General features: G+C 39.9%; 1 protein-coding gene across 1 annotated transcript; it reads left to right on the top strand.

The window, feature by feature from the left end:
* The first annotated feature begins 38,003 nt into the window (after positions 1-38,003).
* lysmd4 (LysM, putative peptidoglycan-binding, domain containing 4) lies at positions 38,004-42,901 on the top strand. The gene is made up of 4 exons (XM_071530854.1): positions 38,004-38,098; positions 40,178-40,293; positions 40,696-40,973; positions 41,490-42,901. The coding sequence occupies exons 3-4, from the start codon at positions 40,707-40,709 to the stop codon at positions 42,051-42,053; spliced, it is 831 nt and encodes a 276-aa protein (XP_071386955.1). The 5' UTR covers positions 38,004-38,098; positions 40,178-40,293; positions 40,696-40,706; the 3' UTR covers positions 42,054-42,901.
* The last annotated feature ends 29,188 nt before the right edge of the window (positions 42,902-72,089 follow it).

Raw genomic sequence — 72,089 nt, 5'->3', positions numbered from 1 at the left:
CAAAAAGTATAGTGCATTTGGAGTTTAAAGTACATAGGGCTGAATGAAAATGCACTTTGAAATGACATTTACCTGTTTTTTAATGAAAAGTAAGGTGAGCAAGCCGGTGTTTTATCTGCCTTGTGTTTCGGGAATTGGGGGTGGGGCATGGGAGGCTGGGTTTGGGGTGGGGGCTTTGGGGGAATTGGTTTATCTAATATTCAGAAGATTTCCAATAAGACAATGGACTTCCCAGAAAGCAGCTTAGCTGGAGAGCAGTGAAACCCTGAGAGTGAAACTGAGTAAATGAGCTTACCAGCTGGTCCTGCTTCACAGGCAAGCCATGTAGGCAATGAACTGCAGTAAAAGTAGAGCATCCCTTTCAATCAAAAGTGGACTTAAAATGTGTTAATAGCATGCTTCCACAAGGAAATTCCAACAATAACGCAAAGAATGGAATATGTTTTCATGTCCACGCATATACTGTTTTGTAAATATGCCCATTAGTTAAAGCATTTTCTAAAATTGTGTAGTCAGTTGAATCCCTCTGTATCCATGTAATGCTACAGTGTGATTGCAGTAGTGGTAGTACTCATCCTACCAAGGCAGGACCATGAGTAGGAAGTAGTTAAGGCTCAGCTTAGAGGTTAATCTGGTGGTGCTCTCTCACACTGACCTCTCCTTTGGGCAACCTGACATTCATACTGGGGACAACTTCACTGTCCACAAGAAGCCCTTTGACACAGCCAGTCTGTGGCAGTCTTACATCTGCACCAGATCTCCCAGTGAGAGTGTTTAAAAGCAATGAGGCCTCACATCTGTGCAGGGACTGGGCTTGGTCAGGGGGTAGCGGGTGATTAATTGATGGTCACATCTCGCTGACTGCTGCCCACACCGCTTTGATGAAGAGGGATTAGGTTGTGCACCACAGGCTCAGCTGATAATAGGAGAATGGAGAGGAAATGCTCATGTCACGCTCCATGGCAAGGATTTCAATCAAAGAGCCACTTCATTCAGAGAGCCAAGACTTCTTAAAACAAGTAAAATCCTTAGTTTCCTGCAGCAAGTGTTGTTTTTTTTCTAGCAAGTAATTGTGTCATGATTAAATGTTGGCCTCTTTCTTATGTACAGTATCATCTGAAGAAACATGTTTTTGATATGGTAAACACACATAAAGAGCCACATATCGCTCATGCTCTGTCAACTACGTAAAACTGTTCTTAAAAATATCTCCAGGAAACTGTGCATCTTTTTCCCAGACAACATGATGGCTTTCCACTCCCTTAAAGCCCAGCTTATTCCTCACTAAAAATATTTTTCTATGAGTTTTGTCCTTAGGCTCTGCTGGGATTGATATTATGAAAAATAATAATTCTGATGCAATGGAATGATGTTAATGCGTTAGCCTTTAGCTTGGGGCAGATTCTCCTTCTACTGGCTCTCAGAAATGGATAGCAGTAGTTGTAAAGTTAGGGTTAGTATGACAAAGAGTATCCCTGTCTTCATTTTTACCTACTTATCATAATACTACCGATAACATTAACCTGACTCACGTTATAAAAGAGTCTCGAAACTGCAATTAGTTGACCTGAATTATGACAAAATTACAAATGTTAGTGGTTTTGAGAATTAGAGAAGACATATGCATTATTCTCTTAGTATTTGATGTTGGTATTGAACTCCACTGAATTAAGCATGAACACTACAAATGAGCCCATATTTTCATGAATTGCAAGTTCTTTGTCTTATTACTTTGAAAGGAAGACAAAAATTGTTAGTAGCAACATTGTTATAATCACAATACAGGATGGGGCTTGATATACTTATATTTAAAAAAAAAAAAATAGCCTATTATGATATGGTATATATTGTATTGTAATAGATGTTTTCCAAGAAGAGAAAACCATTCATGTTCTTTCATACAAAGAAATGTTGTCCAACAATAATATTGTACATATGATGAACATGCACTTCATACAAGGTGGAGGAAAATCATTGTCTTGCAGGTTGTATGGTTTAGGTACAGTTTCATCCATCTGAGCCTTTATTTAGCCCCCCTATCCTGTCTTGGTTCTCTCTGAACTGAGATCAGTCTGCACTTTTCCCAGGGGATAACAGTAATGTCACATACTGGTTTGGCACACCAATATTTCACACCCAAACCAAAACCTATTAAGAATGACTACTTACCATAGACAAGATGTGTCCTTCACAGCAGCAACCTTCACATTCAGTGTATTCTCCATCGACGCACACCCACACACATGAATACATGTACACATACACATGTGCATTTGCAGGCGCGCCTGTACACACACACACATACACACAAACACTGCTGTGCATACCTTTGTGTGTTATATTTCATCCAATGGCACATATGATAGTATTGTCCTCACTACAAACATCCTGATCATAACCTTGAAATCTTTAAAATCTATATCACATTCCTGGACCAGTATTTTAAACAATGGAACTCTTCTCGCTCCAGGTAAATTTTGAACCTGCATCTTTGTTTCCTGCAATCCCAGTAACATATTTTTCTCAATCTCAAGTGAAAAATAAACATTTAGGTTACACAATCTATTGAAGAGTGATGCTGGCAATGTTTTCTGATAATATGTTTAATAGAATCTGAATTTATGATAAAACTATATCAGAAGAACAGAAGAAGAAAGAAGATTGTTATTCCCATGAGCCACCAAGCAGTGCTTATTTAAATACAATTTCAATTTTTTTTTTTTTTCTTCAAATAATACAACAAGACAGTACAGTAACATACAACTTCTAGAATTGATTGGGGTGTATCCCCACAATCTTGTTCCACCAAAATGGAGGGTGGTAGTGAGCAGTGTGAACTACTGGTTAGTGGATTGGATGCGTGTTTAATTAAAAATTGTCTCTTAAAGATTCGTAAAAGGTCTTAAGTCATGTACTATCAGGCCAATACTACCAGGTCATGTACTTGTGCCGATAAGCCAGGCCACATTAAATTGCCAGATTTTTGAATGGAATTTGGGGTGCCATTCTCTCCATACAAGAACAGCATGTATCAGGGCTACACTTAAACTTCAAAAAACTTGTTTGTTCATTGTTCCCTTGGATTAATTTGTTTAATCAAATTTTCAAATGTAGCCTGCTTCCAATTTCCCATTATATAGCCTGACAGTTGAACTTGTGGTCCAATCAATGACAAAGCCAAATATCAGTTAAGTTAAGGAGAAAATCCTTCTAATGCTAGATAATTGTTGCTGGACCACAGGGTTACAGTGATACTGAAATGAGTCCCTGTCAAAACCAAGCATATTCCTGCTGTACAACTTACAAGGTGAACAATATGTATTTACACTCTGTTTGTGTACATGTCAAGTATGTATTCTCCTGTCATTGTGTCTCTCCTTTCTAAGAGCCCAAGATTGATGCCAAAATAGAACCTCAAATTTGCACTGAGGAGCAGTTTAAAGTTTCTGTATTGTGAATAATTTACTACCACCGCACTTGGTCACTTGTAATGGACCGAACTGCATCTGCCATGCCCAGAGTACGCTCTGGTCTTGCACCCCAATGCTCTTTCACTCTGGAGTCTAACTCGGTCAAACTCAGGGAGAACTTCTAATCTAGTCATTCCCTTTTTAGTTGTTGTTGTGCCCTGTATTCAGCACAATGTATTTTTTATGGGCCGTAAAAAAGCTCCTCCCCTATAGCTCGAGCTCCTCCCACCCTTATAACAGTACAGGCTCAACATGCTCCACCTCCTCCAGTGACGGATACATAGTGCAAACAATGACGGAGGAGCAGCTAGTTGCAACACAGAAAAAAACCCAGGTATGACTCCCAAATTGCCTTTTAAGCAAGGTCAAAAACAAGAATAACCTTTGGTTTGGCTCCTGAAAGGAGGAGGATCCTTTGACAGACAAAACCCTAACCCTAACCCTAACCCTAACCCTAACCCAACCCGTGAGTGTTATGAATAATATAAATGCTAAATGATTCCTAAGTGATATATGGTATTGCACAGTAGGTAAGTAGTAATATGATATAAGTAGTCAACACTGACGGCACAGTGGTAGTGAAGTGATGAGTGCAATAACAGTACAACAGTCCAACAACTGTACAATAATTACAGTGTCTTGTGGTTAGAGGTTTGCCCAAAAATTCTCCATTGACTCTCACTTCAACACATCAACCCAGTCTGATGTCTCCAAGTGTGTAGCGTGTGTAGACTATTATGTTACCTATAATAACTTTAACTGTGTTGCTTCACCACTGAGTCCCCATTCATTGTCCCCCACATTGTATGATAACTTTAACTGTATGACCTGCTTTACCACTCAGTCCCCATTAATTGTCAATGTCGCCCCCTAGCGGCCCAAAGTCAACATTACGGTGTGACTAACAAACAAACAAACGAACGAACTACAGCAACGGACGGAGACCGATCCATAGTCCCCCCTTTGGTGGGGGACAACTAGCCTAACTAAAACTAAAAATGAACTAAAGATGAATTGGCCATTGTTGCCATGCTTACAGTCATTGTCCTGCACATAAATCGTTACGCCAATCTAAGGCCTTAGGCAATCGGAAGGAGGCTCTCCTCAATAATCTGTGTTTATTTGGCTCCATGCATTGTTCCCTCTATCCTTGTAAGTCTCCCAGTTCCTGCTGCTGAAAAGCACCCCCACAGCATGATGCTGCCACCACCGTGCTTTATGGTAGGGATGGTGTTAGATCAGCTGCGCCCGGTGTCTGCCAGCCATCATGCTTTTCATTACGGCTGAAGAGTTTAATTTTCATTTAATATTTCGCTGCCTTTTTAAAACTCCAGGCTGCTGTCCCATTTCCTAATGATGGAACCTACTGTGCCTTTTTTTCCCCAGGAGCGGCTTCCTTCTGGCCAGTCTGCCGTGCAGCCCAGTGCTGCACTGACTGTTGTCCTTCCAGCAACATCTCCCATCACAGTGAAGGCACTCTGTGGTTCTGTCAGAGTGGTCCTTGGTTTCTTGGTCACGACCCTGACCAAGGTCGTTCTTGGCCAGTTCGGTTGGACGACTAGCTCTATGCAGATCTAGGTAGTTCCATATTTGTCCATTTCCTAATGATGGAACCTAGTCTGCTTTTGTGAACTCCTAACACTTAAAGAATTAGCTAATTTATATCTTTTCCCAAAACTATGCCTCCTCACAATTCTGCCCCTGCTATCTACACAGTAGACAGTTCCTTGGACTTTATGGTTGAGTTTCTGTTCTGACATGCATGCATCTGTGGGACTTTATATATGGACATGTGTTTCATTCACAATCATTTATCATCAATCAGTTATTGAATATGTCACAGATGGACTCCAATCAAGTTGTACAGACATCTCTACAACATTCAATGGAGTTTGGATGCATCCCAAAGATAAAATCCTCCCTAAAACACTTTCAAAACACTTTAAAAAAACAGCTATTGGCAACATACCTTCTAATTCCCATGGATAATTGGCCAAACATAGATGACATGACGTCACATTGAGATATAAATAAAGAGTAGAATAATATAATAGTTAAGTAGCAATTAATCGACTCTGATGCTATGCTATGTGATTAGCAAGCTAACGTGTAACATACATTACAACAGGAAATCCATGAATGTAACATCTTTATTATATAATATTATGGTTTTCTCCATGTTGGATTTTTTTACCCAGAGGTTAACACAGCCAAACAAGTGTTTCTATTGGCCAGCTGCGCAAATTCACAGGTCAGAGTTCACCAAATTTGAACTCTGCATGAAAGCAAGGTGCAAAATCGAATTGCAACTGCAAGTAATTGTTTTTATTCGTCCTTCGCATGGTTTTCAATTGACGTCTATGCGAAGCGAAGCAAATTTCTATGTTTGTGCTAGTGTGACAGCACCTTTATACTAGCTGCTGGTCGCACCTAAAAAACAGGTGAAATTAGGTAATTTTTCCCCCTTCAATAACTTGTAATGCCAACAAGTTATTTAGGGTGGGAAAATTAATATCCACAGAATATCCAGTATCTAATATCAAGCTAACTTAATTCCTGCCACGTACACATGTAGGCTACTCCAGTCACAGCTAAATGGAACAAGTTCACGCCCCTTCGCTGGGGGTTATCCAAAGGCATTCTGGGAAATGTAAGAAATCACTAATTGAAGTAGATTTCAGCTTCCAACATTTCAGCTTTTCATTTTTAATTAATTTGTAAAATTTTGTGAATAAAAAAAAAAAAATGAAAAGATGTAGTTTGTGAAAGTGTCAAGTGGCACAGTGTTTAGACAGCACAGAAGTACATAATGCTTTAGGCCTACTGTGGATGTCCACTCACAATTTACTGAGAAAATGTTTTGTTTATGGTACAGCACTTTACTTTGACCATGATCAAACATACTGTACTAAACTCACTGGTTATAAAATTCAGTCAAAATTTGAACCGAGGGAGAGGACGACCATTTTTAGATAAATATGCAATTAATCAAGTAATGCAAGGTGTCCTCAAGAACAGATTCAATATAGCCTCAATTAAAGCCATATGTAATGTAAACGCCTGTTTTTAAAGCCTTGTCCTCACTTCAGCTGTTAAGTACCCAATTAGCTTGAAGAGGGGTTGTGTGTACCAACAGATTTATCATATTAAAAATTTACATAGTCATATGAAAATTATTTTTGCTTTGTTGTTTCATCTTGACAGAGACTGACTACTGAGCATGAGTACTCTTATGATGTGAGAGAGATTAGAGACTACACTATATCTGTTTTCTGTGGTAAAGAACAGTAGAGCTTGATTTATGTTCTCCCCTATACTATTGAACTATACAAAGGAACTCTCCACCTTGACCGCTCTATTAAAGTAAGAAGCCAAAGTTATCAATCGAGGTGGTGAAAGGAAGGGAAGTCTTCTCAACAAGCCATGCTTTCTCAGCCTAATGGATCACACGATGCTGCAGAGAGCAAAAGAGAGAGAGACAGATAGAGAGACAGAGAGCGAGTGAGTGAGACAGAGAGAGAGCAAGATGTTGCTTCTACTGTATGGTTTTGACTGATTATGCATTTTTTTCTTAAGCTATTCATAGAAGATAGATTCATCATTCCAATTTGTCAAGCCAGCAAAGATTTCAATTAATTATGTGCAGCGAAAGACTCTGGGTGTATTAGGCCTCTCTGTCAGCAGTAGTCTGAGTCCCCATTTACCGGACTCAAAATAAAGAGGTATCAGAGAGGTGCTTGGATCCACCAGTAATTAATTTGATGAATGCCTTAGCGGCACAAATAGTGGCAGCCGTGCGTCTTTTCATCAGACACCAGCAGCAGTCTCCGTGCTCAGTGCTAATTTGAAGGGGGCAGCTCATCTGTATAGTGGATGTGTTTGCGACTGGGCCTATTCTTCAACCAATGTACTCACGGCCTCCCGCTGTCCAGACAGTGTGTGGGGGCCTTATGTTTTCTGTCAACTTTGTCCTTGTGCCAAGCAACTTGCTCCACTTAGTGCCCAGTTTTTTGACTTTGTGGCCTGAACTTGATAATGGGAGGCCTGCAGGATTAATGGACGCCAGTGTCACATTGTTTCCCAGCTGCTGCTCCTGCGGTTTTCCAGACATAGTATTGCAGTAATCACCATCACATCACATACTGTACTTGGCAGGTAAGAAATGGATAAACATTCTGATGAAAACTACAATCTACCGAACTACCTGTAATCCATTAGAGGGAAATGTCTGATTACAATCTTTAAAGATAAGGTTGCATCTATACAATGATAGATGAAGTAGGTTACACGGTGGGAGGTGTGATTGGGCCAATCTAAAATGATGGATCATATTATTGTTATTAGGTGAAAGCTTCGATGGCAGCTATTTGCGATGCACACCGTCAATGTCGACAGGAGCCTGAGCTGCACAAAGAAATAATTGGACTGGTGCCACATAATTCAGGTTCATATTTTCACAAGTGGGGGAACCTCATTATAAATCAGGTCAGCCACTGATACAAGACCATAAATCAAAGAAAGACATAGCTCGAACAATTAGATAATTACTAGACCACCGTGTCACCGCTGTTGAGGTGTTTTGCTGTACCACTGAGAGGGAGTGGAGAAGGTAACAAACAGCACTATGAATCCACAATGAGAATTTTGGTGTCAAATGAGACAGCAAAGATGAGCTGGAGATATGAAAAATAAGGCATAGATAGTTATAATGGTTAAGCTTTAGTTGGTGTAATAATTAACCTTGTGCAGCAGTTAATGATAATTATAGTGGCAATAAAACTACTTGAAATTCCTGATTGTTGCCAAAGTGTTGGTGAATATTAAAACAACGTCAGCTTCCACAAATTCTGTCTTTACTTCTGAGAAAACCTAGGAGAAGAGATATGCATGTTTGAAAGGGTCTCATCAGCACATGATTGCACGGACTGCCACTGACCCCTAGTGTTGCCAAAATGTTCAGTTGCCTTGCCTGAACTACAGTATAAAAGCCTGTTACTCCTCCACCACACCAATTATATCTACAGCCCTTGATTACCCTTAGGCAGAGATGCCGCCTGAAATCCAGAGGCAGGGGTCCAATTGACCCCAATTGAAAGTGTCATTTCACAGGATTGCAAAGTTGGAGATGCTCTTGCAGCCCAGGACGAACGGATGTTAATTCGGTGTTCCTCCTCAGCTCCATTGTTTGATATCAGACTAGCTCTTCCACTCTGCCCCCCTCTGCCTGGCTGGGCGGGTGTGGAGCTGCCTGTGCTGTTCTTGTGTCAAACCAGAGTGCAAGGAAGCTCCAACAACAGTCAAAAATTGAGGTCACAGCACGAGAGTGAACCAACTGGAACAGATTGTTGTGGAACCTCCAGGCTTTTGCAGACACGTGTTGATCCCAGCACAGCATGTCCTAGCTTTTACCTTCCCAACCCCCTCTTCTCAACTCCCCTGACAGCAGCTTATGGATATGAAGAAAGTCTAGGCCTTTCAACTTTACTGCAGCCTTTTAAATGTCCATCGCATGCATTGAACATCACCATCCCTGTGTCAACTGTGACAGCTAAGTTCATCATTTATTTGTAATGTTTTACTGGTCAAGATAGATCGTTTTTGTGAGAATTAAAGGGATGGCCCCAACCAGGGCTTTACCTTGGTCAGAAATAGTGAGGGATTAACTTGTATTCTTAATTTTAGTTTATACTGCGCATGTACAGCAATTGAGTTTAAAGACATTTGTGCAGGCAGCATCCTATCATAGTTGCTTTGGTCTAAGCTACCGCAGCCCCATAAAACAAAATGTAAATGTCTCATTAGATCATTGTCTCTAAAGCACTTTAAATAGATATTAAAGCCGCTCTGCATAAGCCCCATCTGTTCTACTACATATCCCCATGGTGGAGAGGCAGTGTTTTAAGGCACAATTGATCTTTTAATAATGTCATGACCATTGTATGACCCATAGCAGGGGGTGTGTTTGTTCTAACAGAGGGAGGGCTTAGAGTCCACACACACATCATGTTGAGAGAAGCGCAAAGAGCATGTTAAGGTCAGGTGATGTGCGATGAGAGAGAGACAGATACAATATCTCTGTTTAAGAAAACTGGGATTCAAAATGTCGTCTTGTGTTAAGTGGCTGCATTTGGTAGCATTTCTGACATTCTGTCATTATTGTCATTTTACATGAGAGCTGGGACAGCAAAAGGGGAACACTGACAGCAGATTGACCCCAGCTGCTGTTCATTTGATTGATATCTCTACAGACAATGATCTTTTTTCTGCACTGCAGTGGTGGTTACATAGGGAGGCGTTGGGAGGGGGCAAATACAGGAGAAATGTCACACCAGGGAAGTCAGCGAGGCGTAAAGCCCTGCCTGACGAGCGCAGGGTCAGTGGCTCCACTCTGCCCCCTTTGTGCCCCGGGTAAAATGATCTAAGTGATTCTGGACCTCTGCCACCGATCCGCTGGAGAGCAGGAGTCAACCGCATAGGCACGGCAGAGTGAAGCCTGATAAAGGCTTTGCTGGTAAAATTTTATGTAGTGTGCGACCGCCTAGAGGATAGACAAATTCATTTTGGGTGGTTTCAGTATCTGCCTTTCCGCAACCAGGAAATATTCTCAGTAGACACTTAAACAGTGTTTAGTATCTTGTGTGAATAAGTAATACCCCAAATATAGTGGTTGGGGATATTGCATATGGGGAAACGAGGGTGCTATGTTAAGCATCACTAAATACTGAAACTGACACTTTTTATGACATTGTGTTGTGAAGCTTTTAATGCGCAAAACAACACAAACCACTTTGAGACTGCTCCATTTCACACCATATATATAAATATTTCCAATGCTGACAGTGTTTCTTTATTTATAGCTGGATAGCTGAGCCTCCCAGATGATGAATAAAGGGGAGAGGTTAAGATTACATTGTTCTGGTAAATTACTCGCACAGAATGGCTGCAAGGCAGAAGCCATATCAGTGGATACATCCTTAAAGACTGCAGCACAGAATGTACAATATGACTGGGCTAGCTTCTGGTTGTAAGCTGTCTGTGTTTGATGATTGTGATCAACCTTAATTAAATGTGCTAATATTGTCCTCACCCTGTATATTTGTCTCATTTCATTTAGAGATGGGGACATTGACAAGCAATCCTGACACACACACTCACACAACCAACAACTTTTCTCTCTCTCTTTTTCTTTCTCACATATTCCAGGATGATGTTGTCCATATAATCTACCAGATTAGAGAGTTTTCATAAATTCTAGTTAAGCATTTACTGAAAATGTCTCACCAAGCAAGATAAAGAATTAGGAGTGTCAAGATGGTATTAGACTTCTATTGGGTTATGCATTACAGCAACCTGATTCACTGGATTAATTTGAAAATGCATAGCCTATGTATAACCATCTATTTCACAAAAGTTTTAAAGGTTTTCATGTATGTTGACAGGTAAGAAATATTGTATCTGCATATAGCTGTGCGTTTATGTGTTAAAAAGAGTCAGAGAGAGCAAGTTATGTGGCAGGCTCGTCACTGCGCAGGGTAATAAGGTCAATGCAAAAAATAACCCAGGGGCACATTTCCCAGCAAATGTGCAGAAACACACACACACAAACACACACACACACACACACACACACACATACACCACTGTCCCAGCCTTATGTTGCAGAATCCAAACCAATCGAGTCAATTGCCAGAAAACATGACATGACCTTTCAGATTCACTGAGCATCAACCGTGAGTGGGACTGGCGTGCTTTCCGTTTCAGCGCACCCTCTGCCCCTCCCGCCCACTCCGTCACCCCCAGGGCCCTAAACCCTCCACAAATAATTACTCTCGGTGGAGTCTGCACTCTACAAGACAGAGCCAAAAAAACTTGACTCTGATCTTGACCCATACTTAAGGTACTCTCACTATTAAATCATTCCTCACAGGAGTTTTAGTATTTGAACAATTCATTCACCCTAAATTGAAAATGAGGTAGGTCAAGTTCATATTCAGACATATTTTGGGTTTGAAATCAATGGGTTATAGGCTATACAGTATTCATAGGAACAAAACAATTTCCATCACCCTAAAGGTAATCTGGCTAGGATTTCCTTTAAACAATTTATTTTTAAACCATAGGTGCCATGTTGTATAGCCCACATGCACTGGCATTGGCATATTGCTTAATTTACAGCAAGCCTTAACAGTCTTCTTTGATTTTGCAAGGAATAAAGCCTCAAAACTACCAAATTGGACCAAAAAAAAGCTCACAGCAAATCACTGGGACTTCTATTTGTAACAGTGAGACATGTTTTTTGTTAGCCTAAGAATGTGTCATCACACCCAATTACAGAAATCCACAACATAGCATCTTTAGCAAATACAATTACCTGAAATGAAAGTCAATAAAAATGAAGTAGGTTACAAAGCAGACAATATAAAGTCTAAATCTAGCAAGTTGACATTGTATCACTTTAAGTTGTGGCTGGTTTATGTTTAATCAGAAGCCTCTCCACAGTGGTGCAGACCTCCGTCAGGGTAGCAGATGCAGAACTGGAAGGGATAGATTCCCTCCTAGAAATACATTTTGCATGGAAGGCTTTGAACGGATACACATCACTGATGTAATGTGACTACCACCTACTGGTTGAGAAACACAAACTCTGCCATCCATTGCTCCTGTCTCTTATACTTTTGCAGGTGCCTGCCTTAATTGTACAGGACACAATCACTTGAGAATGGCCTGGAGCTGGAGATAATGTAGCCAGCGAGATTACTTTGTCTCTTCTTTTACTCTGTGTTTACTTTGAGGTAAGTTTTCTGGGACAACATTTCATAACAGGGGCGTTGCTAGTAACTGAACTGTAGTGGGGCTGAGCTGCTGATCCATGGGGGACATTTCAGTGTTTGGGGTTCCGGGGGTTTGCTCACAAAATACTTTTTTTCTTCAACAACAGCTTCACAATACTAATTTCTAGTGAGATTTAAATACATTTTGAAAAGATATAAAGGACATTGCATAGGTCCCATGTACAAACTCACATATAGATCCCCTTTACACCTGCCATTATCATGCATGCTGAGTGATCAGACTGTAATCAGATAGCGCAGGCTGCACCCAAGATGCATTTAAGATCCTGTTTTCCAAACCAACTCTGGAGGTGGTCAGAGGCACATTTAGCCACATTAACAACAAAGTGTAGGCTAAGTGCAATGTGTCTCTAACCCTCATATAGGAGCCAAAACATTTTTACACGCAAATCCAACCAGGAAGTGCATGAAAAACAAACAGGCAGCAGATAGCTCGGATAGTAACATACTTGTCAAAAATGGACTGTCAGGCTATTCATAGATGGGGATCAAACAAAAAGTCAAGGTGCCGTGAATTTTAAAGGATGGAAATATTATGAGAGGAAGTGAAGTGCGTGACAATCTACTGAATTTGGTAAGGGAAAGGGAAATTGGACTTTAATGTGTATACCGGAGATGCATTTTAATGCCAGGTGTAAATATAATCCAACTACATCACATCTAGATATGAGAAGCATAATAAAGGGAGTCATAGGGAAGACTTGGCACATAGAGGCTATAGAGTTGAACTATGCACTGGCAGTTGGTGGCATAGGCAATATGGGCATTGGGCAGCCGCCTAAAGTTACCTCTAGCTTGGGGCAGCATGGAACAGTCTGTTAGTCCCCTCAAACAAACCTGCACTCAAGTGCCCCAAACCCTATATTCTATAATGGCTGACTCAGGCTGCTAATCCTAGGCTACGGTTGTCTCACGCACCTGTAAACCAATACTCTGTGGCTGGCTCAGTGCTCCTCAGCGGCGCTGCACCACCTCTCAAGCCTGGTTCATTCTTCATGCAGAAACATGCCGGACTGCACGCAGTTAAAATGACATAAATGCAGCTGAAATGACTGGCCACTTTGGCTGTGTTTGAGAATCGAGCTTGCACACCATCTGAAATTTGGAACAAACCGAATATGCACAATTACGTAAATGAGCCACTATCGGGAATTGGCTGAACAAAGCAGAACTGGAACATGTTGATTCAGTTTGGGGGATTTGGATAACAAAATTTTCCTACAGCACCACTAAAATACTGGTTGTTTCATGCACGCTGAGTGTGACTGCCAAGGTATGCAGACAGTACATCTGTGTCTATAGAGAGTTTGCCACATCATCAGTCATGCCACACAGAAAGCATGAACCAGGTATTACTCTCCTTGCCCACATGAGTACTCAATCAAAGGTTGGGGAGGGGCAGCTGTACAGGTCAGGACCGTAGACTGTAGAAATAATGGACAAAGTGACTGTGACGTAGGCTTGGGCTGGTGTGAGAATTTTAAAACCGGTCAAACCATCAAGATATCTGCCAAAACTGGTATTATCGACTTCTAATATCGACCACAAGAGGGCGTACTATAATCGCATGTTTCAGACTACCAATAAGCTACCTTCTTTGGGTTTGGGGTTTAGTTAATCTTACTTTAAAAAGCAAACTTTCTCACACATTATGCAGTAGCCTACACCGTGTTATGATATGTTACACTACATCACGAAGATAACCAGTCAGAAACTACGATAGGCTATCACACATGTTTACTGACTTACTAGCCGATAGGCTGTAGATCCCGGTGCCGCTGAAGTCTCCTTTTTTATGTAATATCTTCTCCTGGCCTGCAGGACTGCAAGGCTGCTCTGCATTACCAGTACTTCCATTACAATAGCGCACTTGCAAACAAAGACTAAACTAAACAAGACTAACAATCTAACAAACCCCTGCAACGTTGACTTTGGTGGCAGCATCCCTGCCGGGAATCAAACTCAGGTCTCCCAATTGAGAGTCTGCAATCAAATTTCGCTGCGGCACACTTTCGCCCACATGAGTATAAAGTGGTGAACAGAGCAACGGATCGACCAACCGACAATGCGATCCATAGAGCCCTTGCTGTTGTGGGGCTAAAAAGTAAAGGCAACTTCTATAGTCAACGCCATCTTGAACAGCTGAACAGTATAAACAAACACTAGTGCGTGTCCTGCATTGCTTAGCAATAAAAGCAGTAGTTATTAATTTGTGAAAAGGTATAAAGCCAGCAAATTATCTCCTTTTATAACAAACATTGTATTTATCATATTATCTCCTTCATGCAATACAAGTTAATAGGTTAACGTTGGCGCAGTTAGCTGATGTAGGTATAGGCTACTTTTTAATTTGCCAGGCCAGCTCATAATGACAAATGCTGGTACAGTCAGTGTGTAGAAATTAAACCGGTGTAAGCTCATACACCTTATCAAACCGATTACACCAGAAACCGGCCCAACCCTATTGTGATTTCACCCATTGACTTTCTACTGGTATGTCTGAAGCCCAGGAAGTGGGATTTGGTGGCACCGTCATGTTGTGTTTTTGGAGCCAGTCTGTGTTGCCAACTCTTTTCCAAGGAAAGTAGTAGTAGTTTGCTTATTTTTGTGGAAGAAGATTGTGGGGAAACCCCACAATCAATTCTAAAAGATTATATTTTATTGAAATAAGCACTACTTGGTGGATCAATACCGAATTGAAGGGTAGCTCCTAACAATTTAAAAAGTCTAATTTTAATGGGAATGTATCTTTGCCAATAATCAAGGCCAGTAAGGCCACATTAAATTGACAGATTTTGAATGGACCATGACTGTCTCATACAATACAACAGCATGTACCAGTTCTACTATGAGCTAAGCAATATTTACTTTTCATGAGATAGATTGATTCCCACAAATTCCCTTTCGTAGGGTAAAGATGATCATACCAGGTAAAATGTGAATAAAAAACAGCTGTAGAAAGTAATGATTATTTCTATCCCAGCTCTGCAACAGCATTTTTTAATCACATTAGCTCAATGTGTTCAATGTCAAGAACAGGAGTACGCAGATCCTCCCCTTTATATGCACTCAAATTTAGGGAAATAACTGCTGTGTATGTGTTAGGTCCATATTATTGTTTAAAGTTATTTATACAGGTATGAGTGAGTTATTGATGCAGAATAGGGTTTACTTATATCACATGTATTCTGTTTTTGAATACTAGCCTATAATGAGGAGTCTTTATTTCATTTGAATAGAATAGAATAGAATAGAATATCTTTATTGTCATTGTACAAGTACAACAAGATTAGGCTAAGTTTGCAGCTTCCGTACTCGATGCAATAAAAGAACAATAAATAGGTAAAAATAGAACAATAAATAAGAAAAAAATAAATAACAATAAGGTAGCAATAAAGTAACAAACTGTATCAACAGTGTCCAGCAGTAGTAGTAAATAGAACTACAGCTTGGATGTACAAAGCAGCAACAAAACCAGTACAGTACAGGAATCTAGATATAGAGTCATTCATAAAACACAAAGTGGATGAATGTATTGATCGCAGAAAACTGCGGTAATTAACACAGTATCCAGACAGTAACACAGAATGAAGGAGAGTGGACCCCTGTGTAACTGTATAGCTTATTTGGTGGCATAGTGCAGTGTGTGCATGTGAAGTCAGCTGCGGCAGACAATACGGGGGCAATCAGACAGTTTATGGGGAATAACTTGTTGTTAACTGCAGAGTGAAGCAAACCAAATTGTGGACGGTTCTTGCTTGAAATTCAAGGAGTGGTTTCACGTTACCTCTACTCATAAGTGACCCCATAACCATGGAAATCACGGAGGTCTAAACAGTTACATCTGTCAGTTTAAATTCTAGTAGACAATGTCACAGTGCCAGGGGGAGAACAACCATGCTGAGACAGTGAGTGGAATAATTCCTGGTATGTGCCACCATTCTGCATGGCAGCACCTGGTAAAGTCATGGATCACTGAGGATTGCAACTACTGACACTCAGCACTGAACTTAAACAATGTCATCAGTAACCCTAATGCTTGCCATTGAGCTGCAACCAGGAGACTGTTACGGTGAACGGCACTGATCGCATCTCACTCATCAAAGTGTAACTAACATATCTCTTTGTGATTCAACAAGGTTAAATCTGATTCTCCATGTTTAATCCTGAAGCTATTTAGGGGCAAAATATGACAGCAAAAAACAGATACATGGATAGATTTAATTGATTAAGACAAACTCATTTTTAGGTAATCATAGGTTAAGGGAAGGCTACAGTAGAGGACAATATTAACATACATTTTCCCAGAACTGATGGGCACAGCTTAATATCTTACTGATTGCAAAGGCCAACGTTTTTCTCACAGCATGACATAGACAGAGAACAAAATATAGATCACATCCAGATAGCAAGAGTGTGCAGAGGTCAAATGTTAGGATTTTGCCGACTGGTTCCATGTTTTGTCTTTGATTGGGACTGACCCTTCTTTTATCCTCTGGATTTAACTTGCGCTACAAAACAAGGTCAAGCACATTTAACCCCTAAACATACAGCTTATTTCATTGTCACATCAACGTCCTCAAATCAATGTCAAGCCACAACACAGTGTTTCTTCTCAGGGAGTAGCCTAAGCCTTAGCGACACACAGCAGGGAGGATCCAACAAGTCTCTTTTCATTTACCCTCAAAATGAAGACGACAGAATGATACAGGGGCAAAAGTCTTACTACAACAATCTTATTTCATGGAGGATATTGCCCTTTCCCCCTTCTTCTGCCTGTGAAGTTGATTTGAAGTCATGGTTAAGTCCTTTCTATTTGAGGTTGGGTCAGACCAATTTGCCACCTGGTGAGGTGGGGGAAGTGGGGAGGTACATTTTTAATTGGCAGGTCACTTGGTGCAGGGACAGAGGATCCTTTGGGCACATTGTCTGTCTTTGTGTGAAGTACCAGCCATATGAAATCCCCCACCTCATTATGAGAGAGGAAAGATTAATTGACCAGTTCACTAACTGGCAGCCTCAAGACTGGATCAACTTAGTAAAGGAACTCACCAATTAAGACTGGAGCACAGCACCTTTCTTTAGACCAAGAGTAATCCTTTTTATTATCATTAGTCTCTGCAGTCCTGTGAGGGGGATCAAGGTTTATTTGCCCTTATTCAAAGGCACAAAAAAGACCATAGTGTGGCGAGCAAGATTTCATGTTAGTGATACCCTGTGTTACTCCAATTACTGTAGAGAGCTGCTCAAAAAAGTTACAATAAACAGGCACCTGCATGAGCCAATCGATTCAATGAATTAAAGAAACTGCAGGGATATTGCTCTGGGCTCTCAGTTGTAAATGTCAATACAACAGATGTTTATTTTTGTATCTGTAGATATCTAGGCTATTTCACCTAAATTCAAGCCCTTTGCCAGTTCACATATCAATTTGAACAAACAGGGGGCATGACTAAAGGACAACTTCACGCAAGAGAGTTATTATTCAACCTTAGGAGGCCAGAGATATGAATTTGATGAAATCTTTAGGGGACTACAGTTCTGGATTATACATCAGACCGGTCCAGGTCACAGACAATGTAAACCCATTACAAACTTAACGACTGTGTATGTGTAAAAACCCCATGTGGCAATTCTTGTCATTTCTCAACAAAAGGCCAGGCCAATTTCCTCTGTAAACTGTTGGATTGATGTGACATTTTTGGCTCCAATTAACCTTAAATAGAGCATTCCTTCTTTCCCTTGCCTTTCACTTTTTTAGCTTTAAAAGTTCCTTATCGATCATTTTCTTGAGAATCTCACTTCAGTTAACAGCAGTGGAACAATCACTCCCCAAAAAAAAACAAAAAAAAAAACTCTACTCCTGTACTTTTCAATAGCTACCATGTCAAAAGCTTTTCAAAAATCCTTAAAAGTCTTGAGAAGCACAGTGAAGTACGTTTCATTTCCACTATCATATCTCTCATATTTAAAATGCATGGCATATCAGGCCCACATTGCCTTTCATATTCTCCAGTAGAGAGGTTGTTGTCAAACCACCATGTGTTATGGTAGTCCTAACTAGAGGGGATGGATATGTCATGACCACAGAGGTGTCAGGGATCTGGTGCCAACACCTGTCGGTTCCCAGGGAGCTTGCATCTCCAATAACAATACTGACTTTGACATAAAGCATATCATACAGCCATACATAAACACACACTGAAACACACACACTCTCTTTGTCTTTTGTACACACGCAAATGCTTTGAGGGGGAATAGAGTGCTGAAAAGATGTCATCATCACTCTCTTCAGGAGGCCATTATGGATAGGAAGCTAATATACTGTACAGATATTCCAGCATCTTTTTCACCAAGGGCTGCATATCCCTCCTGGGTGATTGGTGAAATTGGTTGACATTTCCCTGGCTCCAATTAACCTTCGATTTGACTCTCAGTTTTGCCTGTCTTCTTTTATTGTCTTCTTGAACAAGGGGCAAAGGGAGAGAATGGTCAGAGGCAGAGGCATTGTTTCCCGCTGTTGACCATTTCTTTTTGTGCCCTAATTGTTCTCTTTCCCAATGGATGACCGCCAAATGGAGAGAAAATGCACTTCATCAGTAGGTCATGGCATTCTCTACAGAGTGGTAATACAGTACCACTCTTTAATGTGTTTTATACAATACCTTTTGGAATTAAAGATGAATTGCCACAGCTATGTATTGTTCCCAATATTACTGGCCGATACTACTTTCACTATGTTGTAGCAATAAAAGTGATTATTCTCAGTCTCATTTTGTTTCTGCATCCTTGAACTATCTCAGTCCAGTTTAATCTCTACAGTCCTGAAAGTGTATTTTGCAATTATTTTTTCTAGGTCTGAATTAGTTGTGTGATTCTGTGTTAGTCACTTGTGTTATTCTGGATTACAGCGATTACGATCATGCATTTTGCTCTATAGCAGCCCTCCCCCACCTTACTTTTCCAGCTTTCACTGTGGTTCATTCAGAGGTCATTGACAGCCCGTGTGATGCAAGTGTTTCCCATGTACAAAACAAATCTGACAATTCACAGCTCCCTGCATGTATCTTCTACTCTCCCTCCTCACCCCCCCATGTCTCCATATAGTCATGAATTACAGTTTACATCCTCTCAATAACAACAGACAAAGGTGCTCAAAGTGCCTCATGGTTTACTAGTGTTCAGTTTTCTGGTTTCTAAAATGGATTACATATTTAGAGGGGCAGTTGAAGGAGAAGCAATCAAGCCTAATGTTTTTACAGTTTCATTCTGCACAGTCCTTTGCTTAAGTATAACAAAACACATATCACAGCAACCATCCTCTGGTTTGAAATGAGCTAGTCTAATCATTTTGATATTGTTGGGCCTCATGCATGATTATTTTCTCTTAATGGTACCAAAGATCAAGTTTGAGTTTTTTGTTTCTGTATGATTTATAATGGCGTCTGCATTGTGTAATGAAACACTCACTATCAAATTGTAATTGGTGCAACATTTCTTGAAAGCAATTCATAGTATTTTCACCACTATGCCTTATGCTCAGGGGAACCCATCAGATCCATGATGCCATTTTTACAGTTTCTATCCACTGTAATATCCTGCTGTCGTGCTGTCTTCTATACAATAATCAATATTTCACTGCATCTGATTCTCCCCATCTTCAGTGATAATTTAGTGGCACGACTGTTGAGGTCATGTAATGGTTAAACTAAGGCATAAAACCACAATGCAGTGCCTGAACACAGCTGCCATACATTATTAAAATCCCTCGGTCATGAGGAAACTCACATTCTATCAAAAATGAGGCAAAGGTGATGCCTGTGACTGCAGTTTGAACTCACATTGAGGATGCATGCCATTACAAGTTCAACAGTCATTTCTTAGTGGGGGTGTATTTTTTCCACAATGGTCCATTACATAAAGCCTTTCAACTCAAAGTTCCATGAGAGTATATCCATTAGAAATGCAATGAAACGTCATCTTAGCATGTGTGATTCTCAGTATTCAATTAACTGTCCTAACAAACAGTTGAAACTGAGCACATTACCCTTGCACTTACATAGCTACCAACATTGTTTATTTATGTTTTTGTCTAAAATTTAAGATTAAAACTGAATCCCCTTGTGCAACATGAGACGGCAAAGTATTTCCTGGAATTTAACAAGCAAGCAATTCCTGGATGAAACATAAATATATAGATAGCTCTTTTTGATATCTCGTACCATCGCTATCACATTCCTGCCTTACATCAAACCGCTGCTTGACATGAAAGTAGGCCAGGTAGGCAGCTGACCAGGAAGCATCCACATAATAATCACTAACTCAGAACAGCCCAACACACAATTACTCTGAAACTTACTGTTCAGAATTATTATGCTCAGTGCCGTTGCCTCGATCACTAGCAGAACATAATGGCAACCTCAGCTCTCCTAGCCTTATATGTTTAATGCAGCTGTCCCTGTTTCCAAGGCAGTCACAGCGGGCCATGCTTTTCTATGTTCTCTCCAAAGACTAGAAGCATGAGATCAATTTTTAACTTTTAACAAAGATCATATCCACCACTTTTTCTCATACCAGCTCCTTGAAACAACCTCAGTTACCAAACTGTTTCTGGACGTTGATGTCAGGGAGTCTTCTGGAGCAAGTTGTTTCACATGGAGCTTTTCTAGCAAGCTAAGCCCATCTAAAGGTGTATATAGCAGAGCTTCCACATGGTTACATGCTAACAACGTGGTCGCTATTTCAGTTTTGAGGTCAACGGACTGAGATGGTGACAGATGGTCACTGTGGTGTTTTTGTTACCAAGTCAAATAGCCAGTGTGCAATTCTCTGTGCCCCAAAAGACACTTGAGACCCCCAGCTGAGATGCACTTTTTCTTGAAACCACTAGGGAGTAATGTAATTGAGTGCTAGTTACTGTGGGCGCCAAAACAAATGCCCCACAGAAACTGGACAAATCATGACATCAAATCCAACAATTCTGTGTTTATTCAGTGTTGATATATTTTTTTCCTAATAGCAGAGTAAACATTGACTTTTTTAAAAATATAAATTTTTCCACTATTTCTGGCTGGTGTTAGGCTATTTGTTAGTCAGTCACAGTGTGACTGACTAAAAAATAAAAGCCTCCAATGTTATTTAGCTAATAAGGAAGAAACATTACTTTTTGCACGAAATTGCTGACTGCTGTAAAATTAGATGTTCTGGTATGGCAGGGGCAGCATGAAGTTCATTTGCACCAGCCGCTGTTAGTTTACCACCGGCACACGGAAGGACCTTTCACATTTCTATAACATTTGTATAATTCCCCTTGTATCGGCCCCAGCACCCACCAGCTAGTGGCCATATTTTTCCAATGCTTTTGCACTGCACTATTTTAAAGCTACAATCTGCAATTTATGCATCACCCCACTGTGCTTGTTTTGAAAATGTTGTGTTGGAGAGGGTAGTGTTGCGAAGTGCGACACCACTGCCTCCAGGTGAACATACATATAAGTAAAGCTGGAGGCAGGACACCTATGGTAGCAGAGGTTGAAGCTGGATTGGAGACAGATATGTTGAATTTGGCAACTGACAATATAAAAAGATAACATTAGTGGTAATGATGTGTACCCAGGACTGTCAGACTCTACAGATCCTCCACCTTCAATTAAAGCCTAGATAAGACTAGGGGTGGGCGATGTGACAATCTTAGTTCATCACCAGTTAAAATTTTGTCACGATATGCATTAACAGGGAGATTGTGGAGATTGTGTTATAGGCTACTTTAGCACAATCCACACAGGATTTCTATTGATAACTTTCACCATAACTGCTCCAATAGCCATTTACATTCCCTGCTTTCACTGGCTTGAACTACCTAATTTGATTTTAACTCATCCCTCACGAAGACACTCAACCAATGGTGTTATGCATGGTAGATGGCAAAACTGGATTGGATATCTGTTCATGATGATTGCTGCTTCTCTTCACTGTTGTACTTAGAAACCCTGTGACCCATGTGCATGAGGAATCCATAAAAAAAAAAAAAAGTTCTGCCTCTGTTATTTGGAACTGGTTCGGATTTGTTAAATCCGACACTGATCAAAGCACTGGTCATTTGTGAAATTTGCAAAGATATGATGATAGGTACAAAAGGGGTAATACAACAAACCTGTTAAGTCATCTCAAAAGGAAGCACCCGAAAGAACATGCAGAAAGCTTAAAACTGTGTGGCTCAAAAACTTCTCGCTCATTGAGTACAGCCACAGAGCCAAAGAGAGCTCCCTGAGCCGGACTGTTTATAAAACTCAAAGTAAAAATATATATGAAGATATAAAGGTTGACGCCAAGAAGCTCATTGCGGTAGTGGAGAGCTGGCTGTAGAGGACGGCTGTGTGCCCAGGACCAGCATAGCCAATGCGCCCTGGCTGTGTGCCACAAAACCATAACGCATCACTAATTTATAACCTTATGACATTAAGTCTAATTGCTTAACACTTTGAATTTGTCGCAATTATTTGGAACAAATTGGGGCTCTGCTAAAAGACGGTAATGCACTTACTTCAGACTAATTCACACCATATGAGCCTATAATGAAATGTAGATGCTTTTTGGACAAACGATAGGCAGTAAAGACACCATTTAGTTTTTAGACGTTCTTCTGACACAGAATATTATTTCTAATTTGCTGTAGGGTCAGCCTGGACATGAACTGAAAGTGTGAAAGTGTCAAGGCCATTTTTATATTATTTTACTACTTTGCCATCGAAGTTACCATTCCCCACTGTCTCCAAAATGTGCATACTCATGGGTCAGTTTCTGTAGCAGTTCTCACTACAAGTGTTCTTTTTTATAATCTGTGTGAAGTAGCTCCTGCCGTCTAACTTGAAGAATACGCAGAAATGCATAGAAAAACTGGATTTCTGTGGTGCCTGCCCTTTCCACATTTGCATACATCGCAGGAAAGTAGGGAGAGATGCAATCAGATTTCTATCTGGCTAAGGGAGACTCATTGGTGTGGCCAGGTGTAAATGGAATGTGGATAAATCATAATAATATGTGGATACTATCTGCATGAAATGACAAGTGTAAATGGGGCCAGAGAGAGAGGCACTCCATATGAGAAGAAAAGCAAACAATGGCAAGAGGCAGCTAACTGATCCTGTAAAGTCAGTTGAAAACCAAAGTTTCAGAAGATTGCTGCAAGTCGTAGGCTCTTGCAGGCCAACTTAAAAACTATGCAGTGTTACACCACGACGAGTGATTTATGGTCAAGTCGCACTTCAGAGCACTGTTTGAATTTAACTATTCATTTCATCCATGACTGGAAGCTGTGCAGTGCTTGTCTACAAACAAACTACTTCCCAGAAGACCATACAGGAGAGCTAGTTGCCCAGGGACTACGACGGGAAGCCCTTGAGTCTTGGGAGCTACAATGCATGACCTGCATGACAACAGACAGCGGTGCGAACATTGTGGAAGGCCTTGGAGATTAACAAGTGGACTCGTCTACCGTGCTTTGGGCATAGACTCCACTTAGTTATCTGTGTGCTGACGTTCACATAAGACCAATTTTTTTAATAACAGCATTAGCCTACAATGCCTTTGCTATGATTAAAAATACAAAATAATTTTATGAATGAACACATACAATATAGAATGATGGATATGTAATGGCTATATTATTAGAACAGTATAATTTACAATATAAATGTTATAAAGGTTAAAATTAGGGCTGTCCCGAATACCATTTTTTGGGCTTCGGAGCTTCGGTAGTAATCAACAGTGAATATTCTTCGGCCAGGGGGGGGGGGGCAGGTCATGTTAAGAGTCCCGCATCTTCAAACTGCTTGGCTTTCCATACACGGACAACAGTTCACCCGACAAAGTTCACACATAGTCACAGTTCCTCCTCACAAAAACACAGCGCTGAAAACATACTTAACATACATAAAACTTCAATTAATAGCACAGGCTTTTATTTGCTTCAAACACTGAACTCAACCGGCCTATATTTGGGACAGGCGTCTATATGGGACAGGCCTTTAATTCCTTTCGCACAAAAGAGAGAGAGAGTAAGAGAGAGAGAGAGAGAGCGAGCGAGCGAGCGAGCGGTGGTCGAGCGAGCTAGAATGTGAATGGGAGAGGGAGCGGTGGTAGCGAGAAATACGATGAATCAGAGAACTTAAACGTTATTTTCTGCATGTTTCACAGCGGTTACGTTCTAAAGCACAGAGAGAGAGAGAGAGCCCCATATCAAAATACCGGTAGCCTACCGAATGGATGAAAGCAGAAAAAAGATCAACGGAGAAATATCTTGTTTTGTGCAGCAAATTTGACAACTGACAGCTTGAATTTCAGGTCGTAGCCTACTTTTTCTCTGTGCCACCATGGCGATCAGCAAATGTGACTGAAGTTTGAATGCAAATAAAAAAATAAAAATTAAAAAAAAACTGCTTCGCAGCGTAAATGGCAACCGGCTTCTAATTGAGACCGGCCTTTATTTGTCAAACTCTGACTCCGCAAGAGCAGAAGTGTGACGTCACTATACAGACACCCAAGCAGCGATCACATATAAAATTACATTTAAAAAAACGAATATCCGAATCCCAAAATTGAAAACCGACTACGAACAAATATCCGAATAGTCGATTATTCAGGTCCAGCCCTAGTTAAAATACGATGACTGGGTCAATTCTGTTTCTAAATCATATCCCCCATACCCTCCACCTATTCAACTCCAACATCTTGAACTTGGATGAAGATGACACTGACCTTACAAAAACAGTCAAGACAACCATTTTGTAATACCTCAAAGACAAATATCAGGACCCGCAGATGACCTGTTGGATATGGCTTCTCTTGTGGATCCCAGATTCAAAGTCCAGTGCATCAACAGTGACAAAAGACGCAGATTACAAGCCAGAGCCATTTCTGAACTGTAGTCTCTGCTGGCAGAGCAGCAGCCCTCACAGGCACAGCCAAGTAACTAGCTACATTCTTGCTACACCAGTAAGTGAACGTTTGATGTTATTACCATGCTAGTTAGCATCAGCATGCTAGCTAGCCAGGCCAGCAAGGTTAGCTTTTGGTAAAAACACACATTCTGGGGCATTTCTTTTTGTAATTCATCTTGCACAGTTGCAAGAGGGTGCACACGGCCACAAATCAAGCACAAATCACAGATTGTAGCTTTAGCCTGTTGGTGCCATGCTCTGCAAACTGAGCCATAAAGGGCCATGATGAGTTGTCCATTAGCCATAGGCTATTATTATAAAAAAGGATTATTGGCAACCCTCACAACTTAAATATAACAGCATTTGATATCCATGGCTTCATTATTCTGATTCTCAACATGACAGAAGTGTAGCCAGAGGATGGGTTTTTGCAGTGCACTGCTCTCTGACTCTGGAGGAGACACTGGAGGGGGCAGTACTGGGGGAAACATATGCAAATATTATACAAAATTAATTTCATGCAGTGCAAGGCGTATCAAACTGTCACCTGCCACTGGGTGCAAATTTTACAGCGGTCAGCATTAAGTTTCCCCAGCTGGTGGGTGACCTTGCCATTTTTACTGGTTAATACGGCGACTGAAGAGAGGCGAGTTCTGACTAGGGATGGGTCATGATTTTCGAATTTTCTAATAGTCATTAAATTATTAAAAAAAACGAATAGTTTATGCAACTATCGTCTTGTCTTAAAAAGTATATTTTCATAGCTTGCTAGTAGTAAATAGCTATGGCTTGATTAGCCCCGAACCGGTCCTTCTCTCGTTAAAAACGAGAGATCTTCGGTGATCTTCGAAGAATGGTCGAATAGTTCCCAGTGAATATCGAATAGTATTTTTGCTTGAAATGCCCATCCCTAGTTCTGACCCACTTTGCTTTCCATACAATGGAGCTGCGTGCAGACTGCTCAGTGGTAATCCATCACAACAAATGCAAAACAGCGCCATCTGGCTTTATTTACATTCATTCCTTTGGATTTAAGACAATGTTGTCTATGACCAGGACTGACAGTAACTGACAGCCAAATATACATTTTCAATATATTTTGGAGATGCAGCTGTTTTATTTAGCCTAAATTATTGGAGTAAAATGAACCTGCATTTTAAAAGGGGCAATAAGGACAATATCCACCGGGGGTTGATCGGGTTGTTGATCAATACCAGTGACTCAGAGAATACTTCGCCAGGTGCTGAGATCTCTGGCTTTCATAACTCACTTTCTGGCCCATACTCTGTTTTGGATTAAAACCTCCCTGCCCACTGGAATTTCAAGGCACTCTCAGTCTCCCCCAACGCCCACCTGCTCCCCATGTATCTCCCACTGCTCAACAATGGAGGACGGTGCAAGCAACCAACCAGCATCATAAGACATTTAGTTCTAAACCAAAAAAAGGAAATGACAAAGCAGTATTATCATTACAGTATGCTGCATCGTGATATATCACTAGATGTTTTTGTTGGATCTCTGCTCCAATTAGCTCGCTTACTGAGCTGTCAATGTTTTTGCAATTCCTACTGGTCGCCAATAGGGGTTGATAGAAAATGATTTACTGCCCCTTTAAGTTATGGTGCTATGTGAAAGTTGCAGATTTCGTATTTCATATTTCGTATTATCAGAAGGTGCTACTCTTCAAGAAACTATCTGTAATATACTTGTAACATAAACAATTCCTGATTTTGGCTAAGGAAACACTGTGGAAAAAAAGCTCCAAATCATATAAAGCTACAAAGGCATGTGCCCTTGATCAACAGAGGATACAGGCTACAAACAAAGATGGCATCATGATCTAGTACCATGCCCCAAATGTCCTAGCCCTGGCACACAGCTAGGGCGAGGTTATACAGAGCCTCAGATCTCATAGGGCTGGAGTGCTGGCTCAACGTCAATCATAATAATATTAGCTGACACACTGGTGAGGGTGGTGACAGGGCAAGGTTATGTGTCACTGAACGCTCGTGGCCAGCGTGAAGACCAGGACTGCCAGTACTCTGTCCCATCTGAACTGAGGGTCACCCTTAGGGTTTGGGATCCAAATTAATATACCCCACTGCAGTCGCTCTACCCCTATCAGCGAATTGCTTTCCCAAGTCCGCTGGCTAAAGCCCTTCTTTGCCTGCAATTGTGCCCTCAGCAGCCTCAAATACTCACACTACATCATTGACACACCATCGTAACATGGACGCATGCCTGCTTCCTTAGCCAGCGTAATATCTCTTTATTCCTTGCACTCCAGTGCTCTCTTCACACAAACACAATTAACCTTATATCTTGTCATGTAATAGCCATTTGCATACAAAATGCTGATGACTACTTGAGGCAAAGGCTACAACAAAGGAGATTTGTCATAACCTTTACCTCAAGCAAAAAATTGTTCATGTTCATTCGAATGAAGTTGAAGACACTACAAAATTGCAAGACCCGAGCAACTAGATTACATACACTATTAACATACAAGGTGCCGGCCAGGCTATTCCAGCACAAAAACTGTCACCACTCTTACACTGTTGTACAGTTATATTACAGAAAGTGATCCAAGCATGCAGTGATGACGAGTTGGTTTGAATGTTCCTCTAGTGGTGATGGATTGTTGACTGAGGCCTCCTCTGAGTTGTGAATCACATTCACCTGGGCAGTTGACGTTTAATCAATAAACTTCTGAACTGTTGCCATGACCCTGAGCCATGAAGATTTATTTTGTTTCCCCACACCAACTCCTGGGGACCCCCATGGATCTCTAAGACCAACCCCAAGCGTCGTCCGATCACCTGCGGTTCATGTCCACATCCACCCAGCAGATGAAGCCATGAGATTTTTTATGCTCTATTTTCTGCAACACAAATAATCAAATGGTGTTTACAGTGTATGGCAATCAAGTGCAATCAGGCCTGTGTCAACACTTAAACATCAATAAAAATATTTGCACTTTCATAGAAAAGACAATCTTGGTATGAGTAATACCTTGCTGTGCATGCAGAGATTGAGTTCACTTGCTTTCAGTAGCAGCCTATACCAACCTTTCAAAACACAATGCTTCCCATAAGGATCCTGGTTAATGAATCTTGATAAAAATTTGAGCTCCCCAGACTGGTACAAAGGCTTGAGCTCAAATTTGTATGAGAAACAGTGGAATGATTTAATGGAAGTATTGCCCAGGCTTTAAGTTTTAGAAGTATTTGTAATGGGAAAATCTGTTCCACAAATTTAACACATGACAAAAACTCTTTCTAGTGTTCAATGCAAAAGCTATTGGTACACGATATAATGTGACCATGCAGTCATGAGTTCATAGATGTGGCCTACATGAATCTTTCACCTCAATAAATATTTAATCTTTGCTCTGAATCATTCAAAGCAAAGCCCTTTTTGTTGTTCTTCGGGCAACATGTGCATGCACTGTACACGGTTTTACCCCCCGCCCCCACCACTTCGCTCTCTCCCTCTCCCACTCTCTCTCTCTTTCCCCTCCTCTTTCTCTCTATCACTCTCGACCTCTCTCTTTTTCTCTCTCTCTCCGTCAGTTGGACAAGCTGCTCAGTGGCCCTGAAACATGGCACATTATGCCGCTCTGTTGATCATCGTTCAGTGTTGCACCCTGCATCTGAATGCAATGTAAATGATATGATGATTCCCTCTAAGGCAACATTTATTTTAGTTTCCTTCAGCTTTTTCAAGTGTAAAGGTTGACTGCATGAGACTATGAAGTAAATAGAAAGGTTCACCTCAGTCTAACAGTGTTGGCTGCACTGCCAGATGGAGCATACAGTAAGGGAAAAGATTTTTCAGCAAATGAGGTGTATAAGGGGCAACATTGTATGCATAAAAGACAAATCTATATCAAAGAGCTTTTTCAATTAAGAGTGGTAAAGTTCATGCACTCAAAAAATGAAATGAGATTTGCTTTTGAGTGTGCTTTGCTGTCTAGTTACAGGAGTCAACTGGAGGTCATTTCTGGTTTCCAGCTGGATGGATATGCATTTTATATGGTGAAAGAAACACTAGAATATGCATGAGTGCTATTAGCCTAACTTAGCATTTAACCAATCTTGCTTGCAGCTTAGCCCTGTAGCAAATGTGACTAAAAATTATCTAAAGACCTACAGTGTATTGCATTTCATAAAAAGCCAAGACTATAGTCATTGAATTGAGATAATAAACATGCTATATTCATGAAGCATTAATAGCTCATATAATAACCCAACTGACAGCTTATTTACACATCAGATCATGAAGTCGAAGCATTCTTCTACTGCGAATGCACTTCAGTTCGGATTGTATCACGGTTTTGAGTCACAGATCGGATCATTTTTTGGATCAGCAAAAAAAAAAAGGGTTAGGGTTAAATGCACTTTAAAAGTAGGTAGGTAGCAGCACAAAGCAACAAGCACTTTAAGCACTTTAGGACTTTATCATATTATGTATGTTTGAATGTATAAATGTGATAACTGTTTTTGCTGTTGTTATTTTATATATTTTATTTACTTATGTGTGTGTTTTTGTGTCTGTTCTGAACTGAATTAATTTAAAAATGTGCTACTTTGGCTCTGATGCAGCCGCCGCTCTCTGTCTGTTGTCACCACTCTCGCTGTAGTCTCGCTCAAAGTCCCGCCCACAGCACTATCTGATTGGTTACACGTCACAAGTAATAGCCTATCAACACTGAAAGCTATGCCACAGACAGGCGGCTTCTCTGAGCGGAGCTGTGTGTCGAAGGGAAGGCAGCATATTGCCGAAGTTGAAATAAACATCACAATCTTGTGATCTATTTCAATGATGACAAGCATGCCCAGTTTCCCAGTTACACCACTGAAAATGCCCGAAGTCATAGCCTACGGGATTTCACTCAATGGAAGCGAAAGCGACGGCTTTTAAATCAGTCGCTCTTCATTTTTTTTTCTTCCCTAACGCAATCATTGCGCTTCAGAGTAAAACACAGCACGCATCTGTCTTGTCTGTATCTTTTCACTGCAACTCTGCATCGAGATTTAGAGAATTATTACTTTAAAAAGTAACAGCGACAGTAAAACTGTTTAACTAAATGGTTAAACTTTGCAATTAATCCGCGGTTCACATGCGCGCCGAACCATGGGGGGGATCCGTATGGATCACGGATCAACTACGGTCCGTTACACCACTAGAATGCACACATATATACTTTCTGAAGGAAGTGTGTACACAACAGGATAGATATGAATGAGTTGAGTAGGATAAATCATAAAATATAAATACAATATCCTGTCTTAACTGATATTGTATAGCCTATCACATGACAGGCTCAGCCTCAAAGATTTGTACACACCTTGAATTTTTGTTTTCCTCCATTATAATTAGTGTTTTATGCTGTGTTGTACTATGCAGTATGGAAGCAAATGACCAGATGGTGGCACTACAGCAAAGTTTAAATCTAGTTGAAATATCTTACACAATTTTTCAGTTCCTCGGTTTTCATATCTCTTACACAAATGATCTATACATTTTTTTGATATCTCAAACTTCGATCTCACAGGACAAAAACAAAGATTGTTGATATACTTTATATGTATATAGTCTATTTGTTATATCTCCATACTGATTTAAACATTATACTGTCAATAGCAAAACAGTTTTAGGCAGTGTGTTAAGCAATGTGTTAAGCAATGCTGTAAAGTTATTTAATATCCACATATATTTGTGGTAGGTGCTTCTGGTTGTGGCATAGCCTACACACATCTTTTGAAAATGTTCACTCACATCGAGTCAGCTGTCAGCGAACAACTAACCAAACAACTGCTCACAGCTGGCTCAACAAATTCATGACCTGCCTGTGGCGACAAAGGTTGTGAGGTCGAGTCCTTGGTGGCGCTAAAGAAATGTGACACTAATACAGCTATCTGTGCTGGCTGTCATGAGAAATGCATCAAGCTTGTGTACACAAACTTATCCATGCCATTTTTAGCCCTACTATCAACAGTGACGATGGTGATAAACAGAATACATCCTTCTGTAAATGAACACTGAGCTGACAATTTCCACATAAGGCAAAAAAAGTAAGGACCATGAAGTGCATTGTGTAGATGTGCTGGCGATGGACATCACACAGAGCAGGAAAAAAGGGGAGTATGCACTTATTCACAATTTCCTCAATCAGTTCACATAATCATCATAAAATCTTTTATCAAAATGCTCAGCTAAACCAGTTTATCTGGGCATTTATCTCAGCCACTGCTCAATGCTGCTTGCAACTTTAATTACTGTTTTTTTAATGCTACAAAACAATTTAGGCTATTATGCATTAAATTGGCATTGTTGATATATGAATGGAACCCAGGACATCGTAGTCACACCTTAGTCAACATTTTAGTGTACAAAAATACAAAGATCATTTTAGTGTACAAACATATGTAAACCCCTTGTTTCATAACGTACCAAATCATATGCAAGTCAAATTTCATGTTAAGTTGTTCCTATGTGTTTTGACCAAGATTTCCATAAAAAAAAATTCGAATATCATTATTAGGTGCTCAAGAAGATTCAGTTAGAGCCGGGCTCTGTGTGTTGGTTGGTTGGTTGGTAACACTTTTTTCGCTGTTGCTATGCTGTACATGTCCTGCGGTGCATATCGTGTGTAGGGCGAAGCAAGACTGCAAGAACAGTGATTGGTCCGCTAAGCCGCTTTGCTTTTTCTCCATGCTTTATTAGCACGGAAGTAATAAAACCTTGACACTGCCATCTAGGGTTTCGTCGGATTACGTGCAGAACTATAAAATGCTTGCATCGCCGTAGACACTGCATGCAAGCTACAGCGTCACTTGGATGCAGACTATACTTCAGCCTTAACACCTTTTCACGACTGATGATTCCGTTGAAGACTGACAGTGAATTATTTAGGCCTAAGCACCAGAAACCTTAAGACTGTGTACAGCGATAAGACACAAATTCACTCATTTAGGGAGTCAGTTTAGACACAAATCAATGCAGGCCTAAGTAGCAGCCAAATATTTAGCTTACAATCACGCACAAAGCTGCTCACGCCAATGTCAGCTGTCAACGGGATAGTTTCTGGTGCGCACCAGATAGTTTTCCGTGCGCACGCAATACTTTCTCGTGACAAAAACTTAAAGATTTTTTTTTTTGCCCATGTCCCCTTAGTATACAGACGGCGCTACACAGATAAACAACTACATTTACTGCATGTAGACAGCGCTACACAGATAAACAACCACATTTACTGTATGCAGACAGCGCTACACAGATAAACAACCACATTTACTGGATGTAGATGGTGCAACAGATTTACTGCATGTAGACAGCACTACACATATAAACAACCACATTTACTGGATGTAGACGGCGCTACACACATGAACAACCACATTTACTGCATGTAGACGGCGCTACACACAACCACATTTACTGCATGTAGACGGCGCTACACACAACCACATTTACTGCATGTAGACGGCGCTACACACATAAACAACCACATTTACTGGATATAGACGGTGCTACACACATAAACAACCACATTTACTGGATATAGACGGCGCTACACACATAAACAACCACATTTACTGCATGTAGAAGGCGCTACATAGACAAAAAAAAACATTCTGTGTGTATTTGGCGCTACACAGATAACCACATTTACTGGATGTAGACGGCTACACAGATTAAGAACCACATTTAACATACTGTATGTAGACGGCGCTACACAGATAAACAACCACATTTACTGGATGTAGATGGCGCTACACATTTACTGCATGTAGACGGCATTACACATATAAACAACCACATTTACTGGATGTAGACGGCGCTACACACATAAACAATCACATTTACTGCATGTAGACGGCGCTACACACAACCACATTTACTGCATGTAGACGGCGCTACACACATAAACAACCACATTTACTGGATATAGACGGCGCTACACACATAAACAACCACATTTACTGGATATAGACGGCGCTACACACATAAACAACCACATTTACTGCATGTAGAAGGCGCTACATAGACAAAAAAAACATTCTGTGTGTATTTGGCGCTACACAGATAACCACATTTACTGGATGTAGACGGCGCTACACAGATTAAGAACCGCATTTAACATACTGTATGTAGACGGCGCTACACAGACAAAAAAACGACATACGGTATGTAGACAGCGCTACACAACCGTTAGCTAGCTAATCACATTCACTGTATGGAAGTTAGCCTACCTTCTAGGTGTAACATCCCAACTCTTCCGAGGTTCGTTTTGTTTTTCTTTGACATTTTTTTTTTTTACTTTAAAACTTACAAACATAATGATAGTTGTTTTTCTCTTCTTCAGTTTGGTTTTTTCTCTAAACGTAATAGCTGACTGAACAGCTGAAAACAGACCATATCAGGCCGCACTGGCGCTGGATGGCCTACTGGCTGGTAACGTTAAATTACGAAAAAATGGTATAATCCACCATGGGGGTGCTTGTTTTGTTTTTTGTAGTTGTTGTTTTGAGTAAACTTTAACTACACAGTATACAACTACAGAAACACTGCTGAAAACATCTGATCATTAAAGAGTTTTTAAAGTCAATGTAGTTTAACTAACTCCAATAATGCCCCGCCCTGCCCTATCCCTCCACCCCAGCACCTGTAGAATGCTAGTACATGCTAGTTTCTCCTCTAAAGCTGATATTTGAGCCCTTCCATTTTTAATCATTTTTGTAGGATATTGGGGTGTAATGGGCCTATGGATTCTAATAATTCAGAAAACATGAACATAGCCTGAAATGTGTGATTCACTTAGAGATGGCATTGGAGTACCCCACTGGTCTTGAGGTTTCAAACAACACAATATCACCCTCCTATTCCTGTATGTGTGAAGACATTGTTCCACTTTCAGTTATCATGCCCAGGCGACTTCCCTAGTAAAATTAGACACACTAATAGGTGTTTCAGTGTGGTGTTTTAGTGTGTCATAGCGCTTAAACTGTAGGTGTAAAAAAGGGGCAAAACTAACTTTTTCCCTTCCTTACCTGTTTATACTTTTTCCATTTTTGAGACTGTAACAATATGAAGCTAATGTTTTATAAGTTCTAAGTAAGTTTTATTTAATCCCCAGCTTTATTACGTATTAATTACCTGGTGTCTTACTGTATTTGCACAATCAAAGAATACCTGGTGACACTGTTTTTGTTTAGACTTGACTGTATTACTGTGAATATAATTCACTTAATGTGTCATTTGTGTTGACACACTTCTGTTAGATACCGGAGCCAATGAAAAATTCCCACACATCCCACTGGGAATTACCACTAGGGGGCTGACGTGAACGGCTTTTCCCAGTGGCCACGTCGTATTTACGGAAAATGCAACATGACATGAACATGGCATATGGTGCTGATTGGTCTGTGGGCTCTGAGGTAGCCATTTTGGATGCTATTGAACATATTTATTGTTGTGTGTGCATGTAATCCTGTAACGCTGACAAAGGCTATTGCAGCTGAAACGTGTTGGTTTGGTGGAGCGGAACATGTATTTGGTTGTGCCACATATTGAACATTTTGAGCCTAGCTACATTTTGTAGGTAAAATTAAATAATGTAGGTTTTGATGCACTTTCAGTCTTTCTCTAAGGAGCAATTTTGCACCCAGTTTGATCTTCTCTGCCCACTGAGTGATTTTGAAAAATGCAAGAAAGTGGGCGTGAAGACTGGGGGAAAGGAGGGGGGTTTGGGGTTGGGCCAGGTTGTGCACATGCTGACCCCTCCTTCACACATACACACACACACACACACTCACACACACACACTTTTTACCAAATTACATATCTTCGAACAATTAACATGGATGCATCTCCAACTGAACACCAGCTGCTCATTTTAACCACTGGAGGGCGAACTGAGCCAGGTTTAGTGAGATAAATACATTTGTAAAACATTTGTGCAAATGTTGACAGTATGACCAGCATTGTTGTGTTTCATAACTATATATAGTTTACAACTCAAAAGAAGTGTTTTAGTGTGGAGTTACTCTTTAAATTGAGGGAGCAGTGCAGTTGTTACAGGGTTGTTGCTGCTGTCGTTGTTGTTGTTGTTCTTCTTCTTCTGCTTCTTCTTCTTCTTCTTCTTCTTCTTCTTCACTGGCCAGCTGCAATAAAGCACAACAGAGGAGGATGTTGTGTTTGCTCTTTCATACTAAGCACTAATAATAATAATTTCTAGACTAGGAATCAAATGCAAGCCAGTGCCTACATTCAGTCGGTCTAGTAATGAGTGCATTGTTCTATGTATTTGTTCCAGCACACTGTAAAATAAATCAGTCAAGAAATGAAAACACTACTAATTTCCTTGTGCTCAGTAAGTCAATTCAGAGGTAGAATGGCTCTAAAAACTATAATCCCTCCAAAACAGTCTCAGCATATTCTTGAGCATAATGATGTGTAAAAATGGGAACTTTCAATGTCTTTGTCAAATTTGCCAAGACAAATATTCAACATGAGTTTAACAGTAGAACAGGAAATGGAAAATGGTATTGCAGAGCTTGAGGAGATGAATAGCATCTAACAGATGGCAGGAGATTTGAAAGATCAATAGCCCCATCTAGAGGTGTAGGGCACTGGCACTACCCTGGCCTTTCTCTTGGGACCCACAAACCAATGTTCATGCTGACATATTTCCTACTTTCTAGTTGAGAAGGACAAGAAACAAGCCCACATCAGTACCACTTGTCTTCTTCCAGGAAGGAACTTAAAACAGCAGAGGAAAGGAAGGAGAGGAGAAGAGAGAAGGACAAGAAGAGAAAATTGTGATAGCTTCTTTGCTTCAGCAGCTTAGATGAGATGTCAATTGATGATGATCTCATACCAATACATGTCCTCTGAAAGGAGCTTTTTAGTCTCCATGTATTAATTAGTTGAAAACCTTTTATTAATTAATTGTATTAAGTGGTCAGCAAAGAATCTACAGACTTATTTTTCACTAACAGATACCATTCTTAAAGGTGTCTTTTTCTCATTATTCACTGTTCAAACATCTCACATCTGAGCAGCATTAGTCTATCCAAAGCACATGTAAAACAAATGTTATTTACTTCCAGGAGAAGATATGCTTGTGCATCCTTCACCAAAGGAAACACTGACACGTGTCTATACTCTAGCATCACATTTGGTTGTCCCACCACCCATGTAGCACACAATTTTACTTTATTATTACTTGACTGCCACATGCAACATGTCTGGTGTCACGTCATTTTCTGTTATTGGTCATTTTTTACTATTACATCACATTGCACAGCAAGTATGTTTTTTTTTGTTTTTTTTATGCTGATTTTCAATCAATCAAAACAGCCAAACAGAATCCTGGCATTTTTAGCACACTGATGTTAGGAAGAAATGCTGACAAAACCATTTTAAATTTAGTATAGTGGAGCAGACTCCTGATCAACAGGTACTAGCCTACATAATACAAGGCAGGCACCTGTCTGTGTCCAATTATTTACCAGGATATGAGCAATATTAGCTAGTATAATTTCTACTGCTTTCTACTGTAGCACGTGACAAGAATTCTGTGTCACACTGTTGTAATGATCATTTATTATTCAAGACAACAACCTGTTTAACAGAGGTTGAAACCTTATTAATCGATAGTTAACTGATTGATAATATTCAAGTGTTTCACAGTCTCTGGGAGCTGATGGTTTCTATGTTGCACAGTGAAACTCTCGTGTCTGATGATAACCTTCAGACAGTGTTGTCAGCAAATCTCTGCTAAATTGGGTCATATTTTGCAAGTTTCTGAGTAACACCATCACACAGAGTAGTGTCTACATGGCACTATGCATTACTGCAGATAAGAGGTACTGTTTGACTGCAGGATCTTTTCCTCATATAATTTAACTTTTGTTTGGAAGATTGCTATGTAAATAAAAACATTCTTCTTCTTCTTCTTCTTCTTCTTCTTCTTCTTCTTCTTCTTCTTCTTCCTCTTCCTCTTCCTTACAGTGGGTAGAGTAGTTCACATTCCAGATCAGTGGGTGGCGGTAGCGCACCTCTGCTGCTTGGCAACCGCCATTAAAAAAACAAAGAACTTACTGCTACTCATGGTTGCCAGATCCGCGGTTTTCCCTCGAAATCGTTTTTTTTTTTAATTGAGTCGCGGGCGGCGGGGTTTTGAGCTACTTTTGGACGTGCCGACCGAGATCTGAGAGTGAAAGTACATTTCTGTGTGGTCTATAAACTGAGAGGGGAGTTTGGTATGTGAGTGAATGAGTAAGTGAGTGAGTGAGTGAGTGAGTGAGAGGCTATGCACTGAGGATCACATAAGTTGAATTTCCCCCAGGTAAATCCCCTGCATTTGCTATGTGAGAGATTATATTATATTGAATACTTGGGAAGGTTTAGATCACTTAGGTAACATCACACATCTTTTGCTGAGAATGCTGACTTATCTCTCCTTAGCTCTCTATCATATTACTTTGTTTATGACTCAATGTTTATGAATGTTTATGAATAGAAATAAGTAATAAACTAAGTAATAAATATAATTTCAAACAACACAAACTCATTTTAACAATGGCATTCAATCTGAAAATAAAACAAAAATAAATGCTGGCACTGGCAGGTATATTTTGGGCTGTTTTGGGAGCTTTGTGGGCGGCCAGTGACTTTTGGGTTACAAATGTTTGCCGAACCTGGCAACCTGGAGTACTAGCGATCCTAGCTTCGGAATACGGTCAGTAGCTATCGGCTAAGCATTTGGCCAAGGTAGATGGGAACAGGGCAGACTGAACTTTGTGAAGTCTGTGAAACTCTCTTTCCCGTGAGTAGCTTGTATCCGTATGGTATCAGACACATGAATTAAACCGTAATGTTAAACAGTCAGATGAAGTGAAACGTCTCGCTAGCTTGCTGTCTGCCATGCTATGTCGTCGGAGGGCTGGGATCTGGATCTGGGCACATGCTGAAGCTAAAACGGCTGCTAGCTAGCTAGCTGTAGCTTGTTTGCTAAGCCAGCAAATGCTGCCTTCAAGTGCTCCTCGTAAGCTCCGGCTTCCGAGGCTGTAAATCGTAAATACGACTTGTCACGCATTCAAGTGCCTTTAGTCGGAAATAAAAGCAAAATGGACTGTTGGATGGAATGAAATTATTTATTTTAGAGGTCGAGTGGCAAACATACTTCATGTTGCAGTGGCAGAATTAAGTGCACCAGGCCTTTAATTGATGTTTTGATTAATTATTTCGCTGTGTGTATTTGTTCCACTTGTTTTGGGGTGCCGATGATCATGTCTTGATTGCAGCTTTTCTAGCAATATAAAGAAATCTAGGCTGAATAGTGTTTGGAGCTGTTGTCCACACACAGAGTAAGTTACGAGTATACCAAATAAAATGCATGACAAGTAAAAGATAAACAAAGAGTGAAAATATAAAAATATATAAAGTATATTTACAAAGGGCCCAAACAATACCAGATAATGAAATACATGGCTTTGCTAACTGTTGTTAGCATGGCTTCCTCTTTCTCCCCTCCCTAAATGTCAAACTCGGCAACTCCGGTATTAAGGTCACAATGAAATGACAAATAACTTTTTCACCTTGTTCACTAATTTCCTTGTCATAATGTACACCAATTTAACAGTAAATGCCAAAACATTTTTTTTTTTCATTTTCTTGTATTTTTATATCAAAATATCCTGGAAAACAGTGTCTCGAATGGTAATCTCATGTTGTAGGTGTAAAAATTCCAACCCATAAAAACAATCACAATAATTTTTTCTTTGAACAATAACACCCCTCTGCCCCACCCATCAAAAATTAAACTATCTTTCTCTCCCTAACTGATATCCCATTTGTTTACACTTTTGAGTGATCTCTCCCTTTGTTCTTCCCCAATAGCTTCCCCAATAGCGTGTTGCTGGTTTCAACAAGACATCAACAATACATCAAATTAAGGAAGCAAAATGCTGTTTAATTGTGACTTTAAAGACAATCCGAACTCTCCCAGTCATATTTACCACTTTGTTGGGTCATTCATGTTGCCTGGTTCTAACCAGCCTCTTTGGGTCAAGGAGCTTTTCTCTGACGTTCCCTACAGCGACAACGTCACTATTGAGGAGGCAGGCATTGTGATTAGAGCACTTTCTTTAGGATTCGTCTTGTCATTACCAAGAGAGAAACAGGTGCAACACAGTTGATTCAATTTATAAAAGTTTCTGTACACTTTGCAGGCAGAACTTGAAAATGAATGGAACTTCACAACATGTAAAAACTCTTTTCCAAAGTAACAGACGACCTGCTTGGCTTTCATAACGAGGCTAGCTTGCTTGCAGCTGCATCCAGTGCTTGGTCCAAACTATGGGCATCGTTATTTACATTTATTCACTGTGTTGTTGTACATCTGGTAAATTATGGGTGTTCGTTTGAGTGACATATCTGGCAACCAACCAACCAATCAATGGTTTAGCACATTCCGACTTGAGCACATTATTCAGCTCCATCTCAGGTTTCTAGACCATCACCTTCCAGTCACATCGTTCACATCCACATGTGCATTCCATTCTTAATGTCAGTATTTCCAACAGCACTTGAAGGCAGCATAAACTCTCTGCCATGGTTGAAGTGAAAAGAGATGTCAGCTATTAAGTGACAGAGTAGTCGGCCAACAAACTTTGCAATACCAGCAGATTACTACTGGTTTTCTATCCTACCAGGTAGTTAATTGCATTCACCTGGCATCCCAGGTGCAAAACATTCTCTCATTAGATGGCTAGAATGAAAACCAACAGGGCTCTGGGTCCCAAGGACCAGGCTTGAAAACCACTGCTATAAGTTATATGTCTATTATAGCAAGATATCTTGAATATTTATATTTTCTGTGTTGTGCCCTTGTTTGCCCACCAAGATCTTAAAATAAATGGAACAACGCTCAGATGAGATGAAACTTGATTGATCCCCGTGGGGAAACCGGGTCGCTGCAGCAGCAAAAGTAAAAGGGTTCATCAGGGAAAAGAAAATAGAGTAAGTACACAACTAGAATATAAAAATAAGCAATATGAAATAGTATGGGGGAAAAAAGCAACAGAGAAGAATATAAACAATTGTGGGGTTATGTAAGAACGCTGCCAAAAAATTTCAGCACATAAAGTAGACAGCACATTAGTATGAGGGGAAAAATGGCTTACTAACATTTCTGGATTTATTTAAGAGTTTTTACTTAGAGATGTTACTAACAGTTGCTTAAGTACGGATTACTAAATATGAAACATTTGTTGTATGAGTAGATATAAGTAAATATATAAGTGTCTATAAACAGACACATTTGCTATATGTAAACACAGTGTTAGAAAATGTTAAAAATATCTATATGTGACTTTGAATAGTATCCTATATTAAATGTTGGGACTGGGACTTTCCTTGTAGCCTAGTGTTTCATGATGCGGCGGGGGGAGCTGGTTCCCCGGGCGTTCCAGGCCCCAGTGGACGTCCATGCCAGTGCGGACGGCCAGGTGTATATGTTCAGGAGGAGACCCAATGAGTCCGCTGGCTCCTCGGAGGACGAGGAGTTCAACGTCATGGAGCTGCAGCCGCGGCTTTGTCAGGACCGGGAGCAGGACAGAGCGGGGAGCGTCCAGCTGCTGGAGCGGGAAGTGTTAGATGGAGACAATCTCAACAAGCTCGCACTGCAGTATGGTTGCAAGGTAAGTTTTTTTTTTTTTTTTTTAAGTTTCTCCACTTAAAGTGATGTTGAACTTTGGTAGTACCTTGGGTTCTGTAGCTTCCTGGACATGATAAAACCCCAAAATCGGCGATTCTCTGTTATCTGTTGCTCCGGTAGAGACTATTGGAGAATTGTGTTTTTTTTCTCTCTCCATTCACTGCCACTGAAAATCACACTTCTAGCACATAAACGAACGTGAAAAAGCAGATTCTGACAATATTTAATAAATGTAGTCATTCTGCTGAAATGTTTTTTAACTGAATTGCTTTGTTTATATTATTAAACCTTTCAGTTTGAACATGTGTAACACCAAAATTCTTCAGACCGGATTTCAGTGTTACACTTTGTATTTAGTAATCGATTTAATAAACCAATTTTGGGGTTATATCATGTCCAGGAAGCTACACAACCCAAAGTCCTAAGTTCAACTTCACTTTAATAGCCTACCTAACATGAAATTGCACTATGTTGAAACACATGTTATTTCTATCGACAGGTGGCAGATATAAAGCGAGTGAACAACCTTATACAGGAACAGGATTTGTTTGCACTGAAATCGATCAAAATACCTGTGAAAAAGCACAGTTTTTTAACGGAGTCCTACACAGACCTAAGTGACCCGCAACAAGAAATGCCAAATTCATCTAGCAGCACATCACAGAAGCCTCAGGACAGAGCCAGAGCCCAGCCACATCTGCAGGAGGTCACAGACTTTCTCAAGGAGGTGGACCACGATATTGAGAAACTCATTCAGACCACAGATGATCACGATGAGGATTTCCTGGATAACTCCGAGAAACCGCCAAGGTTTGGCTTCAGAGGGCAGCGCCTAACCAGCCACGGCGCGGACTGGGGCATCCAGTGGTGGAACGCTGTCGTCGCCATGCTCCTGATAGGCATCATCCTGCCAATATTTTATGTGGTTTACTTCAAAACAAAAGATAATGGAACGGTTCCTCCAGTACATGGTAGCGGTGGGATAGACTCATCCGTCAGCTCTTCAAACAGCTCAGGGACGGGCGTCAGTTCAAGGCCTGAGCATTTTCAGGAGCCGGGGTAGTGCGGTCCTGAGTCTGAACAAAAATGAAAGATCCGTCTTTATAGTGTGGCCCATACCCATAAACCCTTGTATCAGCAGTTTAACACAATTCGTCAAGACTATTTTTGCCTTAAGTATTCAGTCTGTCCTGCCAGGTCAGGATTGCAAATGGTTGCTGTGACAAGACCGTGCAGTAGCATGTTTAAATGAGTGTTTGAGGATTAGTTGTGTGCCTTTCTTGATGTGTAACTTATTTTTTTTTTGTGTCTGTGTGTTCAGTGTTTTTCCATTTCAGTTATTGCCATGCAACTCATCATCATGCTTTGTTCTCTGGGTCTGAATACAGTGCCAAGACTATGAATTGTTGTTTGTATTAACAGTTTGGTGCAATATACTGTATTTCATGCACTACAGGTTGCAATGTCCTTTTGACAGAGCAATCAATCTTTTGAATCTTTACATTTTGAAAATGACATCAATGAATAGACTATGAATTCTCTGAAGTACGACTTAGTGCCTTAAACCTTTTTTTCCCCCAACATTGTTGTTTTATATAATATTGCACACACCATCTTACATTTTTCTGAAGGGTATTTGAATCCACCATGACCAGGTGGTGAATCTGTTTTTCTCTTAAAATGCACTTTTAAATATCCAAAGTATTTACAGTCAGTGAAACTGGAAAAGATGGTTTATTTTGTTTAGAGTGAAATATTTCTACCCCTTTTTAAGTCAGTTTGTAAGCAGTTTTTTTAGGGGGAAACATCTGCACTATACAAGAGTGGCTTTGGCCGCGGTGGTTTGTGGCTTTTCCTTCCTGAATATTGTTTTTTATTCAGCATGCTCCCCTTTAAATATAAACATTATAAATGAGAACACAACTGTCTCTGAATTATTCTGTATGAAATAATGGTGTGCATGTTTTTTGTTTTATTTGGTATTGCTTTATGTCAAATGATACAAATATTACAATGTATCAGAGGAAGGCCACTACACCAGTGACAGCAAATTGTGAACCAATGCATGAAGAGTTGAGCAATACTTTTGATTAGCAGCAGCACCCACACTTACCAATAGATGGCAGCATTGCTTTGATATGTGTGTGTGTGTGTGTGTTTGGAGGGGGGGTCTTTAGGTTCAGATACTTGTCTTATTTCTTGACAGCTCTACACAGGACCACATGTTGGCAGATTATGCGGTTTTATACATCAAATTTTTTCATAGAGATATTCGCACATCCAACTATCTCCAATGCAGGTGTGTTGGAAAGTATCACTTCAGTCTTGAGAAAAGAAGATCCCGTACACTGCTCTTGCTCAGCATCACAATTTATTGATCACTAACGTTTCAGTCCCTCTGGACCTTCTTCAAGAGTATTTTAAACAATTCTTACAACAAAAATCTTAAATAGATAATGCCCCGCCCATTCTGTGTGCACAGGTGTGGGGCAATTATTCTCCTGTGGGAGGGTCTCAATAATTGACAGTGACGTGTGTACAATCTGTCGCATTATAGTCCACACATAAGAAAAAGAAAAAAAAACGGGAACAAGTGAGACACCACATCACATACTTATATCTACTTACAAAAATATTTACACAAATTGCATATTTAATGAATGAAAACATCGGCCTTGCAGCTTTCATAAGTCATTCAAAATTGTGCAATCATAGGAAATACTTGTATCTTGAGTGCACCATAAATAGGTCTATTTGAGGTCTACCAAAGCTCCTTAAAGCATGACATGCCATGCAATCTCATCGTTCAATCCTTTGGGGGATAAAGTTTGTAAATTAAATATCCAGTATACCTCTCTTCTATTAAGAATTTCATCAATGTTACCACCTCTCTCTGGCAGAGTCACCTTTTCAGTGCCCTGGAACCTGAATGATGAGATATCATGTTTGAAGTCATTGAAACTAGAACCACTCTCAAACTTTGAAGATAATTTTATCAAGCCATATGTGCAATCACTACCATCTTACATTAGAGATTCTATAGACTTCATTAATAAGATTTCAGAGATAAAGAATGTGAGTGAAAACTGTATTTTGGTAACTTTTGATGTAAAGAGTCTTTACACAAGCATTCCCCACCGGGCGGGTTATCATCATTAGTACACTACTTGGGAAAAAATCGTCAAACTAATGACAGTCCATCTAATGAATTTATTCTAAATTTGGCAGAATTTGTGTTAAGATGTAACTATTTAAAATTTGAAGAGGATTATTATCTTCAGGTGAGTGGTTGTTCAATGGGCAGTACCGTAGCTCCGAGCTATGCCAATCTATATGTAGGTCTTTTTGAAGAAAAATTCATATATAATCCCACAGAGAATCCATTTGTTATTCAAATGTTGTATTCAAATGGTATCGATACATTGATGACATCTTTTGTCTGTTTGAGGGGGACACGGATGAATTACAAGAGTTTACAAGACTTCTCAATGAAAAAGATCCCAATTTAAAGTTCACTATAGAATACACTTTGGATAGAGTTAATTTCCTGGACATGTGGGTTAAGAAGAAGTCTGGTACACTATGTACTACTCTATACAGAAAAGATACAGATCGAAACACCTTCCTGCTTGCCAATAGCTATCACCCCACACCCCTAAAATGAGGTCTACCAAGAAGTCAGTTTTTCAGACTCAGACGAATTTCTCATACCACAGAGGATCGGTAGATATGAAATCGGTAGATATGAAACAAAGGTTTTTAGGTTTTTATCCATGTGATTGTGTGGAGGAAGCCTATCATATGGCTTTGCAGAAATCAAGAAATGAATTGTTACAAAAGAATCCCCCACAGAAAAAGAAATACTCCATCATGTTTAGTGCAACCTATACCCCCAACTGCCATAAACTGGGTTCTATTATTACAAAACATTGGCACATATTATCATCAGACCCAGCAATGTCCATGGATTTGAAAGAGTCACCACTAATAGTCTATCGAAGAGGACGTAATCTCAGAGATAGCCTTGTACATGCTAATGTAAAATCAGTGAAAAAGAGTACACAGGCTTTGTTAAAACCTCTTCCAAATGGGTGCTACAAATGCAGAGGATGTGCTCAATGTAATAATATGGTCAAATATAACTACTTCTCTCATCCTCATACTGGGAAAAAGTATTTTATCAGTGATGTCATCACATGTTCCACTTCTCATGTAATTTATATGATCAAATGTCCTTGTGGGTTAGCCTATGTTGGTAAGACATCCCGTTCATTAAAACAGAGAATAAGTGAACACAAGAGCTCCATAAGGAGGAATGATAGAGATTCCCCAATAGCAGTACATTTCAGTGACTTCAAACATGACATCTCATCATTCAGGTTCCAGGGCACTGAAAAGGTGACTCTGCCAGAGAGAGGTGGTAACATTGATGAAATTCTTAATAGAAGAGAGGTATACTGGATATTTAATTTGCAAACTTTATCCCCCAAAGGATTGAACGATGAGATTGCATGGCATGTCATGCTCTAAGGAGCTTTGGGATCAAATAGACCTATTTATGGTGCACTCAAGATACAAGTATTTCCTATGATTGCACAATTTTGAATGACTTATGAAAGCTGCAAGGCCAATGTTTTCATTCATTAAATATGCAATTTCTGTAAATATTTTTGTAAATAGATATAAGTATGTGATGTGGTGTCTCACTTGTTCCTGTTTTTCTTTTCTTTTTCTTATGTGTGGACTATAATGCGACAGATTGTACACATGTCCCTGTCAATTATTGAGAGACCCTCCCACAGGAGAATAATTGTCCCACACCTGTGCACACAGAATGGGCGGGGCATTATCTATTTAAGATTTTTGTTGTAAGAATTGTTTAAAATACTCTTGAAGAAGGTCCAGAGGGACCGAAACGTTAGTGATCAATAAATTGTGATGCTGAGCAAGAGCAGTGTGCGGGATCTTCTTTTCTCAATACATCAAATTTTAAAATTATAAAAGTACACCAGTCTTTGTTCAGTCTTTCTAGTAAATAATGAATTATTTTTGATTATTATCCCACAGCCAGAAATCAGGTTTTGCCCTCAGGTTATTTTTCTGGTTTTGAACTAATATCAGGCCTGCAGCGATCTCCACAACTATTTGGACGCCAACACATTGTTTGACATTTTGGCTCCACACTTTTATTCCTTTGGCTTGCATAGCTGTACTGCAGTCTTTTGAGCGATCCCAACCATTGGAGGTCTAGTGAACTTTACATATCCTCACTCCAAAGCCAGTCCCCTGGAGGTGAGGAATTTGCTTACTAGCGCCATCAAATTTAGTTAGACAATTTGGAAACGAGTACATTTTTTATCAACAAAATGCAAAAAAACACAATATATGACAAACAAGTTGTGTAAAGTCAGGGTTTTTGAATCATTTGCTGTAGAGGTGTCATGTCCCAAACACCATCCAATGGTTATGTTTTGATGCCATTGTTCCCTTTGATGCTGCAATGAGAGGAGACAAGTCTTGCCAGCCTGTCATCCTTCTCCATTCTTTCAAAACCAAGTGGAAGAAAACCACTGTGGATTTGACATTATGTAAGGACTATGTATTTAAAGGGAAAATCCTGAACAGCCAAGTCAATGCTTTGAATATGAACAGTTTCAGTTTTATTTATTTGTACAGGAACACAAAAAGCGAACAAACCAACAAATGCATAAATAGATAAATAATAAAAACAAAGCATACAGTACAAGTAAAATACATATAGCCTAATTGTAGTTTACTGAGCTTGACCCTGTAACACAACTGCAGCAGGGTTTATTTCTGTGATACTCTACTGATCCCCTGAAGGAGAAATGTACTGTTTTCCTTGCCCTCCTCCACATAGCGGTCAAAGCGTGAGGTCAGCAACACAGCAGCGCTCCTGGAACTGGTAACGAGTTGCGTGTCTTGCCCAAGGGCACTTAAGCAGGTCAGGATGTTTGCTCTAATGGGGGCTTGAACCTGGGCCTTCTGGTTTAAAGACAGTATCCCTAATCACTATGCCACCCTGCTGCCCAGACAGTTCATGCCCAAATATTACAGCTAAAAAACAGAAGATATAATCCATAACGAACTTGGAATTGCTTTCGGAACATAATAGCAAGGTGACTGCAGCGTAGGTTTAGCAAATTACTGATCATGAAGGAATTTCTCATGTAACAGCCACTGAGTATGCATGGATCAGACCTCCACTTCGTACAGTAGGCCTATACATGTCAAAGTGAAAGGAAAAACAAGCTTTATTAGCATTTGCTGAGCATAATCTCCGTGGAAGAGAACAAAAGTTATAGTTTAGCTGTATTGCTGCAGAGGCTCCATGCCTCTTATTATTCCATGACCTGAGACCCTCGTCTCATAACCGCAGCTCACGCACCCCGCTCTGATCTCGCTCCAGGCCGCAGAGCGCTGGCACTCCGCCAGCTCCCAGGCTGAGTCTTATCCCAGTGTTGATACATGGGCCGCCCCCTTTTTTACCTCCAACCTGGACGGCTCTACCCCCAACTTTTCTTTATTTGATGAAGTCCATGTCAAGCCTGTTCCAATAGAAGACAGATTTACTTAATAATGTGATCTGGTTCTTACCTTTTAAAACTCCCAACACACTGCATCTGATTAAAATGCAGTGCTACAATAGTGAGCATAAGTTGACTGATATGTTCTCACTGCCAGAAAACATGACTAACATCTAGCTATACTGTATTTGCCAGACTTAAAATGAGGTCGGGGATTTGCTTCAGATTTCTCATAGACTCAGTGTGATGTTGTTGAAATATCTGGGGAATGGACTTTTGCATGTTTGTACAAGCTGAAAACAGATAAATGTGTGCATGCCCATATATACATGCACATATGTGTTTGTATGTGGCGGGGTGGTGCACAGAAAAGCTGATTTTAAACAGGTATAGTCATTTTGAATCCAACACATTCACTGAGCAGATCCTGCTCTCCTGGAGGAGGGGGTTGGAGTGGAGGGGGCTTTCCCCCAGAACAAAGCACAACCACCTATACAGTGTGGATGGAGGGTAAATAGAGTGAAAAGATTCATGGCCAACCCCAAGCTCTGCAGCTTTAAGAAGTTTGCACACTTGAGCAGCTGGCAGCGGGCCACTTGGCCAACATAAACAGCCCTAATCCTTTTTCCAAGGAGCTTTCAACACTCATCTCTCTGGCACATCGGCCACTGACTCACTCTGTCTGACATTCCTGTCTGCTCAGAGTTCTGCAGAGCCGGCACCAGGAGGCACTGTGGCCCTTGCAATGTAAATGTAAGGGGTTTATGCTGTTGATCATTATTCACTGCTAAGGTATGTGCCTTCCTTTGATTTTCCCCTGAAGCAAAACAGGTCTCAGTTTTCACTCTTTCTTAGTGGGAATGGAGGCTTAGTTTCAAGATCTGATGTTGACTTGAAGCCCGGAGAACTATAGGTCGTTCAGAAAATTGGTGTTGACACAAGTAAACTGGGAACTTTCATATGGTTTCTATTCTTCACCACCAGACACTTTTATTCAAATCAGCTTTAAGCAAAATGGTTATATAGTTGTTCTTTTTTTTTTTTCAGCATCTCCACTATATCTTAATGTTCTACCAAATCAACTTTGTTAGTACAAATCATAACTCACAGATTGGATTTGAATCCTTAAAATCCTATGGAACAAAGAAAAAAAAACATCAAATCATTGATGTTATGAAGAAAAAAATACAATCAAGACAGTTTGTGTGTGTGTGTGTGTGTGTGTGTGTGTGTGTGTGTGTGTGTGTGTTTGTGTGTGAGGCTTAGGTCTGTTTCTGTGGGGGCAGGGAGATCCAGGGTTTTGATTTCCTCAGCTCCCGGGGGGATTTGGCAGACACAGGGTAATTTGTAGTGAAATTTCCAGCACAGTTCGTTTTGCAGGTGGCTGAGAACGAACGCAGGGCGTGGCGGGGAATGAGAGAAGCAATTTGCTGTCTGTGGGCTGTGAATGTGAGTATTGTTGCACAGCAGTAGTTTAGTGTTGTGTCGGTATGTACTGTGGCCAGGGCTGGACTAGTGGAAGGGAGGCAGAAAACCCAAAGCCATATCTATATGTTGAAAGTGACTTAAATATATATGCATTTTTTCTTCTGCACGGTGACTTTATTGATTTCTGTCAGTAAGGTAAAATTATTCAAAGTATCTGAGCGGCTGTGTCTGGACAAGACTGTCCGTTCTGCAAAGAAAAGTTACTTTTTCACTGTTCTTGTATCAACCTGAAAAGATACTGTCAGGTTGATACAGGAGTGGAAAAAAAAAATGGGGATACTTTTTCACTGCTTCAAAAAAAACAAAACAACAGTATTCCAATCTGGGAGAGCTGAGGTCACGTGATAAAGCAACACGAGTATGTATTTGGCAGTTCTTGCCAGAAGACATTTCAGTCTCGCAGGCTTTGGAGTGGATTCAATTAGAAACTCTTCTCTTTGAATCCCCGGCCAGAATTTCAATGTATAAATCCACGCCAGATGCTGCAGCACCTCTAAAAGGAACACACAAAGTGTCAAGAGAAAACCAAGATTGATGAATTCCTTTTTATCAGCACATCTTCAGTCTTATAAAAAAAAACACGCAACTGTCCTATTCAAACTCATCCAACAGAGAAAACAGATAATATACTAGCAAAGAACATTTAATAAACACCAAGATGGGACGTTACCCTTGACATTATCCTTTTACTGATATTTTTAAAAAAAAAAAGGCATTGGTCAGTGTGAAGTCTGACTGTGTGAGTGAGGATCAGCCGGAGACACAGCTGGCTGGAGAATGTGATGTGCTGTCAGTCATGCTGCAGCGGGGGCGGCTGTTTTTCTTTCACCCCCACTGCTGGGGAACCAATTGGGCAGCACCTGTTTTACATTCCACTGCAGGTTCTAGGGTTCTAGAGGCAAGGGCCGGTTCTAGTAGAACGACACAATGAAGTTATATTTAATATAATAAAGTTATGATACATCTCAGACGTCAGTAATCAGTCTGAAAGTAGCGATGTTGGATTTTTATTCCCTTACAAAATGATTGTTTGTGCCAATCTGGAAAGTCACGTGTTCCTTGCATGAGATGTACTATGCATGTAATAAACAGAATATTATCTATCTGTAAAATTCAACAAGTCTGGGAGTTTCACAACAACATGTGTATCATTGTGTGTCTGTCCATCACCCATGACAGAGAGGGCCATGTACCCAAAATGTTATGTGTTTTGAATAAATGTACCACTTAAATATCATTGAATCATATCTTTAGATGAATTCAAGTTTTGGGATAATTATACTCACACATAGAAGGATTTTGTTTCTGTGTGAGCAGTAACTGCTAAACTTTGGCTAGAGATAGAAAGAGGAATTAGAAAGAGGAACATTGAATTATCCATATTATACAGATAAAATAGCAAAATGTTCTATTGTTCTATTCTATTCTATTGTTATTCTTACAGTTATACTTAAAACCTTCACAAGACCTTAGATAATGCTCAAGATATTATTGTGAATCAGGCAGTCTGATTTGTTCCATTGTACGAAAGTGATAATCACATGTGGTTTTATGGTATTTATAGATGGTGTTCAACATATAGAAAGGTCTTAAAACAGCCACTACAGTTTTGGATACATGGTCCCCTCATAACTTGATGGAAGTGGTAGATTCCTAGAAGTGTCACACGGTATAAGTTTTTGTCTGTGACGTTCTTACATGTAACAGTAAACCCAGGAAGTACATTCAGCATGTGGGTCAGACGAAAATAGACAAAATGGTAACAGGGAGAAGGTCACTTCCCTGTGCATTCATATGGGGCCCAAAACTGCTATTAAAGTCAGATTAAGCGTTGGCACCCATCACTGCATATAGAGATCTAGAGGCCAGATTTAGATGGTGCAGGGGCCAGATGCAACCTGTGGACTGCCAGCTGCCCAACACTGAGCCATGCTATTCATTTACATGTGAACTAGACAGACATTACTGAGAAATCATTGACATCATGGCCTGAATGACATATTGTATCTGAGCCCTTTTCTATGATACACACAATTATATGTTTCTTGTGTATTATGTTTACATATGTTGAAGTATAATAAAGAAATATACAGTAAATGTTGTATATACTCAATATGAAAGAAAATGCAGGGAGTCAGTAAGGAGTTGGCAGGAGGCTGGGGCTTGAACACGAGTTGAGTCAAGTCTCTGGAAAGGCTGAATTGGATGGTTGATGTAGAGGGCAAATCTACAAGACCGGACCCAGCCTCAAACAACTTCATACATCGTTGACTGATGAGCTTTAATACTTAAATAATAATAGAACAAGCACAAGCTTTCCTGGAGCTGGGTCTCAATGTATTCACTCTTTCCATGTTCAGTATTTCAACTGAAAAGGATTATACAGCATGTGTATAGTGTCCTAAAAACCCAACATCTGCAAAAGCCACACTGCTAATTTAATAACTGCCTCAATTAATAGCTGCTTAAATTTCACATGACATAGGGAGTTACCAATTTTCCCTTATGGTTCTCATTTTTAAAGAGTTGGAGTAAAATATGTTCTAATACAGGTGTGATAAAGAAGTAGACATTCTAAAACGTGGCAATCCTTTCCTTTATCCTCTGGTTTATTGAAATTTGAGGACACTGACATTCTGTATTTTATTGTGCACTGTCCCCAGAATTAGGCAGCCCCTGACAAATGCTGCACAATTTATACCAAAAGCAGGTTCAGGTAACTACCTTGAAACCAATGCAAAAAAAAAGATATGATACAGCAGAAGCAGGCTTAAGTTACTGTAGATAAAAATGCTAATCTTTAAAGAGCTGGAATTTTCCCTGACTCTCTGTAAACCTAAGCCAAAACATTTCAAAATTCAAAAAGATGAGGGAAAAAAAAGCTTCCCTGTGCTGTGCTACTGGGGAAGTGCTGTGGATCCAGTGTGTAGTTTGCAGAATAAGGTAAGAGCTGCTCCGGGCTTAGCTCAACATTTTCAGTTTTTGGCACAAAATGATCTGCACAAGAAATTCTGACTGTCTTATAAACACTCTGGCAAGCATTTATATATTATTCATTGATGTGAGCATATTATCCTAGAACACATAAAAAAATACATTATTTTAGCAGTTATTTTAGCACATATTTCATATTTAGTAATCGATATTTAAGTAAGCAATTGAGACCGATAGTAACATCTATAAGTACTATAAGGAACAACTGTCAGTAAATCCCTATATGTAAGTAATTCATACTTCTCCCCATACTTTCCACTTATACAGTCTGCTTAATGTGCAAAAATTGTCATCTGCATGTTTATATAATAGTTGTATATATTCATTTTTTATTAATTGTATTGCTTATTTTATACTCTGTTTTTGATGTTTTCCCCCTGCTGTATCCTGTTATTAAAGTTTCTTTTCGATTGACACAAAACAAAAAACACAGACACTAAATGCAAAACTCTACATATCTCTTGCAAAAGGAAACATTACATTCAAAACCATGTTACGTCCTCTCAAAATTGAATTTTGCGTACAAAAGATACACACACACACTGATTTGCTCAGTAAAAAACACTACTATGAATACTTTTCCTTATCAGTAGGCTTCCACCATCTTCATTTTCTCACTTTCTTACTACTTATGCATGTACAGTAGCCTGCTGTAAAAAGATTATCATATTACTAGCCTACTCTAATATAAAACAAACAGAGATACAAAATACCGTATGAATGTCATCAAGTACAGTGGGGTTTGGCTGTAGGACTATTTCAGTATTGTGAAACATGACATTCACTCTGGATTTCCCTCAGCCGAATGGTTTGTTTGCCAGGACCATATTCACCGCAGTCTCTTGCTCCTGTGCGAAAAGGCATTCTCTACCACCAGGACCGGGTCGTCTTTCAGTTCTGTGAAATGTACAAATACAGTAAAATACTGGAAAATACTACAGTAACAGAAAAAATACTAGGCAGTAAACATACATGTCTATTGACAAAATAGGAATACCTCTTAATTTCATATAAACATACTTGCTGTTTACAGTACTATGGTCAACTTGCAGTAGAGCATTATATAGTACAGTAAATAACTGAATACCGTATGTATGTAGTACTATATTAAAAAAGTAGCATGGTGTAGACAGTTGTAGACAGTACTGAAAATAGAAGCTACAGTGAAGCGACTGAGGTTGCCCAGCCTCCCTCATTGTCAAACCATTGTCAAAGTGGCCCAGGTCTCATCTGAGATGTTTGCTTTCCTTGCTCTTCCTCTTCTTCATTCTCTTCCTCCTCATCTTCCTCCTCTCAGATTCAGATTCAGCTTTATTGAAAGGAATCAAGTAGTTTTGAGCATATTACAATAGTGCAGGATAAAATAAGGTACAATATAGATGAATATAGATGTTATAGGTGCTCTCTCACCTTTGCCCTTCCGCTCTCTCTCTCGCTCTCTCTCTCTCTCTCTCTCTCTCTCTCTCTCTCTCTCTCTGTGTTGCTATCCATTACTCTCCAAAACAAGAGAGCTCACCTTTGGTCCTCTGCTCTGATTTGTAATTGAACAATTTAGCAACTAGTGTTTGTACCAGTGAGTAGTCACTGTGGCCAACTGGTAATTTCAGTTTAGCAATTTGACTGGCAGTACTTTCCACATGAACATAAGAGGTTTTAGTTATGAAGACTGACCCAAATGTGCAGAATTCTATAGTATTTTGCATGTGATATAGAATTGAGTGAGTCTGAGTGAAAAGCAGAAAATGTTCTTGTATTTTTGCTGAATCGGTTTAAAGGTTTGGTATTTTCTAACATACAAACACGCTGACCGCAGTGTGTTTGTTTGTATCAAGGGACAGTCAGGAGGAGCGGACCCACTGAGACAGCCATGGATAAAGAGACGATAATGACTTGGACACTGAATCATTGGATGCAACTCAACTGAGCACCTGCTTGGCATGGCCCAAAGAGGCACAAGACATAAACAGGAGGCTCAGTATGGGCTCTCAGGACTCAGTTAATAAATTAAACCTGCTGCTTTCACCTGCAGTGCTGATGAAACAAATCCCTTCTCTGGATATCTCTCTGGTAACGTGAATGTTTTTTTTATAACTGATCACACTCTCAGTTGCAGGACCGTTTTGTAAAAGAGACAAATAGAAGGAAATGCGAGGCTTTACAGTCGTCGTGATGGATGATGAGCGGTGAAACCAGCGAGAAGCCGCAACACTTTTCTACAGAATCTTCTCCCTCCAGAGACGCTGAATAACTGTGCACCCAGGAGTCCACAAAAACATTCAGATTAATCACAGGGTTATTTTAAGATGTGAGCAGCCGTAAATACGCTTGGGTCAACGTATTCGATTATCTTTTTCTCTTTCTATTCAAAACAAAAGCACCTTACAGTCAGCTCATATTTGGCTCAGCAGAGCTAATCTCTGAAAGGTGAGAAAGAGATATATTCTAATTATTCTCCTCTTTCTTCTTTCCCCACTTTGTTCTTACACATACAAGCTTGTAGATACCAATTTAAACACACCTCACTGCAGTTGGTTTTGAAAGGACTGGCCAGACAGACCGTTTTCTTTTTCTAGTTTTCTGCCTTTGAGACTTTTTTTTTTCAAGACCTTAACAGAAAACCAGGGCCTCTTGATCTGCGCTGCAGAACAGTGTGCAAAACAGCTGTGTCAGACCAGGTGCAGTCTGCTCGTTTCTCCAGTCGCAGGCACAATTTATACCATAATTCCTGGTGGATAATTCTTAGCTCCCATGCACTGCCAGATGAATACTATTAAAACTGGGTGGCTTTTTAAACTGGAACTGGAATGCCCCCTCACAGCAGTGGGGAAGTCTTGGTGCTTAACACCCATTTCTCTTTCTGTGGTTTTATTCCACATAGGGATTTGGGGCTCTTTTTTTTTTTTAATAAAAAGGGAGAATAATGCAAGTGCATGTACACTTTACTGAGTGTTAATCACACGAGAATCCTCCTCCTCCTCCTCTATACAAGTCACACTGCAAGTCAAACCATGGTTTAATCCAATATGTATTGCTTACAACAACTGGAACAATGTTGTGGAAATATTCTGAAAACATAATGTTATAACAGTAATTATACCAGGGGAAAAAAACACCCCAGCACCCCAGCTGTGAGCCCAATACAGCAATTTGTTTGGAAGATGACATGGGTAATGAGAAACACTTGCTGCTGGACTCCATAAATTCAGTCAGGGTTTAGAGGGAGCGGGGCTGAATGCTCTGCTCATCCTTCTGAAGTACTTGAAAAACATTCGCTGCACGTCACGCTGGGAGACGCTAAATTTCCTGCCATTCCCAGATGTTCCCGTGCAGATGTTCTCAGAGGAGCGTTTCAAAGGAAAAGTTATTTGCCTGCGAAAGCTGTGCTAATGTTTGCCATTGCTAACACGTCCATGCAAAAGTTGGGGTCTGCAAATCATTCAACATAAACCCTGTCTGACACAAACCGAAGTTTGCGTAAGCCCAAAATACTGTATGAAACACATGGCCGATGACCCATGCAGACCTGTAGCAGAGGCTTCCCCATTTCCAGTTTGTGCAGAAAAAAGGTATAAGTGGTGAAGGATTTTATTTCTCTTGTGACATGTAGATATCCTTTGGTTTCAAAGTATAGTCTAAGAATGAACTTAAACTCATATGGTTTGGTTCTCTGGTTGCAAACATGCCAGCACTAATGCTAAATAAACGTAATAATAATACTAATAACAATAATAACTTTATAGCACTTATTAAAAACAGAGTTACAAAGTGCTTTACAAAGACATCAGATTTAACAACCAGAAAAACAACACAAAGTAAGAATGGAGTCAAAACAACATGAGACACGCAAATGTAAAAACAAAATAACATAAAAGCAATTAATCAGATATTAAAAGCAAGTCTAAAAAAGTGAGTTTTAAGAAGGGGACTTGAAGGAGGCCACTGCGTTTGGAGCAAACATGGTGTCTTTAAAATTACATGCAAAACCATTAGCATTTTGCATAAGATTAAGTTTTGTTGATTTAAGTAGATTTCAAGTAATTTATTCAAAGTTGATTAATTAGTTGTCTTGGGTGACTTGTATTTTATCACCATTGTTGGGTCATGCAAGACTGCATCTTATCATGCAGCTGTATTTCACACTTTACACACACAACCAAGATAATAAGATAGTGAAAGTCAAAGTGGATCAAAACATGATAGATAGCTCCGTCAACAATGAGGAGGGACACAGGGAACAAGCACCTATCTCTCATCACAGGGCTCACAAAGCTGCCGCACATCGGGGAGTCGCTGTCAGCCCGTTCCCTTCGGCGAGTGGCTCCTGATCCAAGGCCAGATAAAGACAAAAGAGTGACAGATCCTTTATACCTCAAGACCGACTTGTAACCTTGAAGACCGTCTGGCATGGGGAGACGGATTCAAATAAACCCGATAAATACTGGCCGTGGGAGGGCGGATCTGAGGTCTTTCTTATTCTTAGATGCTTCATGCATACAAGAATATCTTGACTTGAGAGATGTGACTGAACTGTGTCTGTGTATTCATACAGTTAGGTTGATTGGTCTTTACAATTCAAGCCAATGTATAAACTATTGGCATTGATGGGTTTTGTCATGTGTGTTGTCTGTTGCACTCATTTGTGACATAGAACAGTGGTTCTCAACCTGGGGGTCGGGATCCCCTAGGGTGTCACGAGATGATTTATGGGTAAGAAAAACACATATTTCTACGGTGCTACACAAATTTATTATCACGTCAATGTTTTCTTATTTTTTCTCTAATTTTTGCTTTTTTCTTGTGAAATACTGAATAGTTTTCAGCCTCTAGGCCTCTGATAATTAATCAAATGAAACAATTTGAAAAGGGAATATCATTCTTTGGTTGAGCTGTTCACCACTGCATGTTGTCACTGTCTAGGGATATTCTAGGGATTTTCATGTTTTCGTGTTTTAAATTCAATTGAAGGATCACATGTTCCTCTACAGAATTAAAAATGTGTACAATCCTTGGACTGATGAAACTCATTCAAAACCATTTGGATAAACTTGAAAATGCATGGCTTTCATCAAACTGAAACAAGGCTATTTTTCTTAGTTATGGAAAAGTTGACATTTTGGAAACACAAGGTTTTCACCCAGCAGCGATGATAGGGTCGCAAATAAGGGTAAGAAGTGAACCATTGACATAGAAGACTAAAGGTTTGCGACACAAAAGGGAGAAACAAGTTGCAAGTAGGGTCCAGTTAGATATGTGGTTCCTGATGTAGCCTCCAGTCATTAGCTCCATTGGGAACTATGGCTACACAAAACTAACTCAGCCTTTCTTGTCAAACGGGGCAATGTTGGCTGATTAAGAAGTGGGCCAGTGTTAATTTTATTGACCAAAATTCAGGTCAAAAACTACTAGATAAGTAATAGTACAAAAACAGCCCTAAAGAGCAGTCAGATTTGTCAGATATGCCTGGAGGGATGTAAGCACGCTCCTGTCTCTGCCTCCCTCCATGCCTCCAGCTCAGCACTCACTGTGATAAACATACAAGCAGTGCCTCACTTGTGTACAGAGAAAGATCATAGACTGCAGAGCTGCAAACTTGCTCTGGTCTGTTTTGATTGCTGCTGCTAAATATTCTAGCAGCTGCAAGCATGCAGCGTTTTTTTTTTTTTTTTAAAGGAAATGTTCATGATATTAGTTGATAAAAGAGATATTGACAAAGTTGGAAGATATTTTTGTAGTGTTTGCTGAAAGTTAAGGTTACGCTTGCCATCCTCAACATTCGAGCAAAGGAAACTTAAACCATTACTTACTATTTTCACTGTAATGCAATATTGCTGTCAGATATTGCAGGCAGATCTAATGGAGATTGAAAAAAGAACAAACCTTGACTAAAATGTCCAAAAGATTAAAACACAAAAATGAAATTGGACGAAATGTATAAAACATGACGAAACAATGGAGTGCTTTTAATTAAGGACAAACAAAGTCTATATATGATTAACTCTGGTTGACAGCAATGGGGACTTGAGTTACTGTACATGTCTTGGACTCAAGTCTATTTAAAGTCATCATTTTGATGACTTATGACTTGATACAATTACTTGACTTGTATTCCAGTGACTCAAGGCTTGACCTGAACTGTAATAAGATGACTTGCATTAGACATGTACCGTAAAAACATTGTTACTCCTTTTCTTCTTACTCTCAAACTGATATGATTTTCCTCATGTTGATATGTTTTTCTGACCTGCGTTGCGCTCCCATGGATACAGCTGCAGTGGGGGAACGGTGGGGGAATGGAAAACATGATTCTCTTCTATGCTTGGAGGTACAGTGTGTGTGTGTGTGTGTGTGTGTGTGTGTGTGTGTGTGTGTGTGTGTGCATGTGTCAAATTGATGACAGTGTAGGCTCCCAATATAACCTGATGCAAAAGGTCAGACTTTGTTCTTCACTTGAAAATAAGCCGTTCAGATCAGTGGGTAGGCGTGATTTTAGCTTCAGTCTAACTACCACCCTGTAGCATTGTTATATCTACTTCATTTAGCCAGTCATTGAGTCTGTCAGTCAGCGACACCATGACTGGCACGCAGTAATTGTGGGAGGCTTGAGGCTGTCTTTTCCTTGACAAAATATGAAAACTACATTCCATGACTGAAAAGTGAAAGTTTGAACAGCAAGTACAAGCTAAATTAAGCTAGCTGTGGTTGCCAAGTGCAGGACAAGCTAGCTGTTCACATTCTATTCAGTAACCTCCTGGATGCAATGATCTCAATTTTGCAGAAAACACAACAGCTATAACTCACCAGATAAAGAATGTTATTTTCCCCTTGCAGCATCCTGTCCACACTACTGAGTGACAGTAGCAAGGCTGCAGCGCTCACTATTACCAATGACATTCCAACATACACTATGTGCCTTAAAATACATGCAGCCAACATTTTGAGGTACAAAAGAGGGGCAACGTTGCCTTCATTAGGGATAGGGAGGAACAAATGCCACACAGTGGAAACAACATGGATTACAGTATGGACTATAAGGAAGAGCAATGTAATGAAATGCTCCTATGCCTAGTGTGTGTGTGTGTGTGTGTGTGTGTGTGTGTGTGTGTGTGTGTGCGTGTGTGTATAGGTGGAGAGAGTAATAGTGATAGCGATAGCAATAGCTTAGTAAGAGAAAGAAAGTAAGTGAGTTATGCCGCTTACTTTAAAGGCAACATGTCTTGTGGCTGCATTGCATCATGGTTTATTGAGGCCTCTGTCAGCGGAGAAATCTCTTCTCTCGATCCTCTTCTATACGGATTTCTCTCTGTATGATTGTTGAACGTCAGTGTAACATGGTGAGTTTAGAAAGAAGCCCACACTCTTTGATTCTGAGGGACTGACACCAAAACCTGACATTTACTGTTGATGCTTTTGAGAGCTGAAAAACTGTCTGCTATCAAACTCTATTGTAGCTGTGCTGGAAATCTCTCGGTGTGACGTCATCTACATTTGGCCAGTTATAAGAAAAACACACCACCAAACAACAACATGGGCAAGGTCGTTCATGAATAGCTGATTTTTAACAGTGTTAAAGTGTTTAAGGGTGGATTTTTCCTTGAAATGTTTTACTGTGATATATATACATAGACACATATATATATATACGTATATATATATGTGTGTATATATACGTATATATATATATATATATATATATATATACACGTATACATACAAACAACATTTCATTGCACTCATCTAAACTTGATGAATAGACTGAGCTTTCTGTTCACAAGTTTCTAGGAGTGTTGCCTGAGTGTTGGGCAGAGAGAGTGCTGAGCTGCCCCTGATCCCAGGGCCTCTTCATTGTCACCATCTGGTTCTCCTTGACACCTGAGAGGTTTCAGAGGTGTTCTCTAAGCCTCATCAGGTCGGCCCATTGAAGCCCCTCTCAGCACACCAGTGAGTGAGTGAGAACAGCCTCCTAGAGATAAGAGTGGAGGGAGAGAAAGACCTCTAGATAGCACTGCTCTCTGAGTGTGTGTGTGTGTGTGTGAGGGGGGGGGGCATTGTGCACGCGTATGTGTGTGTGTATGTGCACATGTCCCCCCGTCTCTCTGTGGAGGTGATGAGTGAGAATCAGACCCGAGGGGGATCACGTCACCTCGGAGATAGCCACCATCGCCTAGCAACCTCAGCCCTCAGGCCCACAGAAGGAAGTGAGAACTGAAAGTTGATCCTCTTTAAAAAATATCCTAATAATGGATCTTTTCAACTTGGCAGGCAAAAAGCTCAACTGTAATGGTACTGATTGTTTTTTTCTTTTATGTTTTGTTTGTTTGATGTGTTTAATTAATAATGAGTAATTAATAATGACTTTGATAACATAGTGATTTAGAAAACCCTTTTGAGGACATCCTAATCTCAAATACTTCATTAAATTAAACATTTCATACGTGTGGCACATTCTACATGATAATTTATGCTATAGGCCAACGCTGATGCAAATATCTAAAATATGTTTTATTTAAGTACCATTTACTTGTCAATTACTCTCCTAAGATATTATGGGCTGGTTGCTTGGACATGAGTCTTTAGTCTAGAACTAGGCTTAATCCATCCAAGCAACCAGCCCCATGTGTCATTGTTCACTCACTACTTTAATAGTTTACTTGTACAATCCTGAAAGTACTTGTCAATATAATTTGCAATCTCAAATTTATTGTCGCTGTGTTTGTGCCTATTACCGAAGCTGGATATAGCAAATGAGGGAGATCTGCAAGTGCAGTTTGATGCATTATTAAGTGCTGTAGTGTGTGGCTTCAGATGATTGCCCAATTTCAAGTGCTAATTCAAAATTACTCTGCCAAATATGATATGTCCCTCCTAAAGTGAGCCTGTTTACTAGCTTTCACTCTCTGCCCCCAGCCGACGGCGTCCAGACTCTGAGCTCATTTCAGCCGTGTAACTAGACAAATTATTGTCTTCCTGCTAGACACTCGTGACGAGGCACGTCAGTACTGCAGGTGCAGTTGGGCCTAAAATTGCTTTGTTTAAACTTGTCAGGTTGGAATGGAGATTTTTAAAAAGGATCCGTCCTTAATCGCAAGGTGAAGGGACTTAGCAGACCTGCAGAGACCTTCACCTCAAGCGATTTTGGGAGAAACAAAAAAAGAAAAAGAAATTTGGGATGTGGATACGAATCTGAGATTTAATTACTAAATAATGTAGCATTCTTTTTTAATACAGCTGTCAATAATTAAAACTTTGTTCCCCGTCCTTTTAATGTGCCTTTGGCTGCAGTATTGATGTTTACTTCTCTTTTATCTCCCTGGTGTTATGGTGATTGAAAGGAGCAGTTCAAATTGGAATATGAAGGAATATGCAAATTGGACATTGGAGTAAACATTAATGTTTGAGGATGTATTCATTTGAAATTATGTTAATAGAAATCTGAATATATTTCATCTGATGTTCCAAGTACACACTTCAAACACTTCACACTCAAACAATCAACAACTCCACATTACTAGGCTTTTGGGAAAGTTTTGCTACCTGAACTGTATCAGTCAATATTTCAAAAAGATAACACCTAAGCAAAGGTGTTAATACGCAGAATTTTTTGGTCTGTTTTTTGTCAGCTTAAGTGATGAGAACAGAGACATCAAGATCATCCATGTGTGGAGCATTTGTGCCACGCATCATGTGAACACTTACATACACCATGTTGAGTGATGACGAGCCTTATCTCCAAAGTGATAAAATGAGAACTTGTAGCAGCTCTAAAGCTCACTGGTAAGTAATTTGAAATGATTTGTAGCATGGTCTGGCAGCTTTGTGTAAGTTTTTCCACAAAATACGATGCACCGTTTTAAATTACCAGGGACTACTTTCCATGTCCTTTCTTGCAAGATGTGGAGCGTGACTTGTTTTGTTGCATACTATGCTATAATAGGAGGATAATTTAGTGGGTGATGGGAGACTGTTTACAGCTAAAAATCACTGTGACTATTTTGCTCGCCTAAAATAGTTCAAAAAATAAACACATGGTTGATTTTAGTGTCTTTGTTCTCATCATTAACAGGTCGGCCAATCTCTAAGATGGCCAACCTCCCAAAAAATGTGGTATATTCAACTTCACTTTGTTGTCATTCTGTTTTTTCAAATTGTGGATAGCTTGTTTTAGAAGGTAATTCTTCGTACAGAATCTGAAATGAGCGTAAAAATGCATCTTGTCCTGGCGTTGGCTTTTGTTGCAAGTGTCAGGACTGTCGGTTTCAGCTGTGAAGAATTTAAGGTGTGACCGCTTGAAGACATTCCTAGTGTATGGATTGTACAGCCGTGAATAGTCTTTTCCCCCAATTTGTTGAGAGGACAAAGGGCAATGATACACATTCCTGAGAGCAGCAGTGGAGAAACATTCCATCCTCTGTTTGTAATTGTTCACAGCTGTAAGCAGCGTCTGCTTCCTATTTGTCACATTCACGGGTCAAGCATTACCATATTTTTCATAATCACTCACAAAATAGAAGTAAAGCTCTAAAAAGGAGGAGTGTTTATGTACACTTACTGCAGTAGGTGAAGCAATGCAGCTGTTAGCCTCCATCTACTTCTGCTACTTGTTCATTTTCTGCTCTTGGTTATTGTGAGGAAGAACCCGCCATTTATCTATTTGAGTTGAGGATCGTAAATAAGACCTTGTCAGGTGTTTCTGGGATTTTTTTTTTTGCCATATCACAGCATGAGGTTGTCACTGTGTCTCTCTCTTTCTTTCTTCAACATGTTGGAATTTGAGCTGTAGCTTCTGAGACTGGAGCTAAATTTCTCTGAAGGTATTGCACTAAAACGATTTGACTCCTTGAAAGAAACTCTCTCAGACCTTACAATTTGTTCTTAATCAATATTTTGATTTTCTAGGTAGGTTACTACTTTTCTTGTTCTCTGCAGCAGATCCTGAACTCAAGCAGAACTCAGAACTTATTTTCCAAAGGTGCATAATTGTAAAAAAAAAAAAAAAAGGGATTTTAAAAGAAACAGTCTAAAACAGCTAAAAGTTAGTTAGTGGAAAACAACTGCGGGTCCCATGCTCTCTTACCCAGTTACAGTGTTCCCCCGCTTGAGCTATTCCAGAGCCACTCTATTAAAAATAGGTGTTAAGGCTGTGTGTGTGTGTGTGTGCGTGTGCATGTGTGTGTGTGTTTGCACAGGTGCCAAAAAAAATCAACACTGCACACAATACGTAGTTGTGTTCGGAGTGACTGCCAGTGGGTCTCCATTTGAGAACAGAGCCGCACCACAGTCAGCTCTAACACAGCATGGATCATACAGACAGAATGTAAACAAACTCATATCTCATCCACCTTTACGTTAAGCAATTGTTTTCTAGTTTTCTCAGTCCAGGCCAACTTTTACAAAATAGATCAACAATGCAAAAAGGGAAATTGGCAATTGTTTTGTTCAATACATAGACTGCATAATGCTATTTTAATGTCCATTATTACAAAGGGCAGCAACAAACACTTTTCATGCATGCCAGGGGAGTGACATCAGCTGGAGTGGGGAACCTCAGTCATCTTGTCCAAGTAAATCACTCTGCCCAAGCCACGAAATTACAGTGTCTAAGCTTGTGGGCAAGGAAATGTGACTGACGGTTTTTCTTGTGGACCTTGGGTATGTTTTCAGGAACCACAGACCCAGAGAGACGTCTCAGTCTCCAGTAGAGGGTGCTGCAGCTCCTGAGGTCTTTCTCTGGGAAAAATCTGGGGTCTTGCTCTTACAAATATGTTGTCATCGGCTGGAGGATGAGAAACACGCATGCAGCATTCTTGTAGTAATATCTGCGCTCAATTACGTGCAGTGTGCTGTTGCATTTGGATTTAGAGTACTTCAATATTTGTACCATTACTTCTACCTCTTTCGTCATCTGTTTCATTGCAAAAGTGTCTATTGAAACCGCAATGTTACTTTCACTGATAATAAAAGAAAGACTGAAACTACAAACAATGTGATGGGCTTGTTGCACAACTCTATGGACCTTTTTTTTGTTTTTTACAGTTTATGCAATATGTTTGTGCTATAAACATTCTCTTGTTTTGCACAAGCGTTGGCATCTGTATCTGCTGAAGCTCATCTTCTCTTAATTAAGGCCCTTGGATTTAATACAGCTTGACATGCATGAATGTCTTTTGTTTATATCAAGTTGTTTTTTTTTAAGTAATAGTATTTTAGTATTTTAGTACTTCATTGTGATGTTTGCATGCGCCTGTACGTGTGCGCGCATGTGTGTGTGCGCTAGCTCAGTGATGATCTGTATGCTAATGCACTGCCGTGGTTTTGCAGTGTTCCCCCTCCTCTGCCGGTCTGAACTAAAACAGCTGCCTCCACTGCTTTGCCTCCAGCTGCTTCCAAATTGTCCCACCATTAAGCTATTATCTGTTTACAACCACAGCACCGAGCAAACCCACTAGGTGCTAAAAGTCGTGTGATGCTCCAGCGTTGCCGTGCATGTGCATCCTGGTTTCGTATTACGCAGATTTTGTGATGCGTTAATTAGGTGTGATACAATTAGACACACTATCTTACCCCAGCTGTATAGGTATTAGCCGATACTTTGTGCTATCCTAATGACCTGGATATGTCAGCAAGGCAAGGTAAAACTAGATTTTCCTCAAAATTCAATTACATGAATCATGCATATCAGAATGACACCAGGGTTGTAGATATATTGCATTATTCAACTGATATATCTGCTCAATTCAAACATTATGACACTACTATAAAGTATATACATTTGTAATTGTGCTGCCAATGGGTGCATCTGAATTAAGTCCCTTGATACTTTGAATGTGTGATTTTACATAAATAAGTTACACTTTTCGCTCCCTGACTTTAATATGTGCTTACCCTCATTTTATACCCCATTCTGTCACTTGTGTTTAACTCTGGTGCTGTGCGATAGCGCCCACTCGGAGGAGAAGAGCAAGAACACATTGATCTTATTTGGACAGGCTTTTGTCTGGGACCCGTCCAAACCCAAACAGCCAGGGGAAGGACCACAACAGAGTCTAGAGTAATTCTCTTGCAATCCAGACACACTGTGCACAGGCTACGGACAGAGCAAAGCCACTTGAATAATTCATATGGTGTCATTTCTTTATTCGCCATGCAATGATTCATTTGACTGATACACTGTCTCATGTTCAGTTTTTATAAATGAACAACACTATTATTAAAACATACTGCTATTTATGCTGCATACAACTGAGCTAAAAGTGGTGTGCCAAAGAGGTGTTTCTCAAAAATCTCTGCAGAAAGACATCTGGTTTGTGTTATGACAGCATTGGCCTAAGACATGGCTCGTATACAATTGAACCAGTTATCAGCTTTCAAGAGGCATGTGTGCATGTATCTTATGAACTCTGAATACAGAAGAATACTGTAATATATCCCACATATTCAGGACAGGTTATATCGATTTTTACTCTATGCATCTCTTTATCTCACTGTACACTAGAAGATGCCTCACTCTACTGAAGTAAGCCCATAGAAAAACAACAGTGAGCAATATAGGGAACATGCAACTTGTTTACTTGAATGAAGCAATTTTTCACATTTTAGCACATAGCCAACCATCAATATTTTCCACCCCTGGTTTCTATGGTGACGTCGCTTACTTTCTTTTGTTTGCCTAGTACCAAAACAGCAATGTGACCACATAGAGAATATGAACTTTGGTGATGTGATCCTGATAATTGTTTTTCTGTGTTTGCGGCTGCATTTTTCAAGAGGTAATTTTCCCTGTTTGCAGTTATTGGAAAAAAACAAAAACAATCCTGACTGCTGGTGATCCCATGCAGGCAGAAGATGAGAGGATGACTGCTCATGAACTCATGGAGGTAGAAATATTGCTTTAGGGTAAAGCTGAACCAGTGAGGTAATGGACAGGCAGGGAATTCAATACACAACAGCTCATACTGTATATACACTATAAAGAGAAGTTTTGGTTAGGTGTCATTGTCAGTCAAATGGATAGAAATAGCACACATACAACTGCGTTCTCTTTTTGTCGTGCATGAAATAAATTCCCCTGAAATTGACAGTCCTTAGTAAAAAAGTAGATTCCCGCACACACAGATCACCTCTGCATATTTTGTTGTCAATGTTTCGGTCCTTCGATCTTTTTGCAGATGTGATTTGTGTGCGCAGGAATCTACTTTTTTAGTAGGTGACATTGTCATTACACAGCAGGTATAATGTTCAAGGACTGCTCTTGTCAGGAGAGGTTCGGTTCTTTTGTTACCAAAGATTTATGGGGGACAACACAGGCTGTGGTAAAATATCCCTCCACCTCAGGAGAGAAATGTTCTTCAAAGCAACAGGTTCCGGTCTTTATCTGCCATCTGTTTAGAGGAAGGCAATAGAAAATACCAATTTAATCACAGAGCCAGGTGTAAGATTAGTTTTGCTCAACTGGTTGCACAGGGATAACATCAGATACGCAGTGCTGCAGCTTTATGGCTTATTTGGTTTTGACTGGATCCTTATCTTTGACTGGATCAAATAAGCACTTATTGGGATTAAAGAAAGTGTATTATACCGCTCAGGAAAAGTTCTGGTAGACAAATGAGTGAACTGATGGGTAGGTGCCTGAAAGTTATGACAATCAATCAAAATTAGTAATTACACAATTATATTACCTTACCAACTTGATTTTAATCACAAAAGGCACACTATGACAGTCACACATAGGCTACATGGGTATTTCTATTGACTTTCACTAATAATTTCAAGTTCTGTCTGTTTTTACTCTGATATTCCACACAATCTGTGTTGTTATCTTCTTTCTTTTTTAACTCCTTAGTCGCACTATTTCTGCTAAAGTGCATACTTGTACATGTACATGATTTGTTTTTCTTTTTCCACAGAAAAATATTCCAAGAAAGTAAAACGCTATTGAGATGGAAATACAGTACCTGAATAAAATGCATCTTTAATGTGCACTGCTGGAGGAAAAAAAAGCCCTTAAATCGACCCTGACCAGCTATTCCACTATTCATTTGGTGAGAGCTTTATATGAACAAATGTATGGCTTACACATCTCAGTCATTTGCGCTGAAGACCTGTTTCATTAAGGAAAGCACCAATTCACAAATTAGCGATGTGCAAAGAACGGAGCTGGTGGTTGAGTTATGGTATGCAGTGATAGGTGCTATCTAGCCTCAAATTACACAGCATTTCTTGATACATACTGTAATTTTAGAAAATGTTTATCTTCAAGACCTAGATTGGGACTTGCTCCAGAGGGGAAAGCAGCTACCAAGCCATACATGTAACACATGCAAATTATAATATTGGGGTATCATTGGCTTATTGAGCCTGATTTAGGCTGGCAGTGTTGTTCCCCATGGTGCTTTCATAAGATTGTAGATATTGAGTAATCATTTTGTGCCAACCTCCTCATTTGATTGAGCCAAAGAGTAGGGAAAAAAAGTCAGGAAAAAAAGGTGTAATGGTTTACCTTTTTTTCTGGCAGCGTAGCCACAGGGTAAAAACAGTGTAATTCCATGTATCAAGCCTGAATTCCCTTGACAGAACAGATCCTGTGGTGTTATCTAGTACTTACATAGTGGGTATTTGGTAATATTATTGGCTTGTGCAGTGTAGAATTCATTTGGCAATACTATTCTCATTAAGTTAGATAATAGTTAATGTAATGCAATCTCTAACTAAGAGTGGAGAGGAGTTTTGAAATGTTTCCAAAGGCAAAATAATACCTGAGTAATTATCCCATAATATACAAACAGCTAGCTACAGCAGTCTCTACCAAGTAATACTGATAATTATGCAGACCACCTGTCCTTACTGTGCCATGGTTTGCCGGGGAAAGGACAAAATCATTATTACTGATAAGTATTTGTAATCACCTGGTTTTACCATAAATTATTGGGCTATCTCTGGTAATTTCCATGTGATTACACAGGTATTACAGTGTATTCTGTGGACTTTGGTATAGAGTTCTTGATGCATGTGGTTTGATGATTATTATATTACATTCAATGGTTGATGATGCTTCATGCAGAAACATGCTGCTTTGTTTGTGGTCTCTCAATAGCACAAAGTGAAGGGTCAGCCACCAGGTTCATAAACCTGGGCATCATCAAACTAGCCCGAGTTCACCACTTGTATGAAGGGAACATCTCTGGTGCTAAACTCATACTGTACTGCCTGAGCCAGTGAGCATTGCTGGAAGAAGCAAAGATCCTCTCTTTACTATTCCTCTCTTCATTTCCCAGGTGTCTTATTGAAAGAGGATCAACATGCTCCAGGCGAATTCCATTTAGTGCTCTGCTGTAGGATGTAGGCCGTGATTGGTGATAGATCAGACTGTATTAAGTAACCAAGGACTTGAATTATCTGGCAGTCACAAATCAATAGCAGTTTGCAGTGTGTGTGTGTGTGTGTGTGTGTGCGCGCGTGTGTGTGTGTGTGTGTGCGCGTGTGTGCATCTGTATGTGGGTGGATGGGTGGGTGGGGTGTCAGTCTTGTTAAATATATTTGAAAAGCAGTACTGTAAGCATGTCCATTACTTTTATATATTTTGAAACAGGATATTTCTTGTTCTTAATGCATTTCCAACAAGAGCTTAGCTTCAGTCAGTGTGATGTTTTCATACCTATTCCCTCCTGGAAGAGCTTCTTGATTGGTCTAGTGATGGTCTTTCTAGCTAATTACAATAATTTCATAATGTTTACATGCATCTTTAGTGATTGTAACCAATACGTCTTTTGTTTTGCTTCATTTGTTGAGGAAGGATGTGTAGCAACTTACAGCACTGTCCTCTGTCTGCCTCTCTTTCCCTGTTTGCGTGACAGAGAATATGTGTGTGTGTGTGTCTGGTATGTTAGCTTGTGTGTGTATCTGTCTGCACTTTTAAGGTCAGACCAGACTTTGTCTGCTTATTTTTGTCACTCGACCGCCTGTTTGGTGAGAACGCTAATCAAGAGCTGCCAGAGCGTTTCTTTCCAGATTAGGAATGTATATGACCTTGCGATCGCTGTTTGTGATGTGAAGGTTAACCGATTTTGTTTGGGGAAAAAAAAGCTGTCATTCAGGGTTTCTAGGTTATATTTTATTAGAGGAGATGAATTTTTGGAATTTAGAGCCTACAATTGCAGTACTTTATTACACAAGATGTATTTAGGAATTTCTTACTTTGCTTATCCACCTGAGATTCATAAACCTACTCAATGACACTTTGACAGGGTTTATGTTGGCCATCACAACGGATAGAAACTGGCTCACCAGTTTGAAGACCATGCTAGAATTATAAGGTTCTATCTGCCTTCAGGATAGTTCTGAGATATTGAGCTTCAAAGTTTTCAGCATCCATTGAGTTAAATGGAGATGGGTCCGTTTGTTTTAGAAATTACAGACTCAAAAATCATTATTTTCAAATAATAACACCACACATATGTCAACAGGCACACATAGAATAGGTTCATGTGACTAACTCAGTTTTGACAAAAAAGTCAGATAGAACCTTATAATTCCAAGGTCACGCATTGCCAAAAAATGAGACAGAAATGTAAACCTGGGGACACTCTACACCTTTTCTACACTGATTACAGCCCTGATCTGGCCCAACCAATTTGCAGGAGTGGGATGGGTCCAAGCCGATCTGAGCTGAAATTTGTTGGTATTTGGGATGGATAGCCAGAATGGATGAGTTTATGCTGTGAAAGGGTTACGCATTCAGTCTCATGATTGATCCTGATCCAGTTCAGCATGCTTCCAATTATTTCAAACATGTTTGATTGTTACAACTCAAATCTGGACAAGTTTCTGTAATGTGAAATATTAGATGTGTAGATTATCAGATCTTGCACTCTCCCTTTGCACTACAGATGAGATAGGTACTTTTATTGTACTTGGAGCATAAAGTGATTTTGAGGAAGATAAGATTTGATACATTCTGATTTTGTGTGCACCAACAAGCTGAAAACTAATCATGTTGGTGTTGGCAGCAATAACAAAGCACTTTGTCTTTGCAAATATGTGAAATGACGTTGTAGGTTAAGTGCAAATTGGCTTTTGTTTTCACCAGTTTGAATTTGAAACCTTAGTAACAAGGTCCCATCTTTTACACATAGGAAGGACATGTGGAGATTTGCTTCTGGTTTTATTTTATTTGGCACCAAACACATAAAACCATGTGCCATCGAGGCCAAAGAGAATGCAGGTTTTCATCCCAACCAATCATTACAGCAGCTGATTTCACTGATTAGTGCCCCCCTCTCTGGTTGAAGGTGTGCTAATCAGTGACATCAGCTGTCGACATCAGTGTTGTGATTGGTTGGAATGAAAACCAGCTCAGTCGTTGACCTCGGTGGCACTCGGTTGAGAAACACTACTTTAGATAAATGCTCCCCTTGTGAGCTTATGTCTAACAATCTGTAGAGAAGCAGCCTTTGAGGCCAGGCAAACAGGTTCGGTCCACAGGCTTCCTTCTCTGCACCAACTCACACACACACACACAAACATGTTCGTTAATTAGGCACAGGTGTGCCTCGTTAACCACCTGAGCTGCTCCTGGTACTCCGCCTCCCGACCAACCAACCCCTGACCTTGACATCTCTTCCTAGATTCACTGTACATGATCATTTTAGATCAATGACAATCAATCACATTAAGATTAAATGAGAAATATTTTGAAATGTGTCTTTTCACTTAAATCTTAAAACATGAGAACTAAGACATTGGAAGCAAAAGTACACAGACTGGTTGTCCAACATGCCAGAAAGCAACAAGCACATGAGCATGAGATAAAAACTGTACATCCTAGAAGGCGGGGTTCTCTTGACAAAGCCCTTGCTGGTCATATGGTGGTCACTGTTTTGAATTCATAGTGTTTTTGTCCCATAGTGCATGAACTGTATCTTCAGAACTGAAAGGGAACTAGAATATCAACAGACTTAAATGACAGAAAACAAAATTCATCATTCAATTTACTTACTCTGCTAAATAGCTACTTTGAATGCCTTATTTTTGTCTTGTGACATTTGTGTAATTTTGCAGGGTGGTGAATATATATATAAGTATATAGTTCTAGTATTTATTATAGTAAATATAATTGAGTGTCATTGGCTCAGCAGTAGAAGGAGCCACAATGTCTTTATGAAATGTGTCCAAGAGGGGAAATACAGTATATAGAGCGGAGGACAGAGGCTACAATTGAGCCCTGTGGGACAAGTGATACAGTTTGTCTTTATGTTTATTGTTAGATGTATTTGGACTCTGCCTGATGAGGAGCCCAAGAGGGCTCGAAACATCGTGTTTTTCTGAGTTATTGGGAGCATAAACTAGTGTGCGAGTTCTACCCTCTTTCTTTCACGACTCCCGAGTCTATCAGTATGCTGCAGTGCGAAATGCAATCTGCATTACTCAGCATATGAAAACATTAAGGAGTGTGAACAAAGTGGAACATGTTCAGTAGAGTCGGGATTTGATAAACTCCATCGTGTTTTTCTTCTAATATTCTTTGTGAAAAAGTTAAGTTCTTGTATTTAATTTCATTATGTAATAAATGTGATTTATTTTCTTATAATGAGGAGCTTTGGCAGAGGTTTTAGCTCTCCTTAGAGGATGGTATGAGATGCTGCTCTCTTTTCTGTGTGACAACCCTCCCATATGCAAATCCTGTCAAATACATGAGGAGAATATTAAGCTGTTTGAGCAGCAAGCGGTGGATGGTGTCTGGATATATTCCTTTCTTGCTAAGCCAGTGAATTGAGATAAGTGAGAACTAGGCAATGATGAAAAAAGAAAACATATCAATTTATCACTCCAGACTATTGTGTACCATAGCATCAGCAATTCTGCACAGGAGTATGGCTTCAGGAGATTAAAGAGGAGGCCAAGTGAGAGCAGGGCATGTTTCCAAGGAAACAAGCCGTACTGCGGACAAGGCCTTTTTTGATGGTGGCACTGTCAATATTCTGTGGAGTTGTGCACCAACAGATGCACACTTGCATTTTACAGATGATTATACTACACAAGGAAAACATCACAAAGGCATCCACATCGAATATTTGGGT

The sequence above is a fragment of the Centroberyx affinis genome, unplaced genomic scaffold (genome assembly GCF_046629955.1).
Source record: "Centroberyx affinis isolate AG114_WGS23_722 - 3 ecotype Tasmania unplaced genomic scaffold, CSIRO-AGI_Caff_v1 ptg001987l_1, whole genome shotgun sequence".
Taxonomy (NCBI): domain Eukaryota; kingdom Metazoa; phylum Chordata; class Actinopteri; order Beryciformes; family Berycidae; genus Centroberyx; species Centroberyx affinis.
The sequence above is the reverse complement of the archived record's forward strand: the minus strand, read 5'-3'. Positions and strand labels throughout refer to the sequence as shown.

Bases quoted from the DNA above. Each gene is read 5' to 3' on its own strand.
- lysmd4 (XM_071530854.1), top strand. From the start codon at position 40,707: ATGATGCGGCGGGGGGAGCTGGTTCCCCGGGCGTTCCAGGCCCCAGTG. The intron at 40,974-41,489 runs GTAAGTTTTTTT...TTCTATCGACAG, and splicing joins CACTGCAGTATGGTTGCAAG to GTGGCAGATATAAAGCGAGT.